The 60,948-nt window shown below is 36.7% G+C and overlaps 4 protein-coding genes across 7 annotated transcripts; all 4 read left to right on the top strand.

Annotated features, from left to right (window-relative positions):
* Positions 1-1,070: 1,070 nt before the first annotated feature.
* Positions 1,071-29,264, top strand: rgl1 (ral guanine nucleotide dissociation stimulator-like 1). Of its 2 annotated transcripts, none has more exons than XM_048209000.1 (18): positions 1,071-1,486; positions 17,493-17,603; positions 19,185-19,393; positions 20,513-20,587; positions 20,899-21,092; positions 21,216-21,340; positions 21,468-21,683; positions 22,060-22,163; positions 22,913-22,997; positions 23,320-23,409; positions 23,519-23,605; positions 23,818-23,850; positions 23,973-24,094; positions 24,168-24,257; positions 24,849-25,029; positions 25,118-25,369; positions 26,967-27,081; positions 27,210-29,264. In XM_048209000.1, exons 1-18 carry the CDS (start codon positions 1,352-1,354, stop codon positions 27,395-27,397), a joined length of 2,412 nt encoding a protein of 803 aa, XP_048064957.1. In that variant the 5' UTR covers positions 1,071-1,351; the 3' UTR covers positions 27,398-29,264. The 2 variants fall into 2 exon arrangements, with proteins under 2 accessions (XP_048064957.1, XP_048064959.1); XM_048209002.1 differs by lacking the exon at positions 1,071-1,486 and adding an exon at positions 14,259-14,496.
* Positions 29,265-30,307: 1,043 nt separating this feature from the next.
* Positions 30,308-35,995, top strand: plin3 (perilipin 3). Its single transcript, XM_048209003.1, has 8 exons — positions 30,308-30,442; positions 31,603-31,660; positions 31,937-32,132; positions 33,139-33,221; positions 33,299-33,530; positions 34,641-34,999; positions 35,126-35,344; positions 35,464-35,995. Exons 2-8 carry the CDS (start codon positions 31,604-31,606, stop codon positions 35,566-35,568), a joined length of 1,251 nt encoding a protein of 416 aa, XP_048064960.1. The 5' UTR covers positions 30,308-30,442; position 31,603; the 3' UTR covers positions 35,569-35,995.
* A 1,573-nt stretch (positions 35,996-37,568) lies between these two features.
* On the top strand, positions 37,569-44,787 carry zgc:77486 (uncharacterized protein LOC405808 homolog). 3 transcript variants are annotated; one of them, XM_048209202.1, is made up of 6 exons: positions 37,569-37,767; positions 39,329-39,530; positions 39,650-39,755; positions 39,937-40,061; positions 40,860-40,967; positions 41,981-44,787. In XM_048209202.1, exons 2-6 carry the CDS (start codon positions 39,371-39,373, stop codon positions 42,127-42,129), a joined length of 648 nt encoding a protein of 215 aa, XP_048065159.1. In that variant the 5' UTR covers positions 37,569-37,767; positions 39,329-39,370; the 3' UTR covers positions 42,130-44,787. The 3 variants fall into 3 exon arrangements, with proteins under 3 accessions (XP_048065159.1, XP_048065157.1, XP_048065158.1); XM_048209200.1 differs by having other exon boundaries at positions 41,939-44,787; XM_048209201.1 differs by lacking the exon at positions 37,569-37,767 and adding an exon at positions 37,806-38,176 and having other exon boundaries at positions 41,939-44,787.
* Positions 44,788-48,160: 3,373 nt separating this feature from the next.
* abhd17ab (abhydrolase domain containing 17A, depalmitoylase b) lies at positions 48,161-57,257 on the top strand. The gene is made up of 5 exons (XM_048209281.1): positions 48,161-48,541; positions 49,365-49,744; positions 50,787-50,981; positions 52,483-52,662; positions 54,056-57,257. Exons 2-5 carry the CDS (start codon positions 49,371-49,373, stop codon positions 54,279-54,281), a joined length of 975 nt encoding a protein of 324 aa, XP_048065238.1. The 5' UTR covers positions 48,161-48,541; positions 49,365-49,370; the 3' UTR covers positions 54,282-57,257.
* Positions 57,258-60,948: the final 3,691 nt, after the last annotated feature.

Raw genomic sequence — 60,948 nt, 5'->3', positions numbered from 1 at the left:
CATAAAGTGAGCTCACTGTGTGTATACACGTCTGTATTCTGTGAAAAGCTCTAAACTTAGTGTTTAATGTCCTCCGGATTTTGCTATTTTGTTATTTTATGTTACTGATTCACATATCTGCTGCAGGCATTTTTGCAACAATCGGAAGTTACAGTTTCTAAACTCTGTGTCTTATTAACTGTCCCAAGAACTGTATGCCTTAACATATGTGTATTGGTTAGCTACTAATTTACTTATGGCTGACCAGTCATGCCACACTCAGAGCTATATAACCACCATAAATACTGGCCCTGTCCAAAACAATACCCTCAACCTTTGCTGTCGTCCTCTGCGTCGAGACCACCAAATCCAGTTCCAATATATATCAATGCATTTTCAAACTATGTTTTTTTCACCCCAGTCTAAAATATTAACTCACATGCTTGCTATCACACATTTCTGCTGAAACCTTGCCTTTGGTCCTAGTAACAAAGGCCACACTGCTGAATTATTGGTTAACAGGAAAGTTTCTTTACTAACAGCTACTGCCTAACTAGACAGCAGATGACTCCATCAGGTCGACTTTCAACCCTTATGGCCCGCATTCACATCAAGAACTATAACGATAATTATATTAGTGTCTACAACAATGCACAATATTGTTCTGTGTGCTGTCATTTTGTCGTTTGCTGCTTTAAATACTCAAGTTCTTTAAAGTCAGGTGAATTCTGACTGGCTGCTAATGTTTTTATCATTCATCAGCAGCAGAAAATCTTTCTGAAAGTGATTCCAATGATATTGTTCCTCTGTGTATTGTTATCGTTATAGCTGTAATGTGAACTTTTCTATATTCTAGAATTAGAATGATAAGCTTAAAAGAAACAGAACTAAACTATAGTGTAGAAATTTACTAAAATAACACTATTTTGTTTAAATCTCCTCTCAGTTTCCCTCCTTCAACACGAGACCGCTTTTCTCTCTTTTCCTCTCTTTCCCTCTTTCTGCACAATCTTGGTATTAGTGCAGGGGCAGGGCTTATCGCTCACCCCTCCTTCAAATTTGAAGAGAGAGAGAGAGAAAAACAATAGACTTTAATCACTCTTGTGGCCACAGCAGAGAAGCTGCCAACCTCTTCTCGAATTAGAGTGAGGTTGAAAGAGAGAGAGACTTTGTTTGTATGTGTTGGGAAACAGCAATTTTGGACTTCTAAACACAGATCTGTCAGACTTTTTCCACTTCACACAAAAGGACAAAAGGGCATGCTCTGGAATGCACCCCTGAGACAGACATACACATAAACACACAGGTCTTCATCACAGGAGCACCAGTTCTCTACAGCCCTGAGCATGTGTGGGCAACCTGGACGGGCATCATGATCTCGCACTACCCGCTGGCATCACTGCTCCCTTGGCCGCCCATCCCACACTGCCTGGACCTAGATGGAGAAGGCGGGGTGGCCCTGCAGAGGTACCAGCCACGGTCACCGGAGAGCAGCCCTCGATATTGGGTCAGTCACTTACATGTGTTTAAGACTGCTGTGATGGCATTTCTTTGTAGCTATAGTGCTTGTTTGGTGGTTTGCCTTTATTCACAACAGCATGTAAATGGACTTTATCTGAGTTGGGATGTGTTGTTTGGGGCCTTTCAGAGATATGGGATGATGAGAAAAAGAATCAAAAGTTAAATGGTCAGTAAATTGATTTGCATTAAACTTAATTTGTGTTTGGCTTTTAGTCTGCATAAATTCTTAAATCGTACTCATGCAGAAGTCTGAAAGTTGTATTTCATATTGCAATAGTTATGTATTCATGTAATTGCTGGAATTTAGATTTAAGTGTTTAGAAGCTGCAAATCCGAAAAAACATACCATTATATATTAAATAACGCTAAACAAACTATATGCACTAATATATTCTATTCATTTTTTTTAAATATAGGCCTTCTTATGACATATTATATATCTTTAAGTACAACTTGTCATATAGACAACCAGTCAAGACTGATACAAGCCATACAACACAGCACAGTAAATTGTAACCTGTTTGATTAACTAAAAATAACTTAGAAAAGTCATTTGTTCGGGAATCACACAATAGCATTGCTTTTTGTTTTGATTCACTAAAAAGAACTGGGAAGAGGATTCCAGCTACTGCTCGCCCTGTATGGATTCGGTTCACTAAAAAGAACCGGATCAAACGAGTCATTCATTCGAGAATTGGACTAAACTGGGGTGCGTTTCCCAAAGCGAACTATGGTCGCAAGTTCCGTCGTTACCAATAGAGTTCAATGGGACTTACGACCATGGTTTACCAACGATGCTTTCGGGAAACTCACCCCTGGTCTGAGGTGCGTTTCCCAAAGCGAACTATGGTCGCAAGTTCCGTCGTTACCAATAGAGTTCAATGGAACTTGTGACCATAGTTGGCTAACGATGCTTTTGGGAAACGCATCCCTGGTCGGCGCCGTAGATTAGGGTGGCGTTGCCGCGGATTAGAAGGTACAAACCTGGTACAAACGGAACGGAGCGCTATTCGTTCCGGTATTTTTTACTTTTTAAAACAGTTTTATATCGATAGACGTGTTTATTGAATGTAAATTTGTGTGTGATGACATCCTAAACTTGTTCATATCTAATAGCACTCATGTAACCTATTGTTGACCAAGTGCAATGCTGTGTCTAACTCTTTTGAATGTGAGCCAGTCCATTCAAGGAAGCTGAATCATCTTTAGAGGTGAAAAGGAAAAACAACAATGAATGTTTGCCTCAAGAAAGCCCCTAGCTATGTTTGGCCACATATAGCCCACGTTGACCAGCTGAATTTGTTAAGAGGATGGTGTGTGAGGTTGTGTGTAACCTATGTGGTTGTGGTAATGTGTGTGGGGGTTCAGAGCGGGGAAAGCTTTGTCAGCACTTTTTCAATAGTCACACACTGGAGCTGACCGCTGATGACTCTGTCTGACCGGCACTGACCAGAACAGTGTGTTTCAATTCAGGGAAACAGCGTCATTGTATCATAGAAAAGGAGACTCAGCATCATAACATACTCACTAAGCAGAGCACAGATTTGAGCAGTAAGGTGGAGTTATAAATGATGGATGCTGAGAGAGGGAGATGATAAGGGAATGAGAGTATATGAGTGTTTGACCTAAAAAAAGTTTTACCTACATCAGATTTGTCAAAACACATGCTAGGGGGTTTGTGAAAAAGTGAATAGAAAAAAATGTGATAAAAAATACAAATAAAATATAATATTTATCAATAAAAAAGTAATACAAATGAAATAATGGAAATAATATTTCACATTTTTTACTGTTTTTGTTCAAATAAATGCACCCTTGATGAGCATAAGAGACATTAAAGCATAAACATTGAGATCAACAAGTTTCTAAGCTCATGAGAAAGATAAATGGCCCAAATCTTTACTGGTAGTATGTAACGTTCATGGAGAATAAGACATATAGTGCGATAAAGAGAGAGATCCATCCTTATCCAGCATCCTGTCTCAAGTCTCTTCCTCTCACACTGGAGAGTTTCCGAGTATTGTTCCTCTGACAGCTTATTGTTCCTCTGACAGTGAGGCCATAGAGAGCTCCCTCGTCACTTTACCCTACGCTCACCCAAAGGAGTCCAGTCCACACACATTTTCAACATAGTTCACACACACATGCACTCATTCACATCTATTCAAACACATTCAATTAAATACCAAACCCGCAGATTTGCGCACATGCATAGACCAACACAAAATGACATTGTCTCCCACAAACGTCCCACAGCTCTGAAACTCTAATTTCTCGATTATGCTGTGTGGGACCCCCAGCCACCCTTCACCTCAGCCATGACATTCTCACTCACTCTCACTGTTCCCATTTCCAAGTTATCTCAGAATAACTTCACACCATTATTTTTCCCCTCCACAACTGCTTCAATCTGGAAACCACTTAATCTGCTCATTCAGAGACAAGAGAAGGTTGCATAACGCTTCAGCTTTCATGTTTATATCACTTAAAGCATTTTACTACTTTACCGTACCTACATATCATTAACCTGCTTCGCAGTTACAAAACCTGGTTGTTAAATTTTGATAGGGCCTTAATGGTCGTTAATGGCTTTGTTTTTGTGGCTTTAATGATGAAGATGGTGGCCAAAGTTCAAGTAAGAAGGGTCATAACGCTCTTCATCCCTCCCTGCATTCAGCCATAAATGCTGATATAGCTGCTGATTTTCTGCTTGATGCAGCAAAGCCTCGGCACAAACTTTTGTAGTCAAGTGATCAAGGACTGGGGTCAATGCACTTATATGTTCAGCCTATATGGCACAGTCCTGTTGCTCACTTTCACTCTGCAGAAGTCAATATGGGTCAGTGCCATAACACATTGAGGAAGCTTTGCGCAGACCGCAAGCGCGTGTCTGGAATTATGCTGAATATAGGAATCGCAAACTAAGCATTCTCCATTTCTGCATCACTTCTCTTTTTGTGATCAACTGTCTTTTGTGTGTTTGTTAAAAGAGACACTGATGGCTGGTTTCTAGCCGGTGTTTCCTTGCTTCGTTCAGTGAGTCACGCGTTGTGATGGAGAATTCAATTCATTAATTCAGTGTCACTAAGTTTTGCAACTGCTAACAAGAAAGCACAAGGCCTAGAGCTTACACAAGTGCTATAGTCATGAATTTAGTGTTTCAGTAGAGATGTGGTGCTCATGTGGGAGATGCAGGTTCGAATCTGGCTTATGTTTCAATCCAGTTACCTCTCTCTCACCTTGATAATGTTCTGTCCCCTCCCTGCTGTCTCAAAAAGTGTAAATCAGGGCTTATGGTTGACTTACTGGGGCTGCTTTGAGACCAAAAATTTTACTTTAATTTACATGCATTTTATATGCCAACTTAAACATTTGGTTTTTGTCTATAATATATATTGTATATTGTTTTTTTATATTGTTTTTTTTGCACTTTGTCTATCTTGTAAATTTGTATATTATTATTTTATTCTTTTTATTATGTGTCTTGTCTTGTCGCTGTCACTCTGTTGCACTGTGGAGCTTCTGTCACTAAAACAAATTCCTAGTATGTGTAAACAACATACCTGGCAATAAAGTTCTTTCTGATTCTGATTCTGATTTCTGTTATGCACTTTAGATTATTGTTGTAAATTCTTCTTAAAATATCTAGCAAATATATATGTCTTGCAGATATATACAAAAAAATTAAAATATAATTTAATCATTCTAATATTTTTTTTAATTTTGAGTAGTAGTGTATATAGATAGGATGAATAGAGATTTCCTTATATTACATGCTCTTTAGGTGTTGTAGTATTATACATGGATAGCATTCTCCATAGATGTGTCAGTCTGCATGACTGCACTATTGAACATTTGGTTCAATGAGTATATGATAATGGAACGAGTTGATAAACTGATAATATGACTGCTGTCACCCTCAGTCTGACATGACGCCTCAGGCTGAAGTCCAAAGGGGGAAAATCACTCAATTAGGGCAGAAAATGTATAACCCACATGTATAGAGCAAAGGGTTATACAGGGTATATCAGTATAGAGTGCAAATGTGTATATATAGCATAATGGAGAAAGCAAGTGTGCGAGTAATGTGTGTGTGTGTGTGTGTGTGTGTGTGTGTGTGTGTGTGTTAGAGGTACTGTAAAGAGATTGTGCTTGAGTGTGTGTGTCGATAAACTCTCATTCTGGGAGGTCTGTGAATCATCTTAGCTCTTGTAGATGACAGGTGTGGAACCACTCAGGTCAATGCAGCAGTTACACAAACACACACAGCCTTCTTTAGCCTCACACAGAAAAAATCATCATTCCCTCTTTCCTGATCCATGTCATGTGGCCTGGCTTACTGCTCCCTCTGTCAGAGAGGCAGGAAAAGAAAAAAGAAGGGATGAATAGAGGGGGCTGAGAAGCAGACAAGGTCAGGCCCAGTGATGTCCACTGGCTAAGTTATTTAACTGTCTGATCAGCAAACACTCTTGACAGACTGAATCAGCAAAATCACATTCAGACAGACTGTCTGAAAGACAGTGACAGGCTATCTATCTATCTATCTATCTATCTATCTATCTATCTATCTATCTATCTATCTATCTATCTGTCTGTCTGTCTGTCTGTCTGTCTGTCTGTCTGTGTCTGTATGCCATGTTTATGATTATGGTGGCAGATGGTTTTGCCAATTTGGGGGCCCAAACCAGACTTACCGCACTGGCTAATTAAAGCTTATTAGCTCTAGGTCAGAGGGGAAGATTAACAACACCCACTGACTCGCTGCAAACAACTGACCACCATATTAGTCATCAAAGAATGCCATCCAGGATTTTTAACCAATCCGAGAATATTAAACCCATACTTTAACGATTATGATAATCTTGCTGACTGTATAATCAGTCTGCCACAGTTCCTGTCAGGTTCTGTTATTATGATACACACAGGATTGACTTCTGGTAAAATCTCTGAACAGACTCCTTGCCAGCTGAGTAGCCTATAGTTAAGATGTATGCACAATATGTGTTGTGTTGTTGCTGTTGTTTTTTACCCAGATGTTTCACGTAAATGTAGAAAAACTTGATAAAATTAGGATTGATAGAAAACATTGTTGGTAAATGATGGAGAAGGTTGCATCACCCTGGATAAGAGAGATTGAGAACTAACAAAAGGGAGAATGACAGGTTTCTTGGATACAGTGTAAAACACTTAAATTACCATTAGAGCATATCATAAATCTTAACATTAAAATTCCTGGCCATAAAATTATTGTTTATTCTTTTCTCCTCTCTGAAGTTGCTAACTCAGCAGAATCATATTACACTGCCCTCTACTGGGAATGTAAAACAAAGGTATTGAGACACATAAACAGACACACACACACCTTGTTCTCTACACGTTTTCTCTGCTTCTCCCACACATGCACCATTCAGGAATAATATTTGAGTTTCTGGTAAGCGTGTTTCTGTGAGAGTTGCTTCCAGTCGTGTGAGGACGTTAACAGATGGTTTTGCCACATATTTCACAATGACAGAGTTTCCACTGTGGCATATTTTGCCTGTGCTTCTGATGGTGCTCAGTGGGGAAGATGCTGCTCTCTTCTTGTTGTTTTGTTTCAGTTTTCTTTCATCTGAAAACCCCAGGAGCTACTCAAGAACTTTCAGTTCTTCATTAATATCTGTCAGTTGATTACAGTAATGTTACTGCAATATTAAGCTGTGTTGATTTATAAGGTGGAAAAAACAACAGTTCACTCAACAAAAAAAAAAGAAAGAAGAGAAAACAGATGAAATTAATATATATATAATTAATATATAATATTGTATACAATGTGTAAAAGTGACAGTAAAGACATTTATAATGTTGCAAAAGATTTCTATTTCTTTTGAACTTTGTATTCATCAAAGAATCCTGAAAAAAAATGTATTATGGTTTCCACAAAAATATTAAGCAACACAACTGTTTTCAGCATTGATAATAATAAGAAATGTTTAAAAAATGCCAACCCCAAACTTTTGAACGGTAATGTGTATGCTTTTACAAACACATCCAATGATTTCTGTTGCATTAGACTGTGTTGATTTCTTGTGAATTTGATAAAAGTAAGCAAATTGCATAATAAAAATGATCACATGGTATCATGACAACAAGGGATTGCAGATTCTTGAGAACTGTGAATCACAGATTACAGTTAATCTTAAGCTTTTTTATCACTGCTGCAAATAACAAATGTCTAGGAAGAACTTGTGTTGCCTGGCACGTCAAAACACAGAGAGGTGCGCCACCATTGAAGGTCTCCTCCCAGCGCCCTCTAGCTCCAGCTCTCTCTGCCTGCGTCAGCTCGGCTTATAACTCTTCTGGTGACGCTAGTGCAACACAGCAGTTCAAAATCTGACCGTAAATCTCCCTATACATACACAGAATGGGCTAAAGCTGCATTTTCTCTATCCCTCAGGTTTTTGCGAGTGCCTTTGGCAGTGTAGACATGATAACTGGCCCTTCAGTCAGGTACAATGACGACAGGCACATAGAGTTGGGAGGCTGCAGGCAGGAAGTGGGAGATTTCCTGGAATGTGTGTTTTTTCCCCCCACAGTGGTGCAATAACAGTGCTCTCGTTACTCATGTCGATGTGCTCCATAGCTTCACAGGCCCTGTGTGTGTGTGTGTTTACATGTGTGTGTTTATGTGTATTTGTGTGTGTGAGTCCACCACAGGAGGAGAGACTGACTGGAGACTATTGTACTCTAGGGAGGTTTAGACTCAGTATGTCTCCATTGGTGTCGACAGGACAGATATCCTCAGCCACCCTATAGGGGTCTAAACATGCTCCCTAAGATTCCCTCTAAGCCTGTTTCCTAAGCCCACCCCCCATGCCTCAGCACCTGAAACTAAACACCAGGAAAACAAATTAAACATTTTGCTCTGTGAGCGTCTGGTAAATTAAAGGGATCGCCCACCCAGAAATGAAATCCATATAATTTACTCACAATTATTTTTCCAAACCTGTATGATTTTTTCATTTTTTCTCTTTTCCATTCAATGAAAGTGAATGCTATACCATAGTGAGTACTATACCAAGTGAACAAAAGTATACCATAATATTGATCCATCACATAAGAACCAATGACATTTGATGTCATTAATGTCATATCTGGTGTGAGATGTCCTGATGCACTTAAATTTACAGTAACACTTTAGTTTAGGGTCCAATTCTCATTATTAACAAGTTGCTTATTAGCATATATATTACTAGGATATTGGCTGTTTATTAGTACTTATAAAGCACATATTAATGCCTAAACCTAACGGCTACCTTACCAAGTATTAATAAGCAGTAATTCGGAGTTTATTGAGGCAAAAGTTAGTTAATAGTTAGTTAATAGTGAGAATTGGACCCTAATCTAAAGTGTAACCAAATTTACTTAAAACACATGCCTCACACAGTTAATTTAGTTTTTATATGTTCTAATCTTCTTACAATTTCCAGGAATTAATATATTAGCCATTCAAAAGTGTAATGGTTATGTTCTGTTTTATTGTCATTGTGTTCTATTTTCCCTGTACCAGTTTGCCCTTTGCTTATTAGTTTCCATATAGTTTCTAATTAATCACGCACCTGTTTTTGTTCATTTAATGAGCTCTCCTTTATTTAAGACCCTTAGTTTCCTCAGTTCACTGTTCCGTGTCGTTGTTTGTGGTTGTGTTATATTTCCTGAAGATACTTCTAAGTGTTTCTTTGAATTTGATTTTGTTTATTATCTCCGTTGTTGTGCACCCATTACGTGACAAAAAGTCTGTAAGATTTTTTTAATGTCTTTGAAAATTGTCACATATGCTCACCAACGCTACATTTATTAGATCAAAAACAGTAAAAACAGTAGTATTGTGAAATATTATTACAATTTAAAAAAACTGTTTTCAGTTTTATTTTAAAATGTAATTTATTCCTGATGGCAAAGCTGAATTTTCAGCATCATTACTCCAGTCTTCAATGTCACATGATCCTTCAGAAATCATTCTAATATGCTGATTTGAAGCTCAAGAAATATTTCTTATTATTATCATCAACATTGAAAACAGCTGTGGTAATATTTTTGTGGAAACCATGACATTTTTTTCAGGATTCTTTGATGAATAGAAAATTCAAAAGAATTTACTCAGCATTTATTAAATACCACTAAATACTAATATATTAAGTAACATTTTCACATTTCCTTTCCTTAGAAGAAAGAAAATCATTTAACAGATCAAAAAGTTTTCAAGTGGAATAAATGATAACAAAATTTAAGTTTTGGCAAACTATTTAGTGGTCGATCAACAAAGATTTTTCAATAACACTAAACTTTTAGATTTAGTTCCCACACCTTGAATGTAATCAAATGATACAGTATGTTTCCTTTAGAGATTGGCATCACTACTGATGTAGTGGTGTCGTGCGCTTATTGCATACAGATACACACTATCTCTCTCTATTCCCTAGGGCTATAGCTGTGTATGAGATCAGAAGCGTGTGTGTGTGTGCGTCAGCCGGGTCCAGCCCAAGCGCCTGCCATTTGTCAGGGCTTGTTGTCGTGCACTGCAATGACATCACTCTCTTTTGAGAGCAAACAGCTGTCCCTTGAGGGGGACCAAAAGGTCACGACCTCTCCCACTGCTCCTCCACGCTTCCCAGAACCCCCGAGGAGCGGCCGAGCAGAGGACACCCAGTCAGACTGGCCTGGGAACTGGAGCAAATCCCAGAGAATGAGGGTTTCCCCTCTGGAGCCCCACTGCCCTCACTGACCAGCCTTCTCTGACCGGACCACTCCTCTGTATGTAGGAGGGGGTCTCTGCTTAAACACACTTCACTTTATTGAATTTGTTGTGACTGTAGACAGCTAATGGTGCATGATGTTGAGAGTGAGGTTGTGTGGTTTGAGGGAGTCATGTGATAGGTTGTCTCCTATGGTTACTTGCATGCACTTTTACTAATACAGTCTTGGCCCTGGTTTCCAGAACATTAACCACAGTCTAGGGCTGCATCCAAAATCTTAAAAATGCTGCCTTCGGAGGATGCATTCCAAGGTAGGAAAGCATCAGGGCATGTCCGAATCCAATGTTAGCTTCACTTCATGTCTCCTGAGATACCTTCATCTGATCGATTTCTGAAGGCAGCATAGATGTATCTTTCGCTGCCTTTGGTATCCCACAATCCTGTGTGTTCCATTCTGTGGCAGTTAAGCTAAAAAATAAAGATGGCGTCTGACAGTTGCGGTTGGTGGTCAGTTTGTGTGTAAATGTACATTTTTGACCAACGTTTTCCAATTTTGATGTCATTTCTAGTCAGAATTTACTATTGTAGTAATGAAACATTCTCTTAGTTATCACCTAAGCTCTCTCTATTTTGCTGTAGATCATTAAACCGTTACACTGCCTCAGAAGTCTGTCTGAAATCAGTTAGATGAGGTACCTTCATGTGCAAATGCTGCAAAGAAAGTGCCTGATAAAGCAACGAGGCAACAAGTCACTGCCTACGATTACGGATGTAGCCTAGGATATTAACCACAGGAAATAACCATAGCGCTTGACTAAATTCCATGTCAATGGAAATTATAGATTGAAAAATTAGGATTTGCTCTTGGACTAGACTCAACAAACTTTTTGGTTTTATTTTGTAAGGTGCATTCAGAAGCAATTTTAAAAATACCATCTAAAACTAAAGTGAATTATTTATTTTTATTGACATTTTAAGTATCGTCTAAAATAGAAAAAGTTCTGATATTCCTCAGAACAGCTTTTTGTAAAACAAATACATTTGATCTCATTTTATCTTAAGTTTATGTACATTTTCTTTGTTTTTATTTGAACTATTCCATCAACTCCAAATAAATCAGAAGACATAGGACAAAAAAATGCAAACTTTAGACAAAAATAGCTAACTGGTAACCTGAGATCAATTAAAAAATTAAAAAGATATATTAATCTAGTAAATTTCTGTTAGTGTTTTACTAGTTGCACTATAGGCTAACTTACTTGGGTTTGGAAAGTCCCCCTGGAATGCCCCATTTGTTAACATTAGTTATAGGTAACATGACCTAAAGTTCACATGAACTATAAAGTTCACTACCTGAACTACTTCTAAAGCATTTATTGATATTAATAAATGTTAATAATTAATACATTATTAAAAATCAAATGTTGTATCTGTTAATATTATTTAATGGATCTGAGTTAACATGAACTAACAATGAACAGTTGTATTTTTATTAACTAATGTTTAAAAAGATTTATAAATATTGCAGCTCATTGTTAGTTAATGCATTAACTAATGTTAACTAATGGGACCTTACTGTAAAGTGTTACCATTATCTCTGGCTGGCTTTTTCACATGCACCTCTACACCCCAAAACAAACCCATGATCGTACTATCGCCACCTTCTCCTGTACTGTCCTTTTAGTTCAAACATTCTCGGCTGAATGGCTAATGACAGAATGGTCAATCTAATATAAACTTTAAATGTTTGTGATTGAGCAAGATTGCCTGTAAAATGTCTTTAGCTTGAGGAAGTACTCTTTGAATCTGTCTTCATAAAACTAGTCCTTGACGTTTATGATCTCACCACTGGCCTTGTTAAGATAGAACTGAAGGGCAAAGAGCATTGAACTGCTTTCTATTGTGTTCCTCCTGTGGCTGCATGAATGATCACACTGATTCTCTAAGGGGTCTTAATTGCCCTTTAGGAAGCTTACGTGTATAGTTGGTGTGAGAACCCAAGTGTGTGAGTGAAGGGCCACATGACACCTGCTGATTTCAACCTTGTCTCCACTAGGTTCCTGCGTTCATACAAATGAAAATCCAGACGTCCTGTACATAAGGGATAAAGGAAAATCCCTTCATCTAGACAATACAGCGTCAGCCTTCCTCATATTGTCTCTAAATTAGGGCTGTAACCACTTTAGACAATGAGGGGGACAGATCCCCCCCCCAAATAATTAATAATGATCAAATTGTTTCCCCAATATTTGATATTCCTGATGCTACTTTGCTGCACCCAATTACTCTCCTCCACTCTGAGTGTTGTTAGGATGACAAAAAGTTTTAAAAGTAACATTTTAGGCTGGTCTGTCTCAGCCATCTAACAGTGCCTGTCAATGTCAAAGTGATTGATAAGGACAGTCAAAACAAAGAAAGGGCTTTACTGTTCACAGAGGCCAAACATGAATTCCAGCATAATGTTTCAGTTTTAACAGGGAAAGAGAGTGAAGATGTACAGCTAAACATTTAATGTTTAACATCTGTTTTTCTATAGTAATGTTAAATACATTATACATAATTATACATCACTTTTTTTGGTCAAATTTTACTGTTTTCATAACCTGTCTATACTTTACATGATTTACATGATATACTTTAATTCTTAACAAAATGTGATGAGACAAGAAACATTTTTTCCCCAAATATTAGGCATGCATTTAAGAGTAAATGTGTGTTTTAAAATAAAGATAATATTTGCAAATAGTTTAGATTGATTACTAAAAATAAAACCATACAAATAGAAATATTTCACCTTTCATTTCAATGGCATGATGATTATTATTATATTTTTAGTAACTACAGTCATGACTATAGGTAATGAATTGTTCACCTAAACTACCAAATTCCACCATACTATAACTGGCCTGCATATGGCACTGAATTTTGACCTTTTGGGAGTTTGACAGCTGCATTCACCATCCATTAGGCCTATATAAAAAAACAAAACAAAAAATAAAACAGCGTCTGGATGTGCAGAGCTGAATCAACAGACTAGGTAAGCAAGCAAGGACAATAGCAAAAAATGGCAGATGGAGCAATAATAACTGACATGATTCATGATAACATGATATTTTTAGTGATATTTGTAAATTGTCTTTCTAAATGTTTCGTTAGCATGTTGCTAATGTACTGTTAAATGTGGTTAAAGTTACCATTGTTTCTTACTGTATTCACGGAGACAAGAGCCGTCGCTATTTTCATTTTTAAACACTTGCAGTCTGTATAATGCATAAACACAACTTCATTCTTTATAAATCTCTCCAACAGTGTAGCATTAGCCCGTTAGCCACGGAGCATAGCCTCAAATTCATTCAGAATCAATGTAAACATCAAAATAAACACTGTACTTAGGCGATTAGACATGCTGCATGACGAACACTTTGTAAAGATCCATTTTGAGGGTTATATTAGCTGTTTGAACTTTTTTTTATGTTGTTCAAGGCAAGCGCGAGCTCCGTGGGCGTGGAGCACGGGATTTAAAGGGCCACACACCCTGAATCGCCTCATTTCTAATTATGCCTCAAAATAGGCAGTTAAAAAAATGAATTTAAAATCTATGCTGTATTTTGAGCTGAAACTTCACAGACACATTCAGGGGACACCTTAGACTTATGTTACAGCTTTTAAAAAAAAGTTCTAGGGCACCTTTAACATTCTGCTAAACATCTACTTGTGTTTCACAACCATAATACGATTTTGGTGCCACATGAAGGTGCGTAAAATGATGACAGAATATATATATATATATATTGCATGCACTGTCACTTTAACTTCTCTGGCATTTATTTGTTTTTTCAGTGTTAACATTCTAAAATCTTAATGCGAATCAAAATATAATTTGATTAAAAATCAAAAGTATATATATATATATATATATATATATAAAAAACCGTACACAATATTTCATAATAATAAAAAGAAAGAAATCAAAGGACTAAAGAGGGTGGGAGTGAGAGAGAGTGCAGTGGGCGGAGTTGTGTCATTTACTAAGCGGGGGTGGACTGCAGAGCAGAGGGAGCGAGGGGAGCAGCTTGAGGCTCCATCCGTGACGGACTATGTGTGTGCGCTGAAGGAGGACAATTCACATAGGATAGCTCTGAAATTCACACAGATAGCTTGAAAACATTTTACCCTTTCTCGCTGGACTTGGGCTGTGTTCTAATGCCGCTACCGGACGATGAGAGAGGCCCTCACCATGAAATTCGCTTGGAAAGCTAAAATGGTAAGAAGTTGCGTTTGCCTCCTGCACACTGTTGATTTTGCGGCTTTGAGCTTCTAGAGAGAAAGACGGGAGAGGGAGAGGGAGAGGGAGGGGGAGAGGGAGGGGGAAAGAGAGCTTGGAGTGGAGGGTAAAGAAAGAGTTTGGGAGGGGAGGAGGTCGTGGGGAATACAAATAATGATTTTAGATTACATTTTATTACAATACTGTATCGCACTCGTCTGTTTATCATACACGCGCTGACTTTGGATCTGAGAGTCTCCACGTAGGCGGCGGTTCCCGTTAGTTTCTCGCTCTAGAAATACTTCTACTTTTGTGATGAACAGCCTCCAGGCTCTGCAGACGAAAACAAAGCGGGCAGATGGGCTTAAACCCACTTGTTATTGTTGTTATCGGTGAGGGATTGTTTCTCATGGACTTTGGGGTTGTGTTGTTTTTGTATGCAGGCTGTAGGGGGAAGAAAACGTCTCTGTTTGGGATGATAACATGGTCAGCATCCTTTCATTGTTTGTTTACATGACTATTAGAGACCTAAACAAATGAAGTCCCACAGCCATTCATTGCTACAATGCTTTTTGAGGACTTTCAATGATGTTTATTAAAAACATAGTCTATATTTTATGTTTTTTAGGAGAATTTATCTGACCACATAAAGTATTGTAGTCCATTTTAATTGAGAAAGTTTATTAAAACTTTATTTGCGTGATTGTTCATCAGAGCATCAATACAGGCTATATTTACATATTAGGAAGACACGCTTTCTATGCAGTATTTTTCATCATTTTTTGTTCCATGGGAGTTGAACCCTTAGAACTGGCATTGCTCTTTTATAATAATTATAATAATAATAAAATTCTAAATCGAGCAACAGCAAACATTTAAATCAAATAGTAAATTTGAATTAAATATGGTTTTAGATAAAATGATAATAAGACCGTAATAAAAAATAACAATTTACAAAACAATAGAATAAAATGTAAAAAAATTAACTAGCTAAAATAAACCTGACCTCAAAGAGCTCCTATCTAATCTTACGAATCACATCATGTGGTCACAATTACTAGTACTCAACTTGTTTTATTTCAGAGAAAAACTGTTTTGTTTCCTCATGTAGTCCCACCCTCTCCAATATCTGCCTGTGCCGCTGAGCAGGCTTTAAAAGCCGCTTTGGAAAACATTTCGTCCAGTACAAAGGAGCAGCACAGTGCATAGACTGTGGACTCGGCAGGGTCCGGGCAGCGGGTATGCAGACCTCCTACCATTGTTTTTGAGTGCAAACTGCATGACTCATCCAGCTGAGTATTTATCTGAGAGCACTGTACAGGAAACAGTCCGGAAAATAAAGACAGACTGATCCACTTCATTCCAGGGACAGTTACTCTTTCAGCCGCATAAATCTGCAGACATAGTCTGGATGTGCTGCAGTAGTGAACTCAGGACTCAGTAGGCCGATGTTTTAAATGTCAAGGTTGATGGCTTTGAAAGGAATGTACAGATATGTTCTTTTAAAACTATAAACACACCCATGTAACTAAATCCAAATCCAGAGTTTTACTGAGGATCAAAAATACTTTTTGGTACCCAAGAGAGCTGAATGCACTTGTTGGACCTATATAGCATGGCTTTGGCTGAACTCACATAGAAAAACAAACTAGGCAATAAGGTCTTCTGACTTTCACAGTAATTCCAAGGATAGGTCCATGATGCCTGACTTTTTCCAGACTTCTGGAATCTTGTTGGAAAAAAGTCTGGTGACGTCGTTAGTGAAACAGCAATATTTCACAAATTCCTTTAGGTACATTTTTGTGTGTGTGAGTGTGTAAGCATGAAAGCAACAGTTTCTAAAATATCAAAGCATCTTTAATTTAAAGGTTTCCCACAGTCTCTTCAGTATGCACTACAAAAAAAAAATTCAGATGAAATTGAGTCTTATGAAATTGCTTAAAATATTAAGACTACTTTTCAGAGAAAATGTCTTAAATCTAAATATTTTTGTCTTGCTTCATTAGGAGTTTTTTACTTATTTAAAGCATTATTTTTATTTCTCCTTTTCTAATTTATTTGCACTCTTAAGAAGGACATTTGTCTTTAAAAAAATTCTAAATTTATGTTATCAATCTTATTGTAAATGATTCATCCATGCATATTTTTAATTAGTTTTTTTAATTTTTATTTATTAATTAAAATGTCATAAATGTATCTTTCTCTGCTGATTTATGCAGGACTTTTCCAGTCATTTATCTTCATAAACCCAACCCTTTCTTACAATCAACTGCAAGCTTGCATTCAGATCTGGCTCCATCCAATCAACATCAGATAAATCCACACAAGCCCTACATTTTTTTTTTTTTTTCTTTTTTGATAAGCCAGTTCACTCAGATGTATGTCACAATATGAAAGAAAAGATCTGACTTTAATGGAGATGATAGACAGAGATATTTGGGATATGAGAGTCTCATTTATTACAGCTCTACTTTATTAATATTGACTGAAGAGGAGGGCAGAATTTATCAAAATTCTCTGTCTGACAGTTTAATATGAACGTTAAGCTGTGCACAGCCTGAAAAACTCCACTCACCCAGACACTTAATGCTGGTCATCACATTATACTGTTTGTATTTGTGTGTGTGTCTGACTGAGAAAGCATATGCGTGTGTATGTTTATAGACTTCTCTGAGTTTGGTTTTTGAACTCCAATGCTGGATGGAGAAATCCTTCCCTGTTAAGAATCTGTAAAAGCTCTTAGGCTGATTTTTAAAACCCCATGCCAGCTCTGATCTCATTTTCTCTCTCTCTCCCTCCTCTCTCTGTGTCTCCTTCCTCCAAATGAGTTATGATTTTCTCTCCTCCACACACCCTATCATGTCTGTCATTCTTTAGATACTAACATTTAAAGCCAGGTTTCCTGTTTATGCCGAACTGAGACATATTGTTCCCCAGTTTTACTCCACAACATTCAAAATGGTGTAACATTGATTGTTTTTTTTCTCCCTCTACAGAGCTCTGTACAGGACTGGGGAGAGGAGGTCGAGGAAGGGGCCATATACAACGTGACGCTAAAGAGGGTCCAAATCCAGCAGGCGGCTAACAAAGGCGCAAGATGGCTGGGGGTGAGTGGAGGCCTTTGATCTGAATGCACTTCCACTCTTATTTAAAGAAACACTTTGGCTGCCCATGCTGGGCCGGCCAGACAGTAGGGCATATTAAGGGTGACCATGTAAAGCTTTTTATGGTTTACGGAAGTATTTTATTTGTGGGCTTCTTATAACGTTCTTGTCATTAGTCTTCATAGTTGTAGTGTTGCACGTTAACCGTTATATAGGGTTGTTTGTTTGGTAAAAGCTTGGTTAAAGAGAAAGTTCACCCAAAAATGATATTCATGTCATTCAAAAACCTGTATGACTTACTTTATTCTACACAAAAGAAGATTGGCTTTAATTGTATGAACAAAACCGTTCCTCCTTTGTGTTTTCCTCAATGTTATAGCTATTTTTCATGTGTTTTAGTGACAGCAAAACATTAAACTCATTAAACTTCAACCAAAAAATTTGCTGCATGAGTTTCAAGGTTTATACAACATTGTTATTTTATGAAGCCATGCTGTTATGACTCCATTCCGAATTACAGCGGTGAATATGGTATAATCTGTTGCTTTAACCTTGAATAACTTTTTTCCATATTGTCAACACCCTTCTGAAAACAAAGCACTTATGAGCTGATGTGGTTTCCATAGGGCTTTAGTTTGTTGTAACACGTTTCTACATCGAATGGGTGTATAGTAAAAAACACCTTCATCAAAATCATTCAATAAATGTGATATTCATGATAATGCTGATTTCAGAAGCCAGTTCACTTTACAGTAATCATGCTGTAAAGTTGAAATGCAGATTTGATTGACATTGCAGTTAAAGGAAGGCACATGTTTTAGGTTCGGACATCAGTTACAGCCCTGTTTTAGAGAGGTCACAGTGCTTAATGTTTGACCTAGTTTTGGCTGCTGCAACTCAGTCACTTTATTTGTTGCTCTAAAAGATTTAGTATTCTTGCTTTTCCACTGATACAGTGTTATTTTAGTATCATTTATATTTTCTGTTTTCATTTTAATTTTATTTAATTTTGTGTGTTGTCAGTTTTTATATAGTTTTTTTTTTTAAATATCTATATAGTTTTTTATTAATTTTTATTTCAGTTTTAGTTTAGTTAGTTTAGAAAAAAGTTAACCTAAATTAAAATGAGAAATGTTGCTTTTGCAACTAGTTGAAATAAAATAATTTAAGTTTTATATATTTATTTTTTATTCAGTTAACTTTTATTTAATGGTTTTGGTTTCAGTTTTAGTTTGAGTTAACTATAATAATAGCCCTGCACTGATATTCACCTTTTTGTGGACTACTTTTAAATCCCATTTTTTGTGTGAACTGCACAATCATTGTATTTTTCAACTAATGAAGCACTGGGTGACTTTCCAGCGTGTCTCAGAAAGGGAGGAGGAGGATTGCTCTGATTAAAAGCAGATTGTAGAGTTTCCTGTTGTAGCGTGCTTGCAGTACCAAGGTCTCATTCTTTGCCCTGTTTATTTCTGCTTTTCTCCCTCAGTTTCTCTGCACGATACTTGGATGCGTGTTTAAAAATTGACATGCTTTTATATTTCTCTCAAGGTATTTTTCTCTCCTTTTCCTTTGCTCTCTCAGGCAGAGGGCGACCGTTTGCCTCCAGGTCACACGGTCAGTCAGTTGGAGACATGTAAGATCAGGAGTATCCGGGCGGGGACACTTGAGCGCTTGGTAGAGACGCTTCTCACAGCGTTTGGTGATAATGACCTGACCTACACCAGCATCTTCCTCTCCACGTACAGGGCCTTTGCCACCACACAGAGTGTACTGGAGTTGCTGCTGGACAGGTGTGTACACTAGTGTGCATGTTTATGTAGTAATACACATTATAAATGTCAAGAGAAACCTGCATGCATTCCGGCTGGCTGTTTTGAAAGCTCACGTTTGCGCACATGCAAGAGCGCTCGTGCTTTGCGATGATCAGTATTAACATATCAGCGGTCAGTTAAGTTGCGTGAATATAAACCAAAAGTTGGATACGTGCCAAAATATCAGATCTACAGGGATCCCAAAGTCTTGGAAGACATGGAAATATCAGGAAATTTCAAAAGTGTGATTTCCAGGCCTGACGAAATGTCTTGGAAGTGAATTAAAGGTTATGGAAATTTAAAGTAAATACTTTTTTTTTTTTTTTTTTTCAAGTTCAGTATAAGTATTTCCTCCTTTGACATTAATTTTTGTCAAAGTGATCTTTATAAAATGATCTTTAAAATGGACCTATTATGCTTTTTTATATTTTCAACTTTGCTGTTTGCTGTTTGAGCATGAAAGTTACAAAGCACAAAGTCATTTCAAGGGAGTTATTCTCTATATCAGTAAGCACTGTTCCTGAACTCCTGAAACACCTCGATTGTAGTCTTGTCTCAATATTCCTCATTTAAATAATTCCCATTCCCACCCAAGGCATATGCAAAAAAAGGAAAGGTGGTGAGGCCTGGTTGATTTGTGTTTAGTAGTGTGTTGAAACTTCTGGTTATTGTAAGGGGCCAATCACAACACACTGGTCCAGCCAATCAATCACAGCACATTGTGTTTTTTGGAAGGAGGGGCTTCATAGTGACAGGAACTAAACAGAGCTTTACTGGCAGACTGGGAGGAGAGGTGCTGCAACATTGTAAAATTAGTTGAAAATAACACGTTTTTTGAACATTCAAGCATGAAAGCTTATTCTTTTAAACCTCAAAAGCAAAATCAAGACTTTTTAAATGGGCATAATAGGTCCTCTTTACAAATGTATGTCGAGTCATTGCAAGTGACCAGAAAAGTCATGGAAAAATCATAGTCATTTATTTGTCTGAAAGTGTATGCATTCATTTTATCTTATATTTTGTACTTTATTTTGGGTTCTTATGCAGTGGTTACCCCCTGTACCATTTGTCAGCATGCTTACCTCTCTTCTTTCACAGGTATGGCAGTTTTGAGGATTGCGAGGGGGAGCGTAACCAGTGTCGGACTGGAGAGAGCAGAGGCGCTGTGAGAACGTGAGTTCTGTTTTTGTCGTGGTTATCTGTGCTGTTGTATCTGCAGTGACTTCCGGCAGCTCTTGTGTTTGTTGTTTCATTTCCATGGAAGCTTAAAAATAGAGGTCAAAGTCTGTGTTATTGTGTGTGTGTATGTGAGTTTGGAAGCAATTATGAAATAAAAGGGAACTGATGAATAATGGCGTTCGGTTGCTGCATGAATCACAGCATTGCAACTGAAGTGTACTATAAGAGATTCTTTCACTAGTGTGCACCATCTGGCTTTCTCTGGTTTATACAAACATCTATGTGTTATTTTTCTTTTTTTTTAGTGCTTTGGCCTCTATTCTGAGAGCCTGGTTGGATCAGTGTCCAGAGGACTTCCAGGAACCTCCATCATATCCGAGTTTGCATCGTGTGCTGGGTTTCCTGCAGAAGGCCATGCCGGGCTCAGAGCCAATGCGCCGGGCTCAGAGTCTGCTAGAACAATTGCGTGTCCAGGCCAGCCTAGAGAATGAGACTGATGGTAAGTCATATCCGGATACTGGTAATTATTTAATCCGTACCTCGAATTTTACACCTCTTTTTCTATTCATGTTTGTTCTGTCTTCCTGTGCATACAATAATACCTGCTGTCCATTTGTTGCAGGAGGTTTTCAGTACACCAACCCCTTCTGCCTTGGGGAAGATGAGGAGCTGGAGATCGATTTGCAGGAGGACTTCTTCTCCTTCGAGGTTGACCTTGTAGCAGAGCAGCTGACCTATATGGATGCGGTGAGAAAGAATTATTTTTTTTTTGTATAAAATAAAGAGGGTATGAATGACATACAGATGACAAGGAAGTGTATATAGTAATGATGCAACTTGACTCAAGCTATGAAACATTTCCTTTCTTCCACAGCTGCTATTTAAGAAGGTGGTTCCTCATCACTGTTTGGGCTCTATCTGGTCTCAGCGTGATAAAAAGGACGGCAAACACAGCGCGCCCACCATACGTGCCACCATCACCCAATTTAATGCGGTAACAGCGTGTGTGGTCAGCACCATCCTTCGCCAACGTCAGATTCGCCCACATTTGCGTGCTCGCATCATCCAGCGCTGGATTGACATTGCTCAGGTGCATAACCCAACACACACACAACCTTGCATAGTCCCAACATGCCTTAATGCTCACGTTTATACCTGTCAACCTCTGGCTCTTTAGAACTAAATCAATCTGCAGCACTTTTGTGTTGCTTGATTTTTTTTTTTTTTTAAAGCTTGATGTTGATCTGGAATATATTTTTACAAAAGGCATTTGCTGTTCTCTGTGCATTTGGTTAAAGAGTGACACCTAATCTATGACTTTGAGACATAACTGTTTTAGATTAGATCTAGATAAACCAAAGTAGATATAATAATAAGATTCAGCCTTCCAAAAAATCTGATAAAGTCTGATTAGACCCATTTGTAAATGAAAATGTGTAAATAAATATGGATGAATATGTTCTCAGGAGTGTCGCATTCGTAAGAACTTCTCGTCTCTGAGAGCCATTGTGTCGGCGCTGCAGTCCAACCCCATCTACAGACTGAAAAGAACGTGGGCCTCTGTTTCCAAGTAAGTTCTGTCAATAAACAAGCCTGACGGTCATTTCTTTGTTTTTAAATGGTATATAGGCTGGCTGCTAAAATTATTTATATATCCTTTTAATAATATTGGTTATGTTTACCGGTTATGTTATGGTTACTAGTTACTTGTCTAGTTGGATATACACTACCATCTAAAAGTTTGGGATCACTATTATTTTTTTATTATTATTATTTTTTTTATTCAGCAAGGATGTATTAAACTGATCAAAAATGACAGTAAAGACATTCACAATGTTACGAAAGATTATTTAAAATAAATGCTGTTCTTCAAGCTTTCTCTTCTATCAAAGAATCCTCAAAAAAGACACTGCATTACAATCTAAATCACAATTTTCACATTTCATTAAGCTGCATAGCCATTTTCAACATTGATAATGTTTCTTGAGATCCAAATCAGCATATTAGAATGATTTCTGAAGGATCATGTGACACTGAAGACTGGAGTAATGATGCTGAAAATTCAGCTTTGCTATCATAGAAATAAATGACATTTTAAAATATATTAAAATAGAAAACAGTTCTTTTACATTGTAATAATATTTCACTGGTTTAACTGTATTTGATCAAATAAATGCAGCCTTGGTGAACATAAAAAAAATCTTAAAAGCCTTACTGATCCTAAACTTTTGAACGGTGTAGTTTTTTTTCTGTAATTCTGTTATTAAGAATGACATGCTCATACTCTTGGATTGATTTTATTTTGCTCTGCTACATTAGAGACAGCATGCAGATGTTTGAAGAGCTTTCCGATATCTTCTCCGACCAGAATAATTACCTTACAAGCCGGGAACTGCTAATGAGGGTGAGCTCACACACATGTTTCTCATTCACAGTTCTGGTTATGTTGTGTTTTCTTTGCACAGAGGCATTTTACAAGTTAGCATTCGTTAATAAAGGCGCACGTGGAATCATTGGAATAATTATTAAAATCTCTTGCCACTTATGTGTTTGTTTATTATGTTTTTAGGCTAATTTGATGATGCTTTCGGCTACCAATAAAAGTGTAGTACTCTCAACTCCATTTAACTTAAAAAAAAAAAAAAAAAGTACAGACAATGTAGAAAAATTCTGCCAATTCCTTCTGGGCCTGCTAAAAACTAATGACATCTCTCTGATTTTCATAGGAGGGCACCTCAAAATTTGCCAGTCTTGACAGCTGTGCCAAAGACCATCAGAAAAAATCCCAAAAGAGACTGCAGTTACAAAAAGAGATGGTTAGTAAAAAAAAGTATTAATATGTCATTTATTTGAGAGCAACAGTTAAAGTGTTACATTTTGTGTGTGAAAAAGTGTACAAAAATATATACTTTTTTTTGTCTCCAGGGTGCCATGCAGGGGACGATCCCATACCTGGGTACATTTCTCACAGATCTGACCATGCTTGATACAGCACTACCTGACCAAGTGGAGGTGAGTCAGCTGTTCATCCACCACAGCTTTCCAGAGTATAAGAATTATCTCTGGTGTTATTATTGACCTAGCATTCCCAGACTGCTGAGGTATTCATTACCAAGGTTTATTTGACCTTCTTTTGGATTGTTTCACAAGAACTATAATCAAAACATTTCATGAGTAAAATCATGTGGAGAATCCAGGCTAAAGTCTCTTTCTGTGCTTCACAGGGAGGACTGATTAATTTTGAAAAGCGGCGCAGAGTAAGTACAACATTCCTTATTATTTGGTCTTTATTAGAGTCAAAACATCTGTTGAATCCCTTATTCATGGCTATAGGCATTCAGATCTGTGGGAATGTTGAACAAAATCTCTCTTTTTACAGGAGTTTGAAGTGATCGCTCAGATTAAGCTCCTGCAGTCTGCGTGCAATAGTTACTGTCTGACCCCTGACCCCACATTTCTGCGCTGGTTTAAAAGTCAGCCTCAGCACACAGAGGAGGAGAGGTACATACTTTTTTTCACTCCTCTGAATATTGTGTAAGTCTCAAAGCTAATATTGGTCACTCATGTTTTGCAGCTATGCGCTGTCGTGTGAAGTCGAAAGATTGGGAGACAACAGCCCAACGTCACCAAAACCTCGCAAGAGTATGGTGAAGAGATTGAGCCTGTGAGTGACCTAAAACTGAAATTTTGATGTCTGAATTAATCAAGTTTTATACTTAAGAAAGAAATTAATACTTTTATTTAGCAAGAATGCTTTTAATTGGTCAAAAGTGACAGTAAAGATTTGTACATTGTTACAATAGATTTCTACAATAGATTTAGGTTTCAAATAAATGCTGTTCTTTTGAACTATATGTTAAAGAATGCTGGAAAAAATGTATCCACTAAAGTATTAAGCAGCACAACTGTTTTCATCATTGATAATAATATGAAATAAGTTTCTTAATCACCAAATCAGCATGTTAGAATGATTTCTGTAGGATCATGTGACACTGAAGACTGGAGTAATGATGCTGAAAATTCAGCTTTGCCATCACAGGAATAAATGACATTTTACAATATATTAAAACAGTCATTTTAAATATAATAATATTCCACAATAATTTTTAAACAAATAAATGCTGGCTTGGTGAGCATAAGAGACTTATTTCAAAAACATCGAAAGTCTTACTGACCCCAAACCTTTGAACAGTAATGCATATTCAAAGACATTTCTTGCATTTAATTTCTCTTTTTATGCTTCCAACCTCACTAGACTCTTCTTGGGAACTGATGCCACGAACACAAGCTCTCCTGTGAGAGAGAGTCCTCGGTCGCCTCCTACTGGCAGCTCTGGGGAGAGCATGGACTCAGTCAGTGTGTCTTCCAGTGACTCTAGTCCCTCAGAGAGTGAAGGCATGACACCCACACACTCTATAGACACTCATCTGAAGAAGGTACAAACATCTTATATCATGGCAAAATTCTTGATATACTGTTGTATTAAATGAAAGTATTAAACACACACCTGTTTGGTTACTTTAGCTGTCCGAGTCTTCCTCCTACACCTCATTGCACTCCATGGACACTTCCTCCTCTACAGCCAGCGCTTCCATATCTCTGGCCTCCCCGACCTTGCCCGGGCCCCCCTGCAACCACCGGCGCTCGATCTCGCTGACGCCCTTGTCCCCCACATCACCCAGCTGTCCACCTGCCTATAACACACAAGCTCAGGATGCATGCATCATCCGAGTAAGCCTCGAACAGGGAAACGGAAACCTCTACAAGAGTATCATGGTTAGTGATGAATAGTATTAATCTACTTTTATCAGTGTGTGGAATCTATTCTTGCTTATACATACAAGTATATTTGACCATTGTTAATATATTGGTTAAATATAGTATGATTAGTTACTGATAGATTGCAGTTTAAGAGCCATTTTATATTAAATTATATATAAAGAAATGTAAATTATTATTGCTAATTAGTGTTTAAAATCTTGTAAAAAAAAAAAAAAAAAAAATACATTAGTTTTCAAATTGTGGTCTGGGGTTTAGGCAAATATGATGAGATTAAAGAGTTAGTTCACCCAAAAATGAAAATTCTGTCATTAATTACTGACCCTCATGTCGTTCCACACCTGTAAGACTTTCGTTCATCTTCAGAACACAAATTAAGATATTTTTGATAAAATCCGATGGCTCAGTGAGGCCTCCATTGACAGAAAGATAATTAACACTTTCAAATGCCCTACTAAAGACATATTTAAAACAGTTCATGTGACTACAGTGGTTCAACCGTAATGTTATGAAGAGACGAGAATACTTTTTGTGCGCCAAAAAACAAAATAACGACTTTATTCAACAATATCTAGTGATTGGCGATTTCAAAACACTGCTTCATGAAGCTTCGAAGCTTTACCAATCTTATGTTTCGAATCAGTGGTTTAGAGCGTGTATGAAACTGCCAATGCAGGTGATTTCAGTAAACGAGGCTTTGTTACATCATAAGTGTTTCGAAATGTTTTGAAATTTCAATGCTTCACATGACTTTGGCTTATTGATACACACTCCGAACCACTGATTCGAAACAAAAGATTGGTAAAGCTTCGAAGCTTCATGAAGCAGTGTTTTGAAATCGCCCTTCATTAGATATTGTTGAATAAAGTTGTTATTTTGTTTTTTTGTGGTAAAAAAAAGTGGCAAAACGTATTCTCATCATTTCATAACATTACGGTTGAACCACTGTAGTCACATGAACTGTTTTAAATGTCTTTAGTAGCTTTCTGGGCATTTGAAAGTGTTAATTATCTTGCTGTCAATGGAGGCCTCACTGAGCCATCGGATTTTAGCAAAAATATCTTAATTTGTGTTCCGAAGATGAACGAATGTCTTACAGGTGTGGAACGACATGAGGGTGAGTCATTAATGACAGAATTTTCATTTTTGTGTGAACTAACCCTTTAACTGTGATTATTTTAGTCTTTTAACAGCCATAGTTTTTAGCAGAAAGAAATAAACAAATCTATAAATAGTTTTGTGGAAAAAAATATATTTATTTAAGTGTTAATCTCTCATTTCTTACAATGTACATAAGTTCAACGTGCTTTAGAATAAATTTTAAATTCAATGGTTAATAAATATTATAACAATATATATTAAAAATAGTATTATTTTTATTAATGAATTTTAAATAATTAAAATTAACGGTCAACTTACAAATAAATATTTCCAGATAATATTTTGATGATTTATTTTGTCTTTGTAATATCTTACTCTTACACATTATAAATGGGTTTTAATATGGCTTCAAAAACTCTAAAAATCCATGTTCTAATAGCACTAAGTTCATAGAGAGAAGAGTTGTAAAATGCATCATTGTTTCTCCATGCAGCTGACGAGTCAGGACAAAACTCCAGCGGTGATCTCTCGAGCCATGGCCAAACACAACCTGGAGGGTGAGCAGGCTGCCGACTACGAGCTGGTGCAGGTCATCTCTGAGGAGAGAGGTACAACATTAAAACTTGTGTATCTTATGTATCTGATACATTTTGAAATCTTTAATATTTAATCTATTTAGGCTTGTTATGGTGGAATGCCAACATCACGTTCCCAATCTTTTTTCTTTTTCCTCCAGAGTTGGTTATCCCTGACAACGCCAACGTGTTTTATGCCATGAGCACGTCTGCGAACTTTGACTTCCTGTTGCGTCTTCGTGGTTCAGAGGGGAGGCCGGTTCAGCTGCGCAGTCGTTGTAGCTCCACAATTCCGCGCACACAGCAACGCTCCAGTCTGTCCCTCAGGCTCAGCAAGGTCACACTGTGACCTCACCCTTTTCTGGACCAGAGCGGGCTTCGCAAAAAGACTATAGAGGGTGGAGTACTAGAAAATGGGCTTTATAAACTATTGCAAGGCAAGTTTGTTGACTTCAAAACATGTCAGAACTGATTTAGGCATCTCAAGCTCTTCCATTCTGCCTTTTGAAATAAAAAGCTTGTCAAATAGTAGCATGTGCCTCCACCTTCCCGTCTGGCCCACATGTAAAGAGACGCATCCCACCCTCCCTATTGCTGGATATTTTGCACATGTGCAGGATAGTCTCCTGCTCCTCATCAGTATTTGCATAAGAGCACATCTCTTCCCAACCAAGAGGCCTACACGACTTCCTCTGAGAGTGAGAGGGGAACGAAAGAAGCTGTGGGAAGAGAAATCAAAAGACAGCCATGTTGCCTTTATCAACGGTAATGATGGAACTCTTGCGTCAGTATTGAAGATGATCTGCGGTAGCTGTGATGTCATCGTTGTCATCAACATGTCCTCCTTCTGTCCCCTTGTGCACTGTGTGGACAATGTGGACTGCATCCCTAGACTTAAAGTGCTTAGATTGGCTCCTGGAATCCATAGAATTCCATAGAATTGCGTTTACTTTCCATCTTTAAACCTTGAGAAAAAAAAACAACCATTTCCTCAAGATATCACAAATGATGAAACAAGGTATATAAAGTCTGAAACCTCATGCTGCCTGTATTTTCATGACTTTCTCTGCCTATTCTAAGCATTTTATCTCTATTTGTGTTTCTCATATTGTGAGCTGTGTGACGAATGCAAAAAAAAAATTGCGTTCTGATTGGTTCCTGCTTGGTTTTATCAAGTCTGTGGTTTCCTTTCACAATTGGATCAATGTTGAGTCTTTAAGGTGTGTTAACGCCGCGCCAATAGGATGGGTTTCTCTTCAGAAACCTGGATTGAGCTGCCTTCCTCACTGATACAGTGGCACTTGATATGGAGTGGGCGGAGTCAATAGGTGTGTACTGAAAAGAGCGCTTGATCCACTTTTTGTAACTTTCATTTCTTCTGTCTTGAAGCAATGCTATATTAATGATATACTTTTCTGCTTCTTTTTATATGTATGTTTTTGTAAGAGATGAAGAAATATCAATGATATCTATGGAAAAAAAGGATTTTGGAAGTTTTAAAAGATTTTGTTAACTAAAAGAGAAAATGTAAAAAGCTGTGAAAAATGAGTGTGTGATTGTAAAGTGAGCATTAAAACAAGTCAGACATTTCCATCTACCAGCACAATAATTCACTCTCATTGTACCCTGGTCACCATGTGAAACATTTTCTTCAACATTCGTGCACCCAATGAACACAAAAACCCTTTAGTCTTACACTAAAATGAATTTTCACACTCAGGCATTTAAACATCTAATGGTTTCAATAGTTTCTAATGGCTTACAGAATTTCTGCCTTAATCCTGTTCTTTCTAATTCCCATCAATCTGTTAATCTGGTATGTTATGCATGTTAGTTGGCTCTGACTCCTGGTAATACTGTACTTCAACAGATGTATAGAATGTGCCAAATGTTGCCTTTTGTTCTCTCCAAGTAATTGAAAGACACTTATTTTTGTTACATTGAACACGTAAGACTTCGATGACACTAACAGTTTCAACAGTACTGTTTTAACAGTAGTGGGGCAGCAGTGTTTGTGTTTTGATTCATTTGTCTTGGTTCAAATTTATTCAGCACTTGTGAATTTTCTCAATTCTTTATTTTGAATATTTCTTCACTACCAAAGAATTGTCTATATACAGCGAGTCAGTGAATAAATTATTATCATTATGATTTTTTTTTTTTTTTGTAATTTGAATATTACTTTTCATGAATTAAATGGAGACACTCTAAAAAAGTATTGTGGACGTTGACTGAATTTGACTGCTTGCATCACACATAAAATACCATAAGACAGATATGACTCATTCATTCAAACTGTTTTGTAATTCTCTTTTCCATTATCTGCTTCAGTATTGTTATCTGAAACTATTAAAAATCGTTTTCGGTAATTGAAATAAAATATAAATTTTAGATGAAAAACTTAAACTTGTTTAACTCGTTTGCCTCAGCACCTAACTGAAATAAGTTTAACTGTAGTAGTATAGCCTATAAATAATATTAAAATAACATTCTAGATTACTCAAGCCAATAGTACTCACATCGGCTGCCAACTCAAAGGTTTGAAAGCAAAATAGGCATTTTTTCAGTATAGTATCAGTTAAAGTACACGTAAACAACTTACACATCACCATTATCTCAGATGATTAGCAGAAGTGTAGAGGCCACTGGTTTCATATCGTCTTTAGATTTCATATCTTATCTTGTTTGGTTGTCATCAGAGTTTTAACCACCATAGACATGGAGGGATAGAGCTGGATTGTGGACCAAACCAGAATTTCAGACGCTTGTCTGGGGCACAAAAACTCATGCTGTGCTGCTTGAGACCTCCAGAGATGTTTGATTACATACTCGGTTATCGTATTGCTTCTTTTACCTCAGATGAACTTAAAAGGTTAATGATAACTGGTGAACTGCCAGAATCTTTATCAGCACCCTGATAAATCTGGTATATAAAGGTCCAAAATACTGTGAGAGAGTAAGTAGCTCATTAACAGGATACATAAAATGTTATAATAATATATTAGATCACTATATTCTCATTTAAGACATTTGTACATGAGGCATTTTACACTAATAATTATAGGTTATTTTAAAAATGCATTATTTAAACACTTTTCTTGGGTGGCACAACTTGGTGATTCTGGCCAAGCAATAATTAATCTGAGCCTTTAGGGTTAGAGAGGAAATAATAATCATATATAAAATATGCTAAAAGGCAAAATTTGAAAAGAAGGCATCAATAATTGAGGGTAGTTTCATAATAAGAGATTTCATAGAGGCTGATTGGTTTGTTTCAAAGAACTCCGCCTAACTTGGCACTTTTATTGCGTCAAGTTGACACAAGCTCTTCACTAGACAGAGACTCCGACATACTTCACGCGGGTCAGCGAGGGACAACAGAGATCAATAACAGGTCAGTTCCTATGACAGCTGTCTGAGAGAATAGGAAAATGACTAGAGTTTGTGGCATGGCAAATAACAGTCGCTTTTTCATCGGTCCATTAATGTGATGTCAGTTGAACTCTCAAAGAGAAAGCGCGAGCATACGATTACGTTTTGTCTCCAGTTTTGGCTAAAAGTTTCTTCACGCGCACTCAAACAAGCCGCGCCTCAGAAACTAAATTAAACTTAATAACTATAGTACGATACTAAATAAGGCTATTGTAAGAGTATAACAGTTGTTGAGGCGGTTTGTCTTGTAGTCTATCGTTTCAGTCTCTTCTAGCTGTCAGATTCCACACGGAATCAATAGCGTTATGACGCAACAATAAAATTTTTCAGAGGAAGTGGGTGAAAGTTTACACCCTTTCCTCTGTTCAACGCTCTTGATTTGTCATTACGAAGGTCATCATTATGATGATGACGGATCTTAACGCCCCCGTCTTTAAAATATAGCAAAGATATAATTAATTTGCCAACGAAGGATGATTTATCCCCAAATTATCTGAACTTTACGTGTCACAAAACACGTTTTCGACCATCTAAACTAAAGGGAGGTTGAGAGGACAGGACACACTTTTTTCTTTTCCTTCATTTCTCATTACAATAACTCCAATAAGATAATATATGAAAGCTCTCTTCTTAGATTTAAAGAAATATAAATATAAACTGATATATTATAAATAAAATATAAATATATAGCCTACATCTATTATGATATAAATGTATTGATCATATAAATTGTATTATTTTATATTATTCTACATTATAAATTGTTCTTCATCTTCTTTTTGGTCTCTTATCTGATATGATAAACTATGGTTAACTTGATTTGCACACAAGTATGATGTGTTCACTCATCATTTAATGTGACTCACCCAAGAAGGACGTGATCATTCTTGGTCCTGGAACAACATCAGAACCAACCAACCAGATTGTAGGGTTAGGATTAGAGTTATAATTTTCTATAATTCATAATTCTGTCATCTGATTTTTTTTTAAAAAAATTTTCTGACCAGGCTGTGAGTTTTAATGGTGACAGTGCCTTTGTGTTTCTGAGATGGATCTATTCTATCTATGATTATCATTAAAGTAAATGGTTCTTTATAAATTTTTATTCAACATCACCCACAGAATGGCAGATAATGGGAAGACAGCAGAGAAGGACACAGTGGCTACTCAGGAACAACAGGTGAGTCACGTTTCATGACTCTCATATACAGTTACACAACAGAAATTCAGTTCATTTCCAAACACAACTTTTTATATGAAATACATGTGGCTTCATTCATATAAACCAAATTTCTAAGTTGTTCATGAAACCCTTCTTATACAATTTTCACATTTTATTCAATGCATCAGTTTACATTAAAATGTTTTATGAACAATTTCTTCAGTTATGTTTCATGAATGAGGCCCATTGTGCATAACAAGTAAACAGCAACAAAGTTTAATATTTGCATTTCAGAGTGTGGTATCCCGAATGAGCAACCTGCCGCTGGTGAGTTCAGCATGTGATGCGGTGTATAATGCTTACAGCACTACTAAAGACAGCGTGCCACTCCTGAAAGGAGTAATGGAGGTGGCAGAGAGCGGGGTGCGAACTCTGGGTGCCGCTGCTTCAACAGGTTCCAAACCCATACTAGACCGGCTGGAACCTCAGAGTGAGTTTCTTAAACCTAGATGCAGTTAGAAAGGTAGTTAATACAGTGATAGTCAAAAGATTGGAATAATTAAGATTTTTTGTTCTTGAAAGAAGTCTCTTATGTTCATCAGTGCTGCATTTATTTGATGAAAAATACAATACAAATAGTAATATTGTGAAATATTACTACAATTTAAATGTAGTTCCAAACGTAGGTTTGGGAGAAGCCTAAACATTCAGTCCTGTCGATCATCATTACGAGCGTATATAAGCAGCAGTCACTGGACAGTTCTTCCAGCATCCCTCCTCCTCCCCATCTCGTCCTCTATTTCTCTTATTCTCGCTCTACGCAGTACTGTTATGGGGGGTTTAACTCAGAGCTCAAGCCAAGCCTCGGGTTCGAGGACAGCAAGCCAAGTTTGTTTACCATTTACCATTCAGACTGAATGGGCAGGCGAACTTCTGAAAATCACTTTTTCTATTTGAATATATTGTAAAGATAACTATAATGTTGCAAAAGTTTTCAGTTTCAAATAAATGATGTTCTTTTGAACTTTCTATTGATCAAAGTATCCTGAAAAAAATGTATCACAGTTTCCACAAAAAATATTAAGCAGCAAAAACTGTTAATAATAAGAACCATTATTAATAATTGAGCACTAATAATAATATAGCATTAAATCAGCATATTAGAATGGTTTCTAAAAGGTCATGTGACACCGATGACTGAAGTAATGGCTGTTGAAAATTTAACTAAATTATCTTTTGAAATATTAAAGTAGAAAACGGATATTTTAAAATGTAATATTATTTCATAATATTTTTTGCATTTTTATCAAATAAATTCAGCCTTAGTGAGCAAAAGAGACTTCTTTCAAAAACATTAAAAAATAATTATTATATCTCAATTAAGAATTATTATTATATTTTAAATATTCCAAACTTCTGACCGCCAGAGTATTAAATATATCTCTGCTGGTTGTTAAATAACAGCAGTTGTTTTTTGTGTTCTTTCTCTTTTGCAGTTGCAGTGGTAAATGAATATGCTATGAAAGGGCTGGACAAGGTAGAAGAAAACCTTCCAATTTTACAACAACCAGCAGACAAGGTAAAGCCTAGACTGACTTATTCTATTTTCTATATGAATTGCTATATGAATCAACATTGTAAATATCTCCATTGCAGCTGGTGTCCGACACAGTGGGCATGGTGTACCAGTCAGTAACAGGAGCAAAGGATGCTGTGGTGGGGGCCATGCTGGGGGGTGTGGAAAAGACACGTATGGTTGTGACCGGAGGGATAAACACTGTCATGGGGACCCGTGTAGGCCAGATGGTCAGTAATGGTGTAGATAAGGCCCTTACCCACTCTGAAGACTGGGTGGATCAGAACCTTCCACTTAGTGAAAAGGAGCTTGGTAAGTTGCACTTCAGACCCAGTAATTTAATTGTTGCTAAGAAATTACTTTGAAAAGGAGAAAAAATATTAAAGTTAAAGGTAACATCAGCTAGAATAACCTAAAATGTTCTCTTCTCAAGTAGTCTTTTGTTTGAATACACATTATCACAATGAAAGAGCATGTTTTTGGAGAAAAGACTTTTTGTTTCAGTTCTGGAAAGAGCTAATGAGGCAAAATGAAGCAATAGGGAATGCAGCTTTAAGATTGCTATAATGCTATTGCATTATTACCCAGAAATGCAATTAATAACACGCTGACCTGAATATTAAAGTTTATATATATATATATATATATATATATATATATATATATATATATATATATATATATATATATATATATATATGAAATAAAATGAATAAAAGTTTTAATTTCCTTCAGAAAATCTTTCTGTAGTATATACTGTATAATAGTACATACAACTAACTAATATATATAATAATATATATATATACTAACTACTAATATATATATATAACCAACTAACTAACTACTAATATATATATATATATATAACCAATAAACTAACTAATATATATATACTAACTAACTAATATATATATATATATATATATATATATATATATATATATATATATAATAGTTTTATTATTTTTGTTATTCCAGGATTCTTCAATGAACTTTCAATTTTCAGAATCCTGGAAGAAATGTGGTTCGTGTTTTCCACAAACAATATTAAGCAGCACAACTTTTTTCAACATTGAAAATAATGACAATGTGATAATAATAAGAAAGCAACAAATTAGCATATTAAAATGAATTATGAAGGATCATGTGACACTGAAGACTGGCTGCTGAAAATTCAGCTTTGCCATCACAGAAATAAATTACATAAAAAAAAGAAATACATTATATTTAAATACACTGAAATAGATAACAGGTATTTTAAATTGTAGTAATATTTCACAGTATTACTCTTTTTGCTCTATTTTTGATCAAATAAATGCAGCCTTTGTGAGAATAAAAGACTTCACACCGACCCCAAACTTTTGCTATAGATGTATGAATGTAAGGTGTTGACATTAGTGTTGTGTGTTCTGCCTCCAGCTGCACTGGCTGAACCAAGGCCAGGTGAGGAGGAAGGATTCATAGTAACTACTAGCCCAAGCTACTTCGTTCGCCTGGGTAAGCTGTCTGCCAAAGTTCGGGAGAGGGCACTTGAGCAGTCCCTGCTTAGGGCCCGCAAAGCCAGAGACACTACGCATGCGACTGTGACTCAAATGACCAGCACTTTGGACCTGCTGGAAAGTGCCCGTGTTACTTTGGCCAGTGCCAGCCAGCAGCTAGGGGGCGCTCCAGAGCAGTTACTTCAGCGATGGAAAGAATGGAAGGCAGGGCAGCCCAAAGAACTGCAGGAAAAAGTAACAGAAGAGACTGAGGTGAATGCAGCAAAAGAGAAGGGAGAGGTACATATGCATTTTGTATTTTTTAATGTATTTTACTTACAATCTGATACAAAATATGAATATATATATCTTACTCAAGACTATAAGACACATTCTCAGTGTGTATATGTGGATGTCTCCCCATAGGACCTGGAGTGGAGAACCTTGTCCATGGTACGGGGTTTGAGTGATCAGCTAAAGGTAGCATGCTCAGGTGTTGTGTCCAGTGTACAGGGTCTCCCAGGCACTGTGCAGGAACAGCTTCTGAATGCTCGACATACAGCTGAAGAACTCCAGGCATCACTGAGCAGCACCCGGACACTCACACCCATTCTCTTACAGCAGACTCGTCAGCAGATAGGCCAGGTATAGTCAGTTTGAGTCAAGTTTATGCATTTTTGTACATCAATTGTTGTGCTTTATTCTATTATAAAATTTATGTAGAATTAAGACAGTGTTCATCGTAAATTTCCATCTTTTAACAGGTACGTCAATCTTTGGATGGAGTCGTGGAGTACCTTGTCAATAACACTCCTCTCAATTGGCTGGTTGGGCCTTTTGCACCTCAGATAACAGAGAAAGGCGATTAAAAATGGCCCACAACCTAATGAAATAGGTTAATATATGCTGCAAATTGTTGTATGTTGTAACTATTTCCATTTCAGAATTTAACTAGTGTTAACTAGAGTCATTAGACTCACGCTACATTTTTAAAATGACATTATAATGAACATAAAATTGCAATTTTAGCAATGTCAGTATTTTAAACCAAGCATTGAAACCACTGCCAGGTAACATATGGAAGCTTATGCAGTTGGTAAACTGCTGTGTAGCATTCAGAACTTTGTATACTTAATACATTATTTTTTCTAAACAAGAGCAAGCCATACTTCATAATCCCTGGTTTTGTATTTCATGATTTTTTTATGTCATAACTCCTGCAAAAGAGATCTGTTGATCATTTGAAATACAAAATTAATCAATCAATGAAATAAAATACTTTTGTCGAAGAAATTATTTCTGTTTCTTCCATTTGTTTTTGCTTTCTGAGCACAAATGAAGGATTCTATGGAGAGGTAATATACAATATTTAAGCATTTCAGCATATTTAGGGTCATGTTTATGCTATATCAGATGGAAGTGTGATATTATTGAGTCTCCTCACTCTGATCTTGGAATGCCTCTTGGTCATTTAAAGGTGCTATAGAGGATGTTTTGTTTTATACATTTTTGCAATATTTAAACTGTCTTTACTAACTGATAAAAGACTATTTATTTGGTGCACTGAAAGGAATAATATCAATATACATCATCTGTGCACGAGGTAGGGCCTTAAAAACAACGTTTGTGTGATCATCGCATAAACGATTGGCCCTCTGGCTTGTCAATCACTGCCATTACGTTCCTTGTGAGAGACGTGCGCGGCTGCGCGCTCCAGTAACTTTCCACACTCCACAGGTGCCGCATGCAATGTTTGTGTCAGGAGTAACAACTGCAGATTATGAGTTACCTGCGGTGAGTCCGACATAATGAATCCACTAACACGACACAGCGAATGCCGGTGGTAAACAAACACTCGTGTTCCAATACTCGTGCACGAGTTTTGGGAGGCGTTCCCTTGAAATGAGCTGTGAAGGAGGGGGGTTGTTCTTACGCATGCGCTCATGTCAAAAACTCAGTAACAGTCTTTGGTTTCTCAGTCGTCGAAAACATCCTCTATAGCACCTTTAAGGCAAGGCACTATAGGCAAACCATTTTTTTTAATGCATTGTTAATTTTGAGATTTTGCCTCCATAACATGTCTTCTTTTAGACCCCTTGAAAGAAAAACAAACAACGAAATAAACACCTAAGTGTTCATTTTATTACATTTTATCTATTTGCATCTGTAAATTTCAATTAAAATACATTTTACATTTTTAAAGGCCATTTTCTCAAAAGGATTTTTTTTTTTCTCATGCACTGAGCCAGAAATCTCCTTTTCAGTCATGTTTACATACAACAAACGTTCCAGGTTTATTCATATCTACACCGATGAGCAAAAATGCCCATTTCTCATAATGTTTTTTCTCATCAGTGTATATTCTGAAGGGTTTGACTGGGGTTTGTTCATGTTATTGCTCATAGATCAGAATTTTTAACCTACTTTACCCAATGTTAAGATTTCTGTTTCTGAAAATGTATGCAAATCAGTGTGTATTTAATTAGATCAATAATCATTTTCATAATTAAAAATAACATTGTAGAAAACGTCTTATTGTACTGTGATTAATCAACTAGGGAAATATGGAGATATATATTAGTTAATTTATTTACCCAATTCACCTGTGGTGTCTTGCCTTAAACAAGAGGACTGGAACAAGAAAAAACAGCACAATACATATACTGTAAATATAATATACTTTATATTGCATTAATATATGGATGCAATAAATAAAAGAGGCTTTAACAGCGAAATTGAAAATGAAAGCATACACGTGTAAATTGCACATGACCATTTTGGCCTCCCTGAGATATCTACAACTTTTTAATCCAAAAAAACATTTAAACCAACGTTGTCTCAAAACAAGCATTTACAGAAATACTTGTAAGCATTGTTTTTGTGGACTTGGGGGAAGTGGGATGAGGTTTCGATGATGGCCAAAAAATTGTTGCGCTTCGGGTGACGTCACACTCGTTGTTTCAGATGACGTTGAGAGAAGCAGGCCGCACGCGCATAGCAGGAACCTACTCTGTCAGATTTCTGGGGATCAAGGTCGTCGATTTCTCCTCAGTCACACGAAAATACGGGTAAATATTCGAGCTAACAGAGGTTTTAAGCCACCGCAAGTGTTCGTAGGACGGTCTCGAGGTCCCAGCTGTCCGATTTGTGTGCGTGCCATCACGTCAGCTAGCCATTAGCAGAGCTAGCGCGTTAGCCTGGCCAGTTGAATATCACAAACAAGTCGACTTTTATCTATTCAGCATTTTTAACACGGTCATCTCTATGTAATATTAAATATTTTGAAGGAATGTATTCGCTTTCGATGTCACTTTGACGTTGACAACACCTCGGTTTGTTGTTTGTCGCGATACTAGGGTCAAAGACAAAATGTTTTTCTAATTGCGGAGACGCTCACAGCTGATTTTTCCTGGACATGCTCCAGAATAACCTTATTTATTCCCATTTATTTGGTAATCTATCATCCAGATTGTTACGGTAAACTTCTATATTTTTCGTATTAAACATTTAATGCTGTATTTTATTTGTATTGAAGCGCAACTGTTGCCAGATTGTTAATCGTCATTTGATCAGTAGGCTGTTTAGGTTTCTGTAACCTGGATCATTCGTTTACTTGTTGGAGAAACAAAAAGCGAACAAAGAAACTATTGTTTTTTCTTGCAGTACATTGTCAGCCTTTAGCAGGGTCACAAACAAATAAATCAAAGGGGCTAAAGTTGGGTTTTCACTCCAATAGGAATCCAGCAAAATTTAACAGTTTCACAAGTTTCATTTATAAACTTTGTCTCTCTGTTTTGATCTTCCTGTCTAGTGCATATGCATCGTTTATTTAATATATGGTGACATTGTACAAATCAGCCATATCAAGAGTAAATTAACATATTTTAATGAAAACCTTTCAGCAAAGTCAAGGGTAGGGCACAAAGGATATCAAATTTGGTGCATTTAGTTTAATTTATTTTAATATTCTAATGAATAGCAATTATGCATGTTTAGTTCTAAATGTATTTTTTTAAGAAATGTTTTTATCACTCTATTTTACAATCCTTGTTATGCCTTAAATGTACTTACTAAATTGCTAAAAGTAAATTATGCATAATTGCAAGCAACTTAGCCAAAACCTAACCCTAAAACCTAAAATCTAAATTAATATTGCTCAGTACTTTGTGTAATTACGCTGTAACACTGATACCTTAAAAAGTGTAACCAAATAGTTGATTAAAAAAATAAAAATTCTGTCATTGATTACTCAGCCTCATGTCATTCCAAACCTATATTATGTTTTCCATGGAACACAAAAATAGTTTTTAAAGAATATTTTCCACACAACAACAGTTCATAGTGACCATATGCTGTTAAGCCCAAAAAAGGAAAAGGAAAAAAAAGATGACGAAGTCGAATGTATGGATATGTGTATTGTTATTCAATCTATATAAGCTGATTCAATCTATGTGAAGTTTATTTTTGTGTTTCATAAAAGAATTATCATACAGGTCAGAAATGACATCATGGAGAGTAAAATAATAACAATTTTCATTTTTAGATACTATTTCCTCCAATACCAGGTCTTTTAGCCACTCCCTGATAAATTATCCTGATGAAATACTAATTATTCAACCCTATCTTCAGGATCGCCCTCTCCCGTCCCCCTTACCCCCCTTCTTAAACAGCATGGCTCAGGAGACAAATCAGACGCAGGTGCCAATGCTTTGCACTATGGGATGCGGTTTCTATGGTAACCCTCGCACCAATGGAATGTGCTCTGTCTGCTACAAGGAACATCTGCAGAGACAACAAGGAGGGGGGCGAAACAGTCCCCCAGGTGATAAAGGTAAATCAGTCTCCTAGTATCCTACATGTCAAATGCACCTATTGCATTCAGAACCTAATTTGTTTGCTTAGTTTTGAAGTTGAGGAGTTCATGTTTAGCTTCCTGTCTGTGTCTTCCAGCTGCCACATCTCCTGTAGGTTCCCCAGGTGCATCTGCAGTAACAGTGGAGTCCACCCCTGTACCCCCTACGGAAGCCGTTACCCCACCTGAAGAGCGCACGTCTAGGTAAGAAGGTCTTTATAAATCTGAGACTGATCATGCTTGAATTGGTACAAATTGTTGCAAGTGCAAAATGGTCTGTAGCTCACTCAGTGTTAATCTCTTAATGAGCACAAGCTGCTTATGATGGTATAGGAAGGAATTATAACAAATAACTCCTGTATTTGGTTGGATTTTGTTTATGCAGTAATTCGACCAGCCCAGTGACCCAGCAGATGACTGCTATGAGCATCTCCCAGGACACGGCAACCAATGATTCAGACAGGGCTGAAGTGGAGGAGGAAGAGGAGGAGGGATCGTCTAAAAGCACAGGTCTGCTGTGTTTTTATGGCTTTGTTTAGTTTAATAAATATACTTTCATTTTTTTTTCTTTGGTTATTTAAACCGTTCTGGTGCTTTCACACTGTGAAAAGCATTTTTTGATTTAGATTATGTTTTTATAATTATTATTATTATTTTTTATTATATTGTAACTTTTACATGTTAAACAATTGCACACAATTTGAGTTAATTTTAATCACAAAAAAATGAAATAATTAGCATGTTTTTTGAACATTGACATAGATTTTGTTTGTTTTATGCAGTTTTTTAAATCTGTTTTTGATTCTGATAGATTTAAAGGGTTAGTTCACCCTAAAAATGAAAATTCTGTCATTAATTACTCACCCTCATGTCATTCCAAACCCGCAAGACCTTTCATCTTCGGAACACAAATGAAAATATTTTTGATGAAATCCATGGGCTTTCTGGAGACCAGAAAGCTCTTGTATTTCATCAAAATATCTTAATTTGTGTTCTGAAGATGAATGAAGGTCTTACGGGTGTGGAATGACATAAGGTTGAGTAATTAATGACAGAATTTTCATTTTTGGATGAACTAACCCTTTATTCTTGGTCATATTTGGTCAATCATGAAAGACTAGAGTGATTTAGAAAGAAAAACCATATCCAAACTAAAGCCTTGCTTTCAATTCTCTTTATGAAAGACATGAATACTGATGAATCATTAAATCATTGATTTGAGTCTCAGAGTATCATGTAGCCTCAGAAGACAGGACGTTTATTGTGTTTTAGAAATTATCTATCAAAGGCTGGCCATGTGTTTAACAGGGCCAGTAGGGGAGGCTGCACAGGCTTCATCAGATGGAGATCAGACCCCTGACAAGAACAAAAAGAAGAATCGATGCTTCACTTGTAGGAAAAAAGTTGGCCTCACGGGTAAGAGCCAAGGGAAGCGCTTTTTGTTCTTGAATGAGGGCTGGGCTGCACTTATCTTTGAGCAGACTTCAATACTTTACAAAATGTAGCTTTACTGCAAAGCTGCTCTTTTTCTTTGTTGTTTTTTTTGTTACTGCAAAGCTGCTAATTTTCCTTTTTTTTGAGAGAGTCAGCAGATAGTCTCTAGTTTTAGTATTCTAGCAGTCTTTTATTTATATATATATGTATATATAAACATATACATTTGCATCCAGCATGCTAGTTTGGTTCATAGTATATTTTAATGTGTAATGTTAATACACAAACGTTTATAAGTTTGGGGTCATTAAGATTTGTGCATGTGTTTTTTGAAAGAAATGAATGTTCTTAATCAGCAAGGATGCATTAAATTGATCAAAAGTGACAGTAAAGACATTTACATTGTTACTAAAGATTTCTATTTCAAATAAAATGCTGTTCTTTTGAACTTACTATTCATCAATAAATCCTGAATAAAATGTATCATGGTTTCCACAAAAATATTACGCATGGCAACTGTTTTCAGCATTGATATAAGAAATTGTGCTTGAGCACCAAATCAGCATATTTGAGTGAATTATGAAGGATCATGTGACACTGAAGACTGGAGTATTGGGAAATTAAGCTTCACCAAAATAAATTACATTTTAAAATGTATAAAAATAGAAGTTCACTTGTAATATTTCACAATATTACTGTTTTTATCAGTCAAATAAGCATAAGAGACTTGTTTCAAAAAACGTAGAGCTTTACGACCCCAAACTTTTATACTAGTGTATAAATTTTTTTTCTAAAATTGACTGCATTTATATTATATGTCCATCAATTTGAGTTAATTTGTCCTAGTTTGAATCTGTAGTCAGACTGCATACTGCAGGTTAGTGCTGCATTTCACATGATCCTGCTTGTTTCCTGCCCTTTCTAAATCACTGCTAAACTTTTTCACCCAGCAGGAATACATGACAGACTGAATCCACTCGCTTTTGTGTCTATAGGCTTTGACTGTCGCTGCGGTAACCTGTTTTGCGCTATCCACCGTTATTCTGACAAACATGACTGTCCCTACGACTACCGAGGAGCCGCCGCCGCCCGCATCCGCAAGGAGAACCCCATTGTGGTAGCTGAGAAGATTCAGAAGTTATGAGGACTGATGGCTAAATGAGCATTGTTTGACCTGCAAGTTTTGGAACCATGGCGCTGAATAACACCATTCTAAAATGGATTCATTTCTTCATTGTAGGATAAGGTGGGTGGGGTTGTAGGGTACAGCCCCTGCTTGGCCACTCCCTAAACTATCATCTCCCTGTCTCTCCCGGAAGGACGGTGTAGAGGTGTGTGTGTGTGAATGTGTGACATGTTGAGAAATATGTGCGTGTGTTTTGTTTGTTTTTTTTTTCTTTTCTAGAGAGCCAGGGAGAAGAGGGATTGGTTGTCAGTTGGGCATCCATGTGGGGAGGGTGGACTCTTTAGTTTTTACCCTGGCATTGATTTTTGTTAGGATATTAACATTATTTTTTTATAGGAGCCCTGACATGTGGGTTCAGGAATCATTGGAGGGGGTGGGTGGGGGGTCATCGAAAGGAAATTTCTCAAAACGTTGCTGAAGAATATAGATTTTAATGACTACTCCCACATTTACCCATGTAAAAATCTTTTTCTGTGACATTCTTTTTTTCTTTATTCTGATTAATTATCCCGACATGTCAAATCCCAGCCTGTGCATTTAAAAAAATATTTCTCTTTTATATATTGACTTATCATGCTAATGTTGGGTGCATGAATAGTTATTGGATGGGGTTTGAAGGGGGGGCGGGTGGGGTGTAGCAAGAGCCTTGACATAAGCGAGTGATTGAGTTATTTTTTTTCTTTCCTTTTCTGTTTTAATGAGTGTATGGCATCAGAAGATCTATATTAATATATTGTACGTAGCTTGAATTGTGTGATTGCATTCTATTTATTTTGTATTATCATTTGGTTGGTTGGTACTGGAGGATTGGAAGCATGTGTCCAAAAAAATTATTTGTAGGAAATCCCTTAACAACATTTTGGGCCATTTACGTATGCATTTTTAAGAATTATAGGTCCTGATGAAGCCACACTAGATTGGGATGAAAAAATCTTGCTTTTCAGAATCAAAGCACAAAAACGTTCTTCAGTTTCTTCGCACAAACAACAAAAAGTGCAGTTAGTGTAGGATCCTTGGTGCTGTACGGAACCTAGCAGGCCTGTTATTGCTAATGCACGCCAGCGATGAACTATTATTATGACCTTTTACCTCAGAGTCTCAGAGCTTTGAGAGCAAGGTGTTTAACCACCAGCAGACCAATGAATGATGCTAATGGAACCGGCTAGTAATATGTTTAATAGGCGACGCCTTTCCGTTCCAAGACATGTATTTACAATTAATACCACTGTGCTTATGATGTCATAGTGGAAGATGCACACACACTTCTCCTAACAGATAAACGTTGCATGCTCACACAGATATTAGGCCAAATGCAGTGTTTGCTAAAGCCACATTTTACATTGCTGCAAGAATGTAAAACAAAACAGTGTCCCATTGCATGGGCAAATAGAGCCTGCTATTCAAACAAACAGGTTTCTTTTAGTATCTAATGTAAATATTATATGGCTACCATTTTAAATAGAATGTTTAAGGTTTTAGAAAGAACAGGAAAGGTTCAGCAGGGAAAAAAACGTCCATTTTGTGTGTATGTAGTGTTTATTAACTATCCATATGTAAGGAGAAAGATGCAATGTGGTGTTCTCTGTCATCCCTTGAGTGAATCCTATGTCTTTGTGCTGGTTGTGTTTTTAATTACTCTGTTTGTTTGTTGTAAAAGGGCTGAAACGACCATTTTGTATTTATCCTTAATGTTGTCCAGCAATCTTCTCCCATGATGTCTCTTGATGTGCACATTTTTCCATGATTCATATACAACCCCTTGACTTGCAAAACTTGTTGAAAGCAACTTGGTGGATGTAACCGATTTGAAGTCCTGGTAATGACCTTGCTGCTTTATTAAGGAAATAACCTGAGCTTTAATTAGCACCGTCTGTGATTGCAGCATTATCCTCAGTGGGGCTGCCAGCTCAAGAGGGCTTTTGTGCAAGGCAGGTGTCAGTGGCTCAGAGAGCTGGCATGTATTCACGCCATGCTTGGCTGAGCCGACATCCTGACAGCCTTTTAATGAGGGTTTGGATCTCACTCTTTGTCTGCACCATTTGCTTGAGATTAATCCTACCTTTCTAGGGTTTAAGTGTAGGCATTCAGGCAGGTGAAAGGCGGTGTATGGAAATTCTGGACTCGTAATTTCTAGTGAGATTGTTGTAGTGTGTGTGGGTATGAAACTGTGAATGTAGTCAACCGCTTGACTATGAAGCTCCAGTGGGTTGAAGCCAGTTGGTCACCTCTAATGTTGCCTTCAGTGTCTTATCAGATCCATTGGTACTATATGCCAGTGTATTATCCCTTCTATGCTAGCAATGATTATCTGTCCTCATTGCATGTTATTGAGCAAAATAGTGAAGTGACTTCTTCAGAATGCCTTGATTTTAGTGAAGGTGTTGAGATTTAATTTTCTCCCAGAAGTTCATCAGAACATTCGGATGGGTGACGTGAGTTTCAGCTCAGATGTGTTCGGCAGTACATTAACCAGCATTTATAGGTTAATTTATCAGCGTGCCCAGTCCCCCAGAGACACCACCAGATACCTTTTTGTTTTCTTTTGGAATTTAGGATTGTATGATGTGTATGAGTAAGTATAAAACCAATAAAATCACAAAGTTTATTTTAAATTTACACAATGTTTTGTGTTTTTGTTTTGTGTGTGTGCGCAAATACATAAAAAGCAGCGGTTCTCAACCAGGGCAAACTTCCAGAGGGCCCCAATAGGTCTTAAAAGTATCTACATTTAATTTTATTCAAAATTAAAATGACTAAAAAAAACCTAAAAGGTAATGGTGTACAAAACAGAAGCACTTGGAGGTACATTTCAGCTTAGATAGGGCAACCTTTGAATGTTGTCTTGGATAAAGGGGTTAATAACCACTGATCTACTCTGTTAAAATCAAAGGTTTTTGCAGTAGAACAACCATTTTGGGTTCCCTTTTGGGTCCCTTTCTGTTAATAGTTCTTAAAGGGTTAGTTCAACAAAAATGAAAATTGTCATTAATTACTAACCCTCATGTCGTTCTACACCCATAAGACCTTCGTTCATCTTCAGAACACAAATTAAGATGTTTTTGATAAAATCCGATGGCTCAGTGAGGCCTCTATTGCCAACAAGATAATCAACACTTTCAGATGCCCAGAAAGCTACTAAAGACGTATTTAAAACAGTTCATGTGACTACAGTGGTTCAACCTTAATATAATAAAGCGATGTTAAAGGTGACTCACTGTATGTCATTTCCATGTACTGAACTCTTGTTATTCAACTATGCCGAGGTAAATTCAATTTTCAATTCTAGGGCACCTTTAATACTTTTTGTGAACCAAAAAAAACAAAATAATGACTATGCAACAATATCTACTGATGGCTGATTTCAAAACACAGCTTTACGAATCTTTCGTTTCGAATCAGTTGTTTGGAGCGCCAAAGTCATGTGATTTCAGTAAACGAGGCTTCGTTACGTCAAAAGTGTTTCAGAATTTCAGTAGGTCATGTGACTTTGGCAGTTTGATTCGCGATCCACACTACTGATTCAAATATTTATAATATTAAGGTTGAACAATTGTAGTCACATTGACTATTTTAAATATGTTTTTAATACCTTTTTGGACATCTGAAAGTGTTAATTATCTTGCTGGCAATAGAGGAATCACTGAGCAATCGGATTTCATCAAAAATATCTTAAGTTGTGTTCCGAAGTTAAACAAAGGTCTTACAGGTGTAGAACGACGGGCGAGTAATTAATGACATAATTTTCATTTATGGGTGAACTAACCCTTTAAAAGAAATTGTTCTATCATGGTGGGGACTTCAACCTGAATCCACAAAGATTCATGGGGACTCGTGTCACTGTGGCGACCTAAATTGAGGTCACCATGAGGAAACAAGCTTCTAAATCATACAGAATGAGGTTTTTTTTTTTTTTTAAATGTAAAATTGCATACATTTTTCTGTGATGGGTAGGGTTAGTGTAAGGGGATAAAATATACAGTTTGTACAGTATAAAAACCATTCCGTCTATGGGAAGTCCCCACAAAAATAATAAACCAGAGGTGTGTGAAGAATATTTCAATAATCTCAAGAACCTTTTTCCCCATTATAAAGAACCTTATGTGCAATGGAAATGTTCCATGGGTGTTAAAGATTCTTCACGGAACCATCAATGCCAATAAGGAACATTTATTTTGCTGAAAATATACTTGAAGTGATTCTAACTGTGTTGTACCTTTGCACAAACAGCCCTCATGACTCATACTCAAGGGAAACTTGGAAATAGTTGACTTCAGGAAGTGGTGTCAGTAATTACTGATCAACCACCCAACATCTCTTAGCCCTCCTCTGACATTTCTTCAAGCAGAATGTCCTTTCATGCTATGATATTAGATGAGTAAACAGTGAAGATGTCCTGTGTCTACATATGAATCACCCTGTATTATTGCCACATCAGCAGCTGCCCACCACAAACAGCTTGTCTTCATTCACAGCTGGCTACTGTCTGTGTGCACTTATGTGGTTTTTAAGTCTCTCGGTTTAAATGGGTTAACATTTGTCTGTGAGGTTTAATGTTACCACATGATTCATTGTATTCATTTACACTAATGACTTTGTTTACACTTTATTGGCTTGATAAGGGAGTGATACTGTGTATCAGCAGAGCAGTAGAAGGAAGGAGTGTTTTTTTTTTTTTTATCAGTTTCTCATAAAACAGTATGTTCTCTCTGGAAGTGCTCTTCTCTGCAAATGCATCAACATCACCCTTTCTCACTAGTGATTGCTTTTCTTTGTTATCCTGAAGTGACACATGTAAAGTGACTATTGTCTTTCACTGATTATAGGACAAAACAGGCTACACTAGTGCTTTTTTTTTTTTTTTTTTTTTTAATTAAACACTCTAAAGGCTATTTATTGAAGTTTTGAGCCAACCATTTAGGAATTAATTGATCAGATGTTTTATGTTGATTGATTATAGACAGCCATGGGAGCTTAAAAAGAGATGCATACTTTAAACTTTAATTTTCCTTTTGTCAAGACAGTAGTATTTATAAAATTAATATTTATTTTTCTGTTTTTCTTAAGTTTAATTAATATTTTAGTCTGTAAGCCGTAAATTGTCGTCGTTGTCTCAAGAGTAATCATTGTATTGTGTGACTTGGAATTAAATAGAATACAAATAGACTATACAACTTTATTTAAATTGAAGTATTTGGTGTCTCTTGCATGACTGCAATCATCAGCTGTCTGGCAGATTTTACAAAGCTACGACAGCAGATCTGACAGAAGTTCCTTGGATACTCCTCCTGCGATGTCATGTCAGCGTAATTTCCGGATGCGATACAGTAAAGAGCAAAGACATTTTAACAGGAGGCGCGTCGTCCACTCTGCATGATTTCCGCACTGAGGTAGCGTCGACTCACGTGCTACTCAGCGGACCTTCTGATTGGTTACATGACTGCGCTTTTTTAAAATAATAAAAACTGTAAAGGACTGTACTTTCTTTTTTAGGTAAAGATATGTTTTCCTACATGTGTATTAATAAAGATTGATATCGATGCTCCAAAGGAAAAATATGAACACTTTACGAAATATCTTCACATAAATATTTTCCTTACTAATTTTGATAATTTTGCTTTACAAGAATGTTCTCTCTTATGAATATACAGAATACGCTTCAAATGTTTTGTATGTTTTTTTAAATTATTGTAAAAGTGTACACAAATTCTGAAAAGATCGAACATTTGTTACTATGAATATGATTATTGTAAATATCATTTGTACTGGTTATTTCTTTTAATTAAAAGACGATTTAAAAAAAAAACAAAGTTATTTTGTAGCAAACACAAGCTCAAATGAATTCTATTAAATGTTTTTTGTCTTTTTTTTAACTAAAATTTTGTATTTTAATTTTTGAAATGTAAGTATATTGTGTTATTATACAATATCATCCATTAGCCTTTAACCCAGAAAGTTTTTAATCCATCTTTCGCGAATCCCACCGCTTGCGCCTCCCACTTCAAGCGGTAACGCTGTAAGACGCAATGAAGAGTGGGAAGGCTAACCAAAAGCTTTGACTGGAGTGGAAAAAACACAGCTCTATTAGCCTATACCAGCAGATTATTACATGTCAGGACGGTAGCCGGGAGTCAACTCGGAACTACAAACCAGAAACTGAATTTTATTCCTGGAGGGCTCTGCTTTTTGTTCGCGGATGAGACATGTCCTCAGCGGCGTCCATTCCTTTATTTGTTATCTGAGAGGAGTCGTAGCTGACTGGCTAGCTGGCTAACTCCCCCTACCCCCTCACTACGAGCTAGCTACTTAGCGACAGAGGTGTGAAAATATAAAGAAATCCGGCTTTGGCAGGCAGTGGTCAAGAGAACGACACGTATGTGGAAAATATATACATTCATGTGATTGTTAGCAACATATTGTTCGTTTGCAGGTGAAATGAAGTGTACATTTTGAGTTAGCGATGAGCGGGGCTGTTGGGACTGATGTTGATATTTTATTGGAGTCTCTTAAACCGGCAATATCAGACAATATATATTATTTATATTTGTAGTCTATACAGTGTCAGATAGCAGATAGACTATCAGTTTTAAGCTGGCAGGACAGTATAGCTGGGAGATAGGTTTACTGGATGCTTGAGTTAATTCTAGCTAGGTATTACTTATTAACCGTTTGTTTACTGTTGGTTCTTTTTGCCTGTTGAAGCCTTCGTAGAGTGTATAAGAATCTCAAAAAGACAGCTCCGTCATGTTTTTGTTTATGCAAAGGAGCCTGCATGTAGTACATTTTATTTTAAAATAAATAACCAGTTTGTAAATTAGACGTTAAAGTACTTTGTTTAAAGACGTTTGAGAAATACCAATATATTGATTTACAGCCACATGAGATCATATCAGTCGAGAGGGTCGCCCCCCATGGGTGCCGCCATGTTGAGATCACATGACCAGCGGTGGCATATCATAATTATATTATTATAAATAATTAATTATCTAAATATATTATTATTGTTATACAGGGCTCTCAGTCAGTGCTCAAAGCAGAAATCATAATCCTAAACAATGCAAGTTATATAACACAAAACATAGTATACATACTACAGAGCCCAGTTGAAACTGAATAAGTGTTGGGAGAAAAATACGTATAAATGTTTGTGTTGTTGAATATGTATTGATCATGTTCTCTTGTCTTCTCTCTTACAGTTGACAATGAATGGCCTTTCTGTGAGTGAGCTGTGCTGCCTGTTCTGTTGCCCCCCCTGCCCCAGCCGTATCGCTGCCAAGCTTGCCTTCCTGCCCCCTGAACCTACCTATGCCCTTCTGCCCGATCTGGAGGCCGGGCCGGTACCGGCCGGACCCACGGGGACGTCAGGCTTGCGCTCCCGGGGAGGTGGTGGCAGTGGCGGGAGTTCAATAGGGGGTGGGAGTGCCACAGGAGAGGGGCGCTGGAAGCTCCACCTCACAGAGCGGGCAGAATTCCAGTACTCGCAACGGGAACTGGATGCCACGGAAGTGTTCCTGACTCGCTCTAGTCGGGGGAACAGAGTGGGATGCATGTATATCCGCTGTGCCCCCTCTGCCAGGTAGGATGGACGCATTTTTGGATTAGTAATTCTTGCAGGGGCCTTATTTGTAGTTTTCACAATAATATATGTTGAACTCAAAGTGTCACGTTTCCTCTGATGGACCCCTCTTTTCCTCCCAAGGGTCATTTACATTCCTTCATTCTTTTTCCATCTTTCCTTTGTCCCATTTCCTGCTTCCCTCTGCGAGTTTGTCTGCTATCTTCACCCAGAAGCCACTCCTTCCTGGACGCATTCTTTCTTTATCACACGCCACTTTATTCCCACTGTTGTTACTTTTTCCTTTGTTCCTTTATTTCCTCTTTAAGAGTGATTTCCATTGGATGAGTACAGAAGTTTTTGTTGTGCTCGATATTGTGGACGTCTTTTCACAATAGATGTCTTCTCTTCTCTACACAAAGTACGTGTTATTTCGTTTTGAAAACTGATATCAAATCCAGACTTTGTTATTATTAACTAAAGCTTAAAAATCGTTTTCTTTAATTGAAATAAAATGTTGATAGTAGATGGAAAAACTTAAATGAAAAGGAAAAATGTTGCTTTGGCAGCTAACTGAAATAAGTTTATGTTGAAGTACTAAAATTACTAAAACTGAAATAAAAATAAATTAAAGCTAAATAGAAATGTTAAAAAAATAATAAACTAAATGACAATAAATGACTAAAACTAAAATTAAAATGAAAACTAAAAATATAAAAAAAATCATTCAAAATATTAATAAATAAATAATAGCATATAAATAAAATTAAAATAACAATGTTTGATAGCCAACCGTGTTTTTGCCGCCAGATTATTTGAACATGATTCTACACACGTACACACCCATGTTAGTTATGAAACCATTCCCTGCGGCGTATCAAGCTCAGGCTCACTGCAGATGCGCCTACATGCACAGTGATTCAGCGAATGAAATTATAGGTTATTAAGTCTCTTTGTGGATCTGTCTTGACTTAGATGTTGAGTCAGACCCCGAAATAGTGTAATGAGCATACCAGAGAGTGACTTTGTACAACAAATCCCATTTCTCTATCTCCCTCCTCAGGTTCACTGTCCTGTTCTCCCATGGTAACGCGGTGGATCTAGGCCAGATGAGCAGCTTCTATATCGGCCTGGGCACTCGCATCAACTGTAACATATTCTCCTACGATTACTCCGGCTATGGGGTCAGCACGGGGAAGCCCTCGGAAAAGAATTTGTATGCAGACATAGACGCAGCGTGGCAGGCTCTACGCTCAAGGTGAGACAATCAATACCAGGGCACGACCAAAACAACTGCATGTGTAGTAGAGTTTTACAATGCTGCATCCTAATGTATAAATCTGTTTAAAAGTTTGGGGTTATTATGAATTTCTTTCTCTTTTTTTTTTTTTTGAAAGAAATTAATACTTTAATTCAGCAAGGACCCATTAAATTGATCAAAGCTGGCAAGACACTTGATTTGTAATTTCAAATCAATTTTTATTAATCAAAGAATCCTATAAAAAATGTATCAGTTTCCACAAAAATATGAAGCAGCACACCTGTTTTCAATATTGATAATAATAAGAAATATTTCTTGAGCACCAAATCAGCATATTAGAATATTATTATGCTATTAATATTAATATTAGAATAGATTTCTGAAGGATTATGTGACTGAAGACTGGAGTAATGATGCTGAAAATTCAGCTTTGCCATCACAGGAATAAATGACATTTTAAAATATATGAAAATAGAAAACAGTTATTTTAAATTGTAATAATATTTCACAATATTACTGTTTTGATGAAATAAATGTAGCCTTGGTGAGCATAAGAGTCTTTCCATGAAAAAAAAAAAAAAAATCCTACCAATCCCAAACTTTTGAACGGTAATGTATATTAATTGCTATCCTAGATTTTTGCTCAGTTAATATTCTGTTGTGGTATTATTATTTTATTATTTATTATTATATATTATTTTTTATATTATATGCATATTATTTTGTCATAAAAAGTGGTGATTGTGGTGTTTATGCACATTTTCAGTCTTTTTGAGGAATCAATTATAGACAATATGCATTTAAATAATACAAAGGCAAACATAAAGCACATCTTTCTATTATTTTGTCCTTGCTGGCTGCACACAACAACAAACATATTTGATTTGTGAATGACTCTTTTGACCCTGTTTGTTTTAATAGATTGGTCAAAAGCCTCGTATAGTAGTCTTTATCTCATCATGAGTTGTTAATTTGAATCAACAACTCACTCGATTGATTGGAGCATTTCTTGACTTTCTGAACCATAAGTTATCACCTTCGCCATGAACTGAGAACTGTTTCTGTTCTTTGGAGGCTTGTATGATTTAAATTGGTGTAGTTATTTACTGGTTCCTCATTTGACAATATAAAGATACACATTTACAACAGTCTTTTTATTATTATTAAAAACATTAATTAACCTAAAATAGTATTATTTTTGGTTGAGCATTTGTGTTTAATAGCCTATATAGACCTTTCTTAAAAGTGCTAAAAGAATCCTTAAAGAAATCAGTAAGAAACCATTCAATAAACTACATGAATAGAGAACAATTTTCTTTAATCTAGGAATGAGAATGTTCTCAACGTTTGAAAATTCACACTGCACTCAATTTTTTGCCAGCAATCTGCAAATTGTACTGCTCTTAGTGTGAATAGGCTTTGAATTACATTGACATGAGGCAGTTATTTGTTCGGGATATGACATTTAATTAGCTTTTGATTCCTCTCTTTCAAACAGATATGGTATCAGCCCAGAGAATATTATCCTGTATGGACAGAGCATTGGCACGGTGCCCACGGTGGACCTGGCATCACGATATGAGTGCGCGGCTGTAATACTTCACTCTCCTCTCACCTCTGGTATGAGGGTGGCCTTCCCTGACACTAAGAAGACTTACTGCTTTGACGCATTTCCCAAGTGAGTACCAAAAATCATTGGGTTCTAACTTGTACTCGATTATTTTCGTCTTTTCACTGGAGGTTTAATCATCTTTGTTAATAAGCTGATGATTTGCTTGGTCACAGCCAGCACAGATTGCCGCTATTTATGAGTGATTCATTGGGTTTTGGTTTTTGGCAAAAGCTAACAGAGTGTGTTGCGATGTGGATTGCTGACTGAGATTATACTGAGCTTCTTGTTGTGACAGAAAATGGGAATAAGGATTTTTATTCTTTAAGTTTGATTACAATCATTTTTATTGCATTTTGGCTGTGACAGTGGTGTTGTGGAGCTCAGAGGGAGGTTGGCTGTACTCGGTGGGTGGTGTCACTCAGTGCCAGCGTAGTAGAACACATGGTCGGCATACAGCTGCAGTCAAAACCACCACTGTTCTCGCACAAGTGCTGTGTAGTTGTCTGGCAACTGTTTATTTTGCTGGCACCCACATACACACACATGTATACACCAAATGCATCGCACTTGAAAATATAACTTGCCAAGATACATTTTCAAAATGATTTTAGTTACATTGCAAGTTGTTATTGTTGTGGGTATTCATAAATATTTGTGTACGACCTTTCAAAAGCTTGGAGTTAATAAGACCTTTGTATGTTTTTGAAAAAAGTCTCTTAAGCTCACAAAGACTGCATTTATTTGATCAAAAATACAGTAATATTGTAAAATATTATTAAAATTTAAAGTAACTGTTTTATAATATAATATGTTTTACAATGTAATTTATTCCTTTAATGGCAAAGCTGAATTTTCACCATCATTACTCCAGTCTTCCAGAAATCATTCTAATATGCTGATTTGATGCTCAAGAAACATTTCATATTATTGTCAATGCTGAAAAGTGCTGCTTGATATTTTTGTGGAAACTGATTTTTTTTCAGGCTTTATTGATAGTTCAAAAGAACCACATTCAATTTCAATTAGAAATAGACTTTTTTAATGTTACTTTTGATCAAATTCATGCACCCTGCTTGAATAAAAGTATTGATTTCCTTAAAAAAAAAGTCTTACTGACTCCAAACCTTTTGAACACATTACATATTCAGTTATATTAAATTTGAAATATCTGACACAAAAAAACCCAATTTGTGACATCATATTTCAAAGCATAATTTAAATTAAAAATAATAAAAAGGATAGTTCAGACTATAATAGCTTTCTAGTAATGTGCTGTTATCATGCTACTAAAAATGAAGTTGAAGTTGAATTTAATTAATGGTAATTCATTGATCATATACATCAAGTGTGAAATGAGCTATTCGAACTATTAATGATGTTATTTTCATTTACTTTCTGTGTGTGGATTAATGATGCAGTTTTTCCTGACGTAGTGTCTCTTTGTGTGTCCCTTCTTCAGCATTGAGAAAGTGTCTAAAATCACATCTCCAGTGTTGATCATCCATGGGACGGAGGATGAGGTGATAGATTTTTCCCATGGGCTGGCCTTGTACGAGCGCTGCCCCAAAGCTGTGGAGCCGCTGTGGGTGGAGGGAGCCGGACACAATGACATCGAACTGTACAGCCAGTACCTGGAACGCCTGCGTCGTTTCATTGGGCAGGAATTGGCCGCACAACACGCCTAAGCTCTCCTCCTTCTCCCTCTTGTCATCCCACCATCTCCCAGGCCGAGCGAGAGTGAGATGGATGCATCGGTAACTTATCGAAGGCTGCCATTTTGTATGGACAACGTTACTGTCGGCGCAGCTTGACAGATGCTCCACTGCTCAGATTTGTTTTCTTAAGTGTTTTCTTTTTTTCTCCCTCCATTTGTCATCTCCTTGTACACGTTTGTATGTATGTGTGTGCATGGGAGCACTGGGGGGTGGAAGTGGAATTTCTCTGGGGCAAGAATGGATGGATGAATCCCTCTGCCGGATTCAGTCCAAGGAAAAAAAGCCAGACAGAGTCCTGTACCTCCATCCAGACTGTCTTTCTCCATATCTGAGCTTTCATCTGTCAGTTGAGTGGTTCGCTTCTCCGACCTGCTCCCATGATGCCTCAGCCTGAGAGATTTTCACTTCCCACTTTCCCATCAGGCAACCTAAAATAGATCATTCTCAGCACCTGGCAAATTTCCTAGCCTTGCTGACCCTGCTGGATGGAATAAACCGGTTGTTCGGTAGAGGATTTCAGGATTGAGTTTTGAAGCATCCTACACAGGTGCAACGGTGCCCACCTCTGCATCTTCATTCACTCATCTAACCATTTGGCCTTTTCTGGATGGCTCTTGTGGCCAGGTGTGTGGGTCCATTCTCTCTCATGTACCCTGCGGGATGCTGACCTCTATGCACCGATGTTCCCTTTTTATTGAGTTTTTGCCTTTATGTAAAAGATGAGCTTGGGATAAGATGACAACTGATGATCTACACCGCTCCAGGCAGGGGAAAGATCGAATCCTGGGACGTTGGCGTTTGTTCCTAGCATCATCAGTCTATTTTATTTCTCTTTGGTGTCTTTTTCCTTTCTTCTCAGCATGTGAGGGTGTCCATAGCACCCTGAGGTAAAAGAAACTGTGAGGGCTGCTCGCTCATCATATTTCAGTGAAACCACCTCACTTGGGATGACATGATATGGAGTATATTCACGTCCAGATCCATACGTCATGTTTCTGAACTGTTGGGCCAGTAGAAAGATTAAGGTTTTATTCTCTCGTTGGGACTTTCCTAAAGCCAGATCTTCGGCGTAGCATTTCCACATTCATTCTCAAGTAGTTTAACTTTTTAAGTGGGTTTTGGGACAATAAATGATCTAATTGTGTAACAAATAATGCACACGCACACAGTCAGAGATAAAAAAAGAAATTACTTCTGAACCCTGTGGCAATGACACACAACCCGCAACCAGTTTTTCCTGTTTTTCAACTGACATCAAGAATTTTCTATCACGGAAATGTTACTCCTCTCTAGTTGGCGTTTAAATCTGAGGTGAAGCTATAATCATGCATATTTACTCATTATCTCTTGGTTTATTATTTAGTTTTTTAAGCAAATCATTTCAAAGCATAGCACATCATTTAAATATTCCTCTTTATGATTATAAAGGATTTACCTTTGTCTTTCCACGTCAAATTGCTAGTTAGTGGCACATGCTTTATCTATCTAAGTAATGTTCTGACAGCTGGGGGCAGGTTTAAAGATTATAACTAGCAATAAAGGCACAACAATGATGTCATCTACAACCTATTTTTGTGATGTCATCTCTAGTCAAGCTGCTCATGTTCAAAGGGAGTTTGTCTGATATGATGTGGACGCAACTATCAGGTTATCTGATTGATTGTAAAAAGCTTAGAAAAACACTAGTGGTGAATTCAGAGGTGTCTTTCTTGCAGACAAAGTTTTTTTTTTTTTCAACTGTGAATTATCAAGGGAACTTGCTGCTACAGATCTCGATTGAATGGCCTCAATGAAATTAAAGAGCCAAACCCTGAAACCTTTTATTGTTTTCTGATTCATCAAAGGCTACCAAATCTTTTCAGTAAGATAAGAAATCGCTTCCCCATGCTGGCATGATTCATTCCTGCCCTTTTAACACCGTGGGCGGCACAGTCATTCTGGATTTTCACACAATAATTTGTTTAATGAGATTAATTAACTTCAGTGTCTTGTTGGGGTAGGTTTTTGCAAGATGAATATTCCGATTTTATGGTGCCAGAAGATTTCATCTCGCCTCTTTTTTTTTTTTTTTTTTTTTTTTATAAACCTTTATCCATCCACTCCCCTTGGTCTATTCATTTGTTGTCATATGTCATGTTCTGGCTAAACTCACTCCCATTACTGCACAACGCGAAGTGATTATGTATTCCGAAAACAAAACACTGGTTTGTACGTAATTTCCAAAGCCTAATTCGAGCAAATCTGATTCCATGTTTCATCATGTATTAAAGTATGTAATCTGGGGTTGGACACAAAGGGGCTTGTTCGCTCTCTATTCTAACCAAAGATGACAGGTGTTGGATTAGCATTGGCCGCCCACTGCCATTTGTCAGTGCTCAGATGTGGATTGGAGCAGGCGGCGGACTTGGGCTGTTCAGACAGAGCCTGGCCTCACACAATACAGGCTGCTGTTGATGCCGTCGAGGGGAGGTTTTTGTGTGGACTGTTGGTGCGTGTTTACCTCCTGTAAGACACAAGTGTTTGGAGGGCTGAAGCAACACCGACTTGGAGCCAGCATACTGGATGTGGGGATGGAAACAAGAGGGGAGGACTTTGGCTTGAGGAAGTTACCCAGAGACTCCATCCCAACACATTCAGATTCAGCTCTTTTTATTAAGATTTTTTTTTTTTTTTTCTTGTTTAAAGAAAGTAAGTTATAGAAATATCTTTTTAAAACTATCAGATGTATGTACTGTATAACATTGTTTGAGAAGCTTAATCTTGAGGTTTGAGAATCTGTTTTTTTATCTTAATGGATCGGGAGTAAGAGTCATTGGGGTGTTACTGTTCTATCCTTTTATGCATTATTCTAATGTTGTTGTTTTTAGTTTTAAATATGTCTTTTTCCTTTTCCAGAATTAATAATAAAAAAAAGAGATCTTAGAAAATAAAATTATGAATTGATAATTGTTGTAATTCTCTTTTTTGTGAGTGCACACATAATGTATTTAATATTGGTTTTGATACATTTATTTATTATGAATTGGTAATTGTAATTCTCTTGTAACAGCACACATTTTTCTTTTACATATGTATTTAATATTGGTTTTAATACATTTAATTATGAATCGAAAATTATTGAAAACCTCTTCTAACATCACATTTATACAGCAATATATTTAATATTTGTTTTAATACATCAACTTTTAATCCATTACTATATACTAAATATACTTTTAATATATTTTTAGATTTTAATATTTGATATATTTAGTCTTGAACTTGACATTTAATAATTATTATAAATCAGTTCTCTTGTAATATGAAATAGGATTACATTTACATGCTGATATATTTGCATTTATTTTATATTAAGATTTATTTTAAAGCATTTATTTATTTTTGACTTTACAATAAGGTCTCATTTGTTAACATTATTTAATGTATTAACGAACATAAACTAACAATGAGTAATACGTTTATTTCCATAATTATTAATCTTCGTTAATGTTAGTTAATAAAAATCCAGCTGTTCATTGTTTGTTTGTTAGTTCAGTCTTTTAACTAATGTTAACAAATACAACTTTTGATTTTAAAAATGTATTAGTAAATATTGAAATTTAACATTAACGAAGATTAATAAATGCTGTAGAAGTATTGTTTCTTAGTTCATGTTAACTAAAGTAGTTAACTAATATAACCTTATTGTAAAGTGTTACCAATAAATGTAATGTATTTAAACTGAATATATTTATGTATTAATATTCAATATTAATATCTATTTTTCATGTAACGTGCTGTAAAGTCACATTTGCATACAATTATTTCAAATTTATTTTATTACATTTATTTACATTCACATTTAATACATCTATTATATATTTTATTGTTTGATAATTTTTTTATTTAATCTGAATTTGAAATGATGAATTATTAGTTATTGTAAATCTCTTTTCTTGTAACTGCACTCAGGAACATCACATTTATGTGGTGATATATTTTACAGGCTGAGCTGGGCTGAATTTCCCAGAATCCTTGGGCTATAAACATCCTCAAGAATCGTAAAACGATCGTAGCAGCTGACCTGCATATTAAATTGTGATCCTCAACTCCTGTGGCACAGACATTAAGTCCCAACAATCATTGATGAGGCATTTATAATTCAAGGCACAGAGAGAAACATTCTTATGTGTGAGCATGACGGATACCGCTTTTGCCGTTGGCTGTGTTTTGTTTATTCATCATGTAGCTGCATTTGTCTTCTCATCTATGTAGTCGTCTCCTCCAATTCATCAGTAAATGCCAAACCGGTCTCAAGACTCTTCATTTGAATCTTCCTATAGAAAACAAACTAGTACAAGAGTGTATGTGTGTGGGCGTACGGAGAGGAAAGAGTCGCAGAGGATTTCTGCTGCAACAGATGGGTCTTCTTATTATCTGTAACAAAAAATCTCCAATTATCTGTCTCATTTTAATTACTGCCCTGAGAGCTTTGGCATGACCCAGCCTATCGGCAACAGCCACAGTCATCAGGAATTAATACAGCCAGATGGGATTAAAGGCTTTCTGTTAAAGACACATACATGCTATTTCAGAACATGTATGTGGATATGCACACAAACACACTTGTTTCTACAGTCTAATCACACTTGAAGTAATCTCACAATTTGCTTACATTCAAATGCATCATTAGTTAAGCTATTGATACCTGCTGTAGATGTGATATACCAAACACATGGAACATTAATGGGATATTCTGGGTTTACTAAGGCTCAATCTACAACATGTGGTATAAATTGATTTGGACTTGTATTATCTGATTTGGTAACAGTGAGGCATTTTCAATGAAAGTGAATGGGGTAAAGCTGTAGGTTAAGTAAAGTCGGCATAAAAATGGAAGCTGCGATGGTTTTTTCTTCCCTATTGTGACAAATCAGAGTGAAATGGCTTCTCGAACAAAAAAAGGTGTAGGACTTGAATTTATACTCATTTGTTTTGGATTGTTGGATCGTTGTGGTTTGCTATTGCTTGTGAGTGACAGGTTGTCCCGCCTTCGTGCCAGTGAACGTGTCATCAGAGAAGAAAAGTCATTGCAAGCAAGAGGGAGGGGAAGTTATTTTGAATAAAGATTATAAAAAAGTCTTATGAATTATAAAATAATAATGTGCATGCCATGGGTAAATCATTATAATAAATACTACAATATTCCATAAAAATAAGAATGGTTAATTTTTATTTCATGGTGACTTTAACATTAAAATTCTTTTTCCGAAATATACAAATAAACAAGAAGCAATTTATATGTTCAAAATAGCTTGAAAACAACAGTTAGAGGCTTAGTTCACCCAAAAATGAAAATTCTGTAATTTATTACTCACCCTCATGTCGTTCCACACCCGTAAGACCTTTGTTAATCTTCGGAACACAAATTAAGATATTTTAGATGAAATCCGATGGCTCCATGAGGCCTGCATAGGGAGCAATGACACTTCCTCTCTCAAGATCCATTAAGGTACTAAAAACATATTTAAATCGGTTCATATGAGTACAGTGGTTCAATATTAATATTATAAAGCGACGAGAATATTTTTGGTGCGCCAAAAAAACCCCAAAATAACGACTTATATAGTGATGGCCGATTTCAAAACACTGCTTCAGGAAGCTTCGGACCATAATGAATCAGCGTGTTGAATCAGCTGTTCGGAGCGCCAAAGTCACATGATTTCAGCAGTTTGGCGGTTTGACACGCAATCCGAATCATGATTCGATACGCTGATTCACAACGCTCCGAAGCTTCCTGAAGCAGTGTTTTGAAATCGGCCATCACTAAATAAGTCATTATTTAGTTTTTTTTTTGGTGCACCAACTCAATTATTTCAACTAAAATATTAATTTGTGTTCCGAAGATTAACGAAGGTCCTTTAAAGGCTTAGTTCACCCAAAAATTTAATTTCTGTCATTAATTACTCACCCTCATGTCGTTCCACACCTGTAAGAACTTTGTTCATCTTCAGAACACAAATTATGATATTTTTGATATAATCTGAGAGGATTCTGTTCCCCCATGGAAAGCAACATTAGTCCAGAAAGGTAGTAAAGACTTCGTTAAAGTAGTCCACATGACTACAGTGGTTCAACCTAAATGTCATGAAGCGACGAGAATACTTTTTGTGAGTAAAATTTTGGATTTTTCCCATCTCCTTCTAGGAAATAATGTCTGGAATGCCACTCAAAGTCAGACATTTGGCGTGTGAACTCGGGGTACATCAATCAACCCCGACCTCAGCGAGACGCATCATTTGACGTCACTTCCAAGATGTTGCCGCGTCCTTCTTCCAATGAATATAAACAAAAAACAAATTTCAACATTAGACATCAAGTTCATCTAATGATACCTTCGTTTTTGCTTTTCGTCAGCTGTTCTCAAAGTGATTTTATGTTATTTTTATTCTATTTTGCAATAATTTACACAAAAAACACGATACGCTCTCATTGCGTCATGGCGACATCATGTGGTCAACATGTGAACGTGACGTATGAGTGAATGGAAGGTCAGAATGTGAGATAATTAATTTGGGATATTCCCACATCCAACCTGGTCTGGAATGCAGCATCAGTAACAGCGTAAGAGAATGACAGGGAAGAAATTGTTGAATAA

This window comes from Megalobrama amblycephala, linkage group LG12 (genome assembly GCF_018812025.1).
Source record: "Megalobrama amblycephala isolate DHTTF-2021 linkage group LG12, ASM1881202v1, whole genome shotgun sequence".
Taxonomy (NCBI): Eukaryota; Metazoa; Chordata; class Actinopteri; order Cypriniformes; family Xenocyprididae; genus Megalobrama; species Megalobrama amblycephala.
The sequence above is the reverse complement of the archived record's forward strand: the minus strand, read 5'-3'. Positions and strand labels throughout refer to the sequence as shown.

What these genes read in the sequence shown, in the direction of transcription:
- rgl1 (XM_048209000.1), top strand. Translation starts at nt 1,352, where the DNA reads ATGATCTCGCACTACCCGCTGGCATCACTGCTCCCTTGGCCGCCCATC. An exon ending in GCTGGATTGACATTGCTCAG is followed by an intron (nt 21,684 to 22,059) that starts GTGCATAACCCA and finishes ATATGTTCTCAG; the next exon opens with GAGTGTCGCATTCGTAAGAA. An exon ending in ACGTGGGCCTCTGTTTCCAA is followed by an intron (nt 22,164 to 22,912) that starts GTAAGTTCTGTC and finishes CTGCTACATTAG; the next exon opens with AGACAGCATGCAGATGTTTG.
- zgc:77486 (XM_048209200.1), top strand. Translation starts at nt 39,371, where the DNA reads ATGGCTCAGGAGACAAATCAGACGCAGGTGCCAATGCTTTGCACTATG. An exon ending in CAGTCCCCCAGGTGATAAAG is followed by an intron (nt 39,531 to 39,649) that starts GTAAATCAGTCT and finishes TGTGTCTTCCAG; the next exon opens with CTGCCACATCTCCTGTAGGT. An exon ending in CCTGAAGAGCGCACGTCTAG is followed by an intron (nt 39,756 to 39,936) that starts GTAAGAAGGTCT and finishes TTGTTTATGCAG; the next exon opens with TAATTCGACCAGCCCAGTGA.
- abhd17ab (XM_048209281.1), top strand. Translation starts at nt 49,371, where the DNA reads ATGAATGGCCTTTCTGTGAGTGAGCTGTGCTGCCTGTTCTGTTGCCCC. An exon ending in CGCTGTGCCCCCTCTGCCAG is followed by an intron (nt 49,745 to 50,786) that starts GTAGGATGGACG and finishes CTCCCTCCTCAG; the next exon opens with GTTCACTGTCCTGTTCTCCC. An exon ending in TGCTTTGACGCATTTCCCAA is followed by an intron (nt 52,663 to 54,055) that starts GTGAGTACCAAA and finishes TCCCTTCTTCAG; the next exon opens with CATTGAGAAAGTGTCTAAAA.
- plin3 (XM_048209003.1), top strand. Translation starts at nt 31,604, where the DNA reads ATGGCAGATAATGGGAAGACAGCAGAGAAGGACACAGTGGCTACTCAG. An exon ending in ACTTAGTGAAAAGGAGCTTG is followed by an intron (nt 33,531 to 34,640) that starts GTAAGTTGCACT and finishes TTCTGCCTCCAG; the next exon opens with CTGCACTGGCTGAACCAAGG. An exon ending in CAGCAAAAGAGAAGGGAGAG is followed by an intron (nt 35,000 to 35,125) that starts GTACATATGCAT and finishes GTCTCCCCATAG; the next exon opens with GACCTGGAGTGGAGAACCTT.